The sequence below is a fragment of the Talpa occidentalis genome, unplaced genomic scaffold (assembly GCF_014898055.3).
Source record: "Talpa occidentalis isolate TD23 unplaced genomic scaffold, MPIMG_talOcc4v2.1 talOcc4.7, whole genome shotgun sequence".
In the NCBI taxonomy this organism is placed as follows: domain Eukaryota; kingdom Metazoa; phylum Chordata; class Mammalia; order Eulipotyphla; family Talpidae; genus Talpa; species Talpa occidentalis.
Window position 1 is genome coordinate 116,071,971 of NW_023605083.1, and position 72,089 is coordinate 116,144,059.

Here is a 72,089-nt window from a genome sequence, read left to right on the forward strand (position 1 = left end):
ATAGGCAGAAGGCAGGGAATTGACTGAGTGTTCAAGGCAGCAAGTACATCTCAGTTGGATGTTCTGGGCTCGCCAGGCCCTAGGGATGTCAAGATCTTTCCCACATGGAATCTAAATCTTTCCTTTTATAACTAACGCTTATTTCCTCCTGTTCCTCCTGAAGATTTGCTATCTACCTGCTGAAATATGATATCATTTTTAGTGTTTATACACTGAACACGCTATGAAGAGCATGGCCCAAACTTGCCAAATTACAACCCCTGGAGTCTGGAGTTCAAGTGTAATAAAATCCAAGCATTTGTTTTAGAGAGGGGCCACAGACAGAGTTAGCCCTTGAACACCTTTATTTGTAAATTTTCAGTCCCTTCCCTACCTTTGTCCCAAACAAAGGTTATTTAACTCCCTATAGGAAACTTGTTTTGGGGGGTGGTATTTTGGGGGAAGTAGCTGCAGCTATACTGAAAATGTTTAGAGCAAGAACATTTGTTAAATGTGCTTTAAATAATGGGAGGAAGATAAGGTGCTCCAGTTACAAGACAGAATTCAGACATCAGGGATGTTTGGTTTGTGAAGGGAAAAGCCATCCCCACCCACGTGTTGCTGCCTTGGGTCTTCACCCTGGGCCCACTTCACCCACTCCACTCTACTCCAAGCCCTTTCAATCACCAACATCCTCTTTTGGCTCTGAACTTGGATAAATGCTACCTTGTTAGTTAAGAGTACCATTAATTATATTAATGATTAATACTAATTAGTCATAATGCTGTAATAACACTACAATGGAGGTTTCCTTTCCTGCAGCAGCTGTGTCTTAGGCCACACGCACATCCCCTAACCTATTCCTGGCTGCTGAGCAAGTGCATGTCTAAATATTTTTTCTGACAACTCTGGCAATAGCTACATTTCTCCCGTTTTTATTAGCGGCCCCATTCATCTGGCAACCGAGCGCTGCTCCTTGTATTCTGCCGCCTTTATTGCCTTTATTTCTGTCCTTCACTCAGGCCACTCACGGAGGCCAGCGTCGTTTATTTATCATTTTTTTTTTTTTACTTTATTGAATAAACCAAAGGTTATTTAACTTGTGGATCTCATCCGGGCCCACTTTGCTACTTTAGGCCCCCCCCCACCCCCGGCTTCTCTTTACCTTGCCCGAACCCTAACCGCCCCTGAATTTGTGGAACCCCACATCTCCCTCCCACCCCGCGCCTTGGCTTCCTTTCAGCAGCCACGCCCCCAGACCCAGGAAGGGTGTTGCGCACGCGCAGTCCACGCCTTTACCTGGGCGCTCGGGAGTGGGCGGAGTGGGCGGAGTGGGCGGGGGGCGGGGTGGAGCGGGAGTCGGCGGTTATCTGCGCGGCGGGGCGCGCGCTGTGAGGCAGGAGGGAGAAAAGGTGCGCCCGGGCCAGCCCCGAGGGCTGCGCATGCGCGCCGCCGCGCCCCGCGGCCGGGATGCCAGGGGGCGGGCGGAGGGAGGCGTCGGGATCCCTGTTGGGCGGGGGGGCCGGCGAGGGAAAGGGGCCGCGGGCGCGCGCGCGCTCTCGCCGCCGCTCGCCCTCCCTCCCTGCCCCCTCTCCGCACACACATCCACACACGCACACCCCCTCCCCTGCCCCCCTCCCCGCGCGCCGCCCGCCCCGCCGGCCCCGCTCGCCCTCGCGCGCTCGGAAGGGAGTCGCGAGACGTCGGCGCGGCGGCCACGTAGCGCTGCGGCGGCGGCGGCGGCCAGGCCGGGTTTGCGGAGCGGCGCTGAGGACAGACGTTGGGCGGGGGAGGGGCCGGCCCGGCCGGCGGTTGTTACTCGAGCGCCGCGGCTGCAGGCCCCCCGCCGCAAGGATGGACCGCCGAGGCGGCGGTCGGGGCGGCGGAGGCGGAGGCGGCCGGCCCGGGTGAGTAGGGCCCTGCCCCCCACGCACACGCCGCGGACGCGGCGGCGCCCCCGGAGGAGCCTTCCTCCCTGCCGCCGCCGGCGGGCCGGGGCTCCGGCGCCGGCTCGACCCGCGGCCGCGGCCGCCGCGGGCACTAGGCCGGAGCCGCCCCCGGCCGGCGGGGAGGCCCGCGGCGCCGCGCTCGTGTGGCCCCACGCTCGAGCCGGGGACACCCGCCGCGGCCGCGGCCCCCCCGCCCCCCGGACCCGGGGTGGACTCCTGTTTTGCAGAGTCTCTCGCCCTGAGGCCTGAGGAGGGAGAGGCTGGGCTCGCTCGGGGGAGCGGCCGGAGGGGAGGTTTGCACCGGTCCGCCCGCGAGCATTCGCGTGCCCTGCAGCTGGTGACTTGCACCCACGGCCTCCCCCGCCCTGCGGTTGCGCCCAAACCTCCAACCCCCGCGAGTATTGTGCCGCCCGAGAGAAAATGCATCTAGTGCACACCCGCCCAGAATTCACCCCAGAGGGTAGTGCAGACCTTTCTCCACCCCCATCTCCTCCTCCCCTCCAATCAGACTCTAACTTAAGATTCTTAGATGGAAGACTCGAAAGGTAGTGACACCCCCGTTAGGTCTGCACACATGTTCATTGTCGGGGGAGGAGGTCTCCTGTAGACAGGAGAGATGCCCCTGCCTCGTCCTCGAAGTCACTCTTCACGATTGAAGATTCCATATGGTCGTCTTTGAAGAGGGCCAGTCTTTGATCATATCTAGTACATCCCTCCCCCACCACACACACGCGCGCGCGCGCACACACACACACGCATACACGCGCATACACACACACTTCCTGATTGCTGAGCAGTCCCTGTCATTGCGGATCCATTGTCATAAACGGCTTGTACCAATCAAAGGAATGTGCTTTTTGCCTTTGGAAAAGCGTCCTTTCCGCAGCCAGTTTCTCGGGATGTTCTGTGTCAGTCTGTCTTTGATTGTCCCTGTTTTTCAAGCATTATCATAGTATTTCTCTTATTTGCCTCTCCCGTGGTCCCTCAGTAATAGCTGAATGATGCTTTTCCTCCCAGTTAATTAGATACATATAGTGTGTGGGAATTTCATTAATTTTGTTGTAATGTTTAACAACTGTGATCAAGGCACAATAAATAGGGTAGTATTTTGAGAATGTCCTTTTTTTTTTTTTCTAGAGAGGGCCAAGCCCCGTATTGTTCTGGGAATGGCACTAGCACATGCTTTGTTGACAACATGTGTATGTGCTTAGAGAGGAAGATCTGCCCTGGCTGGGATGTGTTGTGAGCATGTGTGTTGAATGCAGGTGATGTTCCTGCCTGGGGGCTGATTTGAGAGTGGTAAACTCCGCTGTGAGCCTCAGTGCTGGCAGGCAGCTTGGTTGGTTGTGTTAGGACTGCACGAACTTATAGAGAAATTACCTGCAGTATAATTTTGTTTAAAAACAAAATTAAGGGCCTCCCCGGTGGCGCAGCGGTTGAGCGCTGGGTTGCGAAGCTGCCCGGCCTCTGCAGCGCCAGTTCGATCCCCGGCTGCTCCCCGGCCACCGGAGGAGAGTCCCACATGGCGCGCAGACCTCTCCTGCCGCCCGCTGCTCCCCTCAGCAGTGTACTTAGGTCCTTCTGCCTGCTCTGCTCCCCGCTCTGGCTCTGGTGAATTCTCTCACCCTCCCGCGCTTCTGACTGTACCCAGTGCATGTATAAACAAAACAAACAAACAAATAAATAACATGCCTCTATAAAAAAAAAATTAAAACAATTTTAGTGATCCTGGAAATGTCTGTTGGTTTTTAATCTTTAAGATAGTGGAAGCCCTTAGGACTTTTAGTAAAATAGCCACATAATTTTATATGCAACTATAGTCATCTTGAACCTGGTCCTGGGACCTTAGGTTGAGATCTGTTTTATACAAACGTGAAAGGAAATTGAGTTTTGTGACTTGGCTTTGGTTTGTTTCTTACAGGATTGGCATGGTGTTGGTCCTGGGCAATAAACAGCAAAGTTGTTGGATGTAGCTTCATGTTTCATTCTTTGATTACAATGAGTTAGGTATTTGTATGCTATCATTTCTCTGTCTTACTGTAAAAAGGAGATGTAAGAGTTCCAGAAAAAGTTAAAACTGGAGTCAAAACAATTTGTTTAAAAATAGCTGATTGATAATGTATGTTCTAGCACTGTGTTCTATATGTAGCAAATTTCAACAGCAAAATCAGTCAACTGTCTTATGATGCCTAGCTGGAATCTTGCTGTGTTGGTTGAGGTTGAACTGGTCCCTTAAGATTTTATCATTCCCATAGTAGAGTATTTTGTCCCATAAAGGTTCTTTCAACTCTATTAAATATGTCTTTATTAAGGGTGCCATCAGAATCATCTATTTAAAAAATTTTGTTTTAAAGGTTTTCATTGTAGTTAGGGAATTCAGTCTGCATATTTAGAATCTAGAATTAGAGATGAAAGTTGTATCATTCTATCAATAAGCAGGGAATAAATATCAGCTATTCCTGTTTTAATCACTGTGCACCCAACTTTTGCCTTTTGATTATTTTGAATCAAGAGACATTTATTTCAGCTTGTGATAGTGTTGTGATGGGCAGTGACATTAAATAAACAGTCTCCAGCTGCCCAGGAGCTTATAATTCTGACAGTATTTTTCACTGACAGAGTTCTTTGAGCCCTTCATATTGTTTTCATTGGGGGGAAAGGAGGTTCTGAAAGGCTAAGGAATTATTGGTATTACAGCTTTTTGGAAGGCATGGGAGACTTGGAATCTTGCACACACCTGAAGAATAGCATTTATTCTAATAATTATGCATTATGCTCTATGAAGTTTGAAAGCATGCTGAGATTGCGAATATTACATTTTTTTATTATCTAATAAATGTGCTTGAAGTGGCTTATATTACAGGTTATATATTTTTGTTCCTGTCATGCCTGAAGTTTTACTATTGGAAATTACTTGCCTATCTTAAACCCAAATCATTTCAAAGTGGCAAATATGTTACTTTTCTTTGTCAGCTTAGTATACTGACAGATCATTAAAATCTCAGGGGACCGTGTCCTTCCTTGATGTAATATTGCAGAACCTCTTCTAAGCAGTCACTTACCTAGTTAAACACCCACACACCACAGAGCAGCTGATCATGTAACACCTATGCTGTGAGAGCAGCTTCTGGCTGCCAGATTCAGAGCTTGGAAGCCGGAAAACAATTGCGTAGCAGTGAAACACTTAAGGAGTAGTAGTGCCAGAAGCTCACTCTCATTAATACTAACAGCTTGCTGTAGTTTCTTCCACACACTTCTTCAGACACCCTTCCCTTAGGAGGTTTCAGATCAGCAGCTCCTACTCAAGGGAAACAGCGCCTACTTTTTTCTGCAACTGTGGCTTCAAGATCTGATTCGTGGCACCCAGAGCTGTTTCCATTTCTGCTCTAAGTATGGGAAGTAATCTTGTAGTGTGGTAAGAAAAACTTTTTCAAGTCTGTAGAAAAAATTTGATTAGTAATGCTGCTGGTGTGATTTTGTTTTTTTGTTTTTTTTTTTTTTTGAATGTCTGAAGCCTAGCAAAGAAGTAAGCTGTGAAAGTAAACTTTTTTTAAATCACCCTTTTCTCAAGGGTTTTAGATAATCTCATAAAAAAAAAAAATGTGAATGTACGCTTGAGTTTCATTTCCCTTGCTCTGAAGAGTCTATTTGAGAGACAGTTAACATCCCCACCCCTGCTGGTGGATTCTCTTATATTTTGAACACTAGCCTTTGGAATTAGTTATTCTAAGGGAGGGGGATTGTATTTACTCACTGGAAACTTGAGGGTACTATAGTTTTAGGTGTGATTTTTTTTTTCCCCCTTCCAACCATTATCATCATTTCAGAGACTTAGCAGTTGAATTTACTTTGATAGAGGTGCACGGGTTTTGCAGAGTGACTTTAGCTGGGGGAGGATCAGGGAGACTGTTCTTTGGAGTTAGGCAGAACTAGGTTTGAATTAGCTCTACCATTTGCTGATTTTATGGCATTGGGCAAGTCACCTTGACCTCTCTGGTCTCAGTTTCCTCATCAACAGAGTGGGATTTGTTATAAGGATTAGAGATAATATATCTGTGCAAGCTACTAACACAGTTTTTGGTACTTGTACATATTAAGGACAATAGTATGACTTGGGTGATGTATGAATGAAACTACAGACCATTTTGGCTTACAAGATTTAGAGGTCTGGTGCTGTGATCTGCATACTTTCGTTTGTACAGATTTGGGATAAAAATTGTAAATATTTGACTTGGAGCATAACTAAGTCTTGCAGGTGCAGTGTGCTTATTGGAACTTTGATTTGTTTCTCTATGGCAAACTGAACTTGGTGGAAACAATGAAAACTGGCTCCAAATTCTGTAGTGTTACCCACAGGTTGTGCTTGTTTTAAGCCTATTCAGAGCTTATGTGGTGAAAGGCGTGTTTTAGGACATTAATATAGCTCAGTGAGTTCTGTGTCCAGAGTGGAATCACGTGAAAAGCCTTGTGTAAATTTTCATAGTTAATGTAAGTTATAAAGTGCTTGGTAGAATCCATGAAGACATTCAGTGCTTGTTTTAGTTAAACTGTTTATGTAGCAGTGATCTTTGATTTTAAAAAACACTTAATGAACATTTTCTCTTAAAGAACTCCCATTCTCTTCTGAGGTTTTGATCATAAACTGTTATTAGGACTAAGTTATCAGTGTCTTAGGCATTTTTGCTTTGTTGAGAGAAGGAAAGAAAAATAAAGACTCTCTACCTGTCAAATTTTATCAACTTTAGGCCTCTAGCTATAGATTGTATAGTTCCTCTTTTAGCCAAAAAGGCAGTTTTATGGTAGAATATGACATCTTCTTTCCATTTTTAAATATAGTTTGAGAGATTGATTACTTTGAAAGGAGGATTCAAGGGCATGTATACAGTTTCGTTCAGTACACAGCTTTGAAAAGAGGATTTCTTGGGTTCTATAGAATTAAATTTTTGCAGGATATTATGGATATCATGTGATAAGTCTGTAGGCCCACAAGAGTTACCTTGAGGTTTTTCAGATAAGTTAGACACATCAGTAATGCTTTAGGATTTACCTCAAGGGAACCTGCTAATCCTTATTTTCTTCTATTATTGAGCTACCTAGGGGCTTGCCCATCAGTGGAATCAGTCACTAATATTGGATTGCTAATAAAGAGCGGCTGGAAAATAATGGTCTTAGACTTATCTTAGATTCTGCAGAACGCTTAAAAAACTCAGTCTTGGCCAGAATGTATAGTAATAACAGCAATTATTTTATGTGAGCCTAGACTGACTAAACAAGTACAATTTATTATTTTTTATTTTTTAAAAGATTTATTTATTTATTTATTTATTTATTTATTTATTTATTTATTTATTTATTTATACAAGCACTGGGTTCAGTCAGAAGCACTGGAGGGTGAGAGAATTCACCAGAGCCAGAGCTGGGAGCTGAACAGGCAGACTGACGAAGTGCACTGCTGAGGGGAGCAGTGGGCGTGGCAGGAGAGGTCTGCGTGCCATGTGGGTCCCTTGCCTGGCGGGCGGGGATCGAACTGGCCCTGCAGAGGCTGCAGGCAGCTTCGCAACCCAGCGCCACCGGGAAGGCCCAACAAGTACAATTTAGATGATAGACTTCATTTTCTCCCCTCAACTATAGTACATTTTGCTATTTTGGGGATGGGTAGGGAGTGGTTTTTTTTTTTTTTTGATTGAACTAACATTGGTTTACAACCACACCCACCATGATTTTTTTTTTTTTTAAGATTTATTTTTATTTATTTATTTGTTTTATTTATTTATTTATTTTTTGTTTATACAAGCACTGGGTACAGTCAGAAGCGCGGGAGGGTGAGAGAATTCACCAGAGCCAGAGCGGGGAGCAGAGCAGGCAGAAGGACAGAGGTACACTGCTGAGGGGAGCAGCGGGTGGCAGGAGAGGTCTGCGCACCATGTGGGACCCTCCTCAGGTGGCCGGGGAGCAGCCGGGGATCGAACTGGCGCTGCAGAGGCTGCGGGCAGCTTCCCAACCCAGCGCTCAACCGCTGCGCCACCGGGGAGGCCCCACCATGATTTTTTTTTTAACTATTTTTTTTTTCTGTTTTACTAGAGTCAAATGACTTAGGAGATAGTTGCTTCTGTCAGCTTCTTGAGAAACCAATCAGTGTGCTTGGAAGAGAACATTGGAAGAAAACAGAAATGGAAATGATGTGAAAAATCGCTCCATAACCTGATTATTTTGGTCTTTGCTGTGCATCAGAAGGCCATAACTCCTAGCTAGATTCCACAAAGATAATACCGCCCTGGGTGAATCCTTTTGTCTTTAATGTTGATACAGTCTTTCATACTTTTAAGCTTTGGAATTTTGTTTCAGTTTTGGGGATTCAGTGGAATATAACTTCCTTTTTTTAAAAAAGATTTATTTTATTTATACAAGAACCGGGGTATAGGCCAGATGCATGGGAGGATGAGAGGATTCACCAGAGACAGAGGGGGAAAGAACAGGCAGACTGACGAAATACACTGCTGAGAGGAGCAGCGGGCGAGACAGGCGAGGTCTGCCCACCATGTGGGTTGCTCCGAGGCCTGCAGGGATCGAACGGGCACTGCAGAGGCTGCGGACAGCCTCACAGCGCTGCGCTGAACCGCCTGCACCACCAGGGAGGTCCGAAATATAACTTCTTAATTACACTGTGTGACCTAAAAAAGGAGATTGACAATTAGGCCTTTATGAATTATTTTTACTCTTTTGAATATATTGTTTTAATATATCTAAAGTAATATCAGTGGCCTATGAACATTGAAATAACTGGAAGTGTTTGGTTTTTCTTTTTTGGAAGGGGTGATGAACAAGTGTTTATTATCTCAATTTTATGAATAAAGCTGTATTTCTTCCTAATTTGTCTTAAGACTGTGATCCAAATGCCCAGGGGCTTTTCCCATATTAATATAGTATTAGAACTGGACTTTGAAGTTACCTTGCTTGAAAGGTTCTCATAGTCGAGAGTCCTACAACTTTTATTTTGGCATACAAAGCACAGAAAGTTATTTAAATTAACTCAGCAAAAGTTTGGAAAAAACCTAAATGTCCATCAATATAGAATTAGAGTTAGTTAAGTAAATTAGAACATATTATTACAATAGAATAAATTTTATATAGTTGCAAGAATAGAGAAATTCTTTATATAGTACTTTGGAAAACCAACCTTAAGCTAGACTGTAAATGAAGGAACAAGGTACATGTCCGTATAGAATGTGCTACTGTTTGTATAAAGGTTGGGTTGGGAGAATGAATATATTTGGGGATTTTTCCACATATCATAAAATAACTAAGAAAACAAGTAATCAGTTTCAGCAATTGGTTTCTAAAATTATTATTTTAGTAACTAAAAATATTGGTTGTCTGTTGTGGGTATAAACTAGGGGAAGATGCTTCACACTGTACTTTTAAAAAATGTTAGTTCAAGTAGATAGTAACACATAGGATCATAGAATTTTCTCTGTGTAATGAGCATCTAGATCAATAAGTAGATGACTGACATCCCAGAAGCGCTCTCAAGTCCTCTGCCAGTTACTGTTCTCCCAAAGGTTGCTGCTGTTCTGAATTCTATCCTCATAGATCAGTTTTGCAAGCTTTATATAGAAGTGGAATATGGTATATACCCACTTATGTATGGCTTGTTTAGTTCAAAATTGTGATTTACCCATAGCATGATATGTAACAGTAATTGTTTATTCTCATATAATATTCCATTGTTGCATATATTATAATTTGTACATGCTACCATTGACGGACACTTGGGTTATTTGTTTTGAGCTATTGTGAATAGTGCTGCTCTAGTCTATATATATGCTGCTATATATGCTGCTCTGTATTCAAAATTTTTAATCCATACGAATATACACCTATTAAATAATTTTTATTCAAAAAATTACCCCCAGCTGATCCATAGGAAAGTTAAAATGTCCTATTTTAAATTAAATACTGAAATATGTAGTGAAGTAAAATACTTTCAAACCATTTTTAGTATACTATTAAAAACCTAGCTTGGATTGTGATTGTACCCTTGCACTTTAATAACTGCTGAGGCACTATCATTTCTATTAAAGACTGCGTTGGATCAACTTTTTGCTTTAACTGCAATAATGCCATTTCCCTTCTCTTTTGACCAAATAGAAATAATGATTAAAGTATAAATTACATAGCAGTGATTCTCAACCAAGGGTAATTACTGCTCCAGGGGACATTTGGCTGTGTCTAGAAACATCTTTGGTTCTCACAAGTGGCACCCAGGTTGTGCTATTGACTACTGAGTAGAAGCCAGGGATGCTGCTGACCATCTGTCAGTGCACAGGAGAGTCCCCATAATAACTTTCTGGTATAAAGTGTCACCTGTGCTGGATTGAGACCTTGCTATTAAGGAGTTAATTACTAAATGGATACTACTAGGCAGGTAGCAATTACAACTTTGATTTTGTTAGATTTAGCAAGTGAAACTCATACCTAGTGTAGAGTAGAAATAAAGAAGGTAATTTTCTAAATAGTAAAAGGGCTTTAATATAAAGGCTGATTTTAGTATATGTTTTAGTGAAGTGATTTTTTTAATAGTCTAATTTTAGCTTCCTAGTAAGTAAATCCAGATTATCTTGGAATATAGCTGCTATCTAAAAGGTTATTCACAAAGAATGTATATATGTTACACAGCAAAGGCTCTTATGGTCATAATTTTTTCAAAAGTAGAATTTTTTTTTACTTTTTTCATCCTGTAAAAGAAAACATTTGGTTGTTTGACATAAAATATATTAAATCTTGGGCCTCCCCGGTGGCACAGCAGTTGAGCCCTGGGTTGCGAAGCTGTAGCGCCGGTTCGATCCCCGACTGCCAGGTGAGGGTCCCACATGGCGCGCAGACTTCTCCTGCCGCCCGCTGCTCCCATCAGCAGTGTACTTCCATCCTTCTGCCTGTTCTGCTCCCTGCTCTGGCTCTGGTGAATTCTCTCACCCTCCTGTGCTTCAGACTGTACCCAGTGCTTGTATGTATAAATAAGTAAATAAATCTTTAAAAAATATATATATTAAATCTTGTATTATATGGTAAATTTAAAAACTTAGCATTGCAAACTGGAAAAAATGTAAATTAAATTCAGACATGAATAGAAAAAAAAAATTACTTAAATTTCAGGTGGTTAATTTGTTCCTGTCAGGTTGTAGTAAAGGATAGATACACTTCTACTTTTGTTTCAGCTGGTTGGTATTATAACATAATCTAAAATTTAGTTTACTCTACTTTGTCCTGCCTTCCAACCTTTTTACCACCTCAAATTGGAGGTTAGATTTTTTTTTTTTCCTGTAAGGATGATTTATGTCCCTAAAGTCAGGTGGTATGCTGAGCACTAAAAGCCATGTCCCCGGAGGCTGACTGCTGCAGATCAGACAGTTCTAAGTCTAGAACTGCTGGTTATTAATTCCCTGTAGTACTGTTTCCTAGACTTGATCATAATCCATGGTAAGAAGCAGTGCATGTGCGCCCACTTCTATTCATTCACATTTATAAAATTGGGTTGAAGCAGGCACTTTGAAAAATCACTGCCCATATAGTTCTTAATAAAAAGTATGTTCTTGAGGTAGAAGCTAAGCAAAAGCTTGCTGGATAATATGGGGTTGGGAAGAGTGATAAAAGTTATACTTGGAGGTATGAGTTTGAAGTAGAAAGCTAAGAAACCTGACTTGAAGAAAATCATTGTTATTTATTATCCTTGCTGTTCAACATTACTTACTATATAGGGGGTAATTCTTAAAGACCTTAAAACTCTGAAAGTTGGATCCTCATTTTTCCTAGCATTTAAGTTATAATCTTCTAAAGGGTAGTGCACGCACACACAGGCATGCAAACATGCATGCACTGTCTCGCACTGTCTACTTATTCATTATGTTAGGTAATACTGAGAGGATTAATAAGTATATAGAAAGATTTTTTAAACTCTACAGTTCTAACCTTCTTTAACACTGAGCCTGGTTTAAACAATAATTTACTTGTGTAGAATGGCTACAGGATAAAAGGACTTGGTAGTGAATGTTCTGTTTGAAAATCAGGTTCTGAGCTTAGTCTGTATTTCAGAGCTCCATCAAAAAAGTAATCATCGGAATCTGATTTTGAAGAAGGACAAAACTTGCTTGGAATTTTCTTTCATTATTGTACCCAAATTTTTATATAATGTGTATACATGTGTATATACACAAACTCACGTGCACACATACATATTTAGCATATTTTATATTGCATTTACCATGAAATCCTCATATAACTCTTTGAGGTAGATATTTTACCAACAGGGAAATTGGCACAAAGCAGAGGTTATATAACTTGCTAAGTTGAATGTGTTCTTTTCTTGATGTTGAGATTTTGTAAGAAAAGACCCATTAAATAATTTTATTTGCTAACGGAAGACCTAGTTAAAAAAATAGAATTTAAAATCCATAAGTATTTATGATTTTAGAAGCCAGAGACCAAGTCATTTAATTTTTAAAGTAATATCCAATAAAATTGATGTTTTGGTGCACATACAGTTCTGGGAATATCAGTACAGTATAGACTCAAGTGACCACCACCATAGTCAGCCTCCAGAAGAGTTCCCCTACCCCAGGAGCTCCTCCTGCTGTGTCTCTGCATTTCTACTCTCTCTACTCTCCACCTCTGGCAACCATTGATTTGTTTTCCATCATTGAAGTTTTGTATAATGTTTTATAAATAAGATCATACAGTATGTACCTTTGAGATGGGCTTTTTTCAGCCAGCATAATGCCTTTGAGACACATCCAGGTTTTCTGTCTATCAATTGTTCATTCCTTTTTATTGCCAAGTAATATTTCATTGTGTGCTTGTACCACAGATTGTTTGTCAATTCATTAGTTCAAGGACATTTGGATTGTTTTCAGTTTTTAATGAATATGTTCAGAGCCACTGTAAACATTCATGGGCAGGTTCTCATTTATCTACAGCAAATACCTAGGAGTGGGATTGCTAAGTCATATGGTGTGTATATTTAACTTTATATAAGAAACTGCAGTTTTTCCCCCCAGAATGAGTATGCTTTTTTGTATCCACACCAGAAATGTGAAAGTTCCAGTTGTTCTGCATCTTTGTTAGCACTTAACTGCTGTCAGTATTTGTTTGGCCATTCTAATAGATATGTAGGAATAATTCATTTCAAGGTTTATGACCAGGATGTGCATGCTAAGCCCAGCTCAGTCATCAACTAGCTATTCACCTTAGAGGAGCCATCTACCTTTCTGAGCCTCTTGTTTCCTTATCTCTCATATAGTAGACAATATTGAATGTGTTTTAAGTTCTCTTGCAGCTCCATATCATTGATATGGAATGGTAAATCCATTGAGGACTTACTGTGTATTCACCCATGCTACTTACACTCCATTCCCTCCAGTTATTTTGAAGCAATTTTAGACAACACATCAGTTTATTTATAAATATAAATAAATATAAATATAGGAATTCTCTTTTAAAACAATGCCATTATCACAGTAAGTCTTCCTGAACACCATTAAGTATTCAGTCAGTGTTTTTATTTCCCACTTGACTCATAATTGTTTTTTAAACATTCAGATACAGGCTAGAATATTGAATTAGGATCCAAAGAAGAGCGATTGGTTAATGTCTCAGTTTCTTTAAATCTGTTGTCTCCTTTCTCTAGCTCTCCTTTTTTTCCTTGTAGTTTTCTGTTGAAGAATCCAGATCATTCGTCATATAGTTTCCCATAATCAGAATTTTACTGAGTTTATCCATGTTTTGTCATTTAACTTGTTCCTGAACACTTTATTTTCTGTAAGTTGGATTTTAGATCTATATACTTGATCAAATTAAGGTTCAGTTTTTCTTATGGGTCTGGGATGAGACTATTGTGGCCTATAATTCTACCAGGAGATAACACACTGCTGGTTGTTTCTTTTTTTGAGACTGCTTTCAGTCATTGATGATCTTTGCCTATATCTATTAAATTCTTTAGGGGTTGCAAAAGGACACCTAACATTATAATTTCTTCTTTAATTAATAGCCACAATATTTATGTAAAAAATTTTCCCTCAATAGTATTTCATTTCCTTAAGGTCTGCCATTCCTGTGGCAGACCAACTGTTTGACCCTTCACTTAACAGTTTTTCAAAAAAAAATGACGATTCTCTTGATAGTCTCTATAGGTGACAAATGGATTTGAGCACATTTTATGTGTTTCTACCCACTGTTATTATTAGTCCTGGTTGTCACTTAGTTGTCCTATAATTTTCCATTAGGAGACTATCAGACTTGCTCCTGAGTCTTTTTGACACAATGCTTTTGATACAAAGCAAGGTAGCCTTTGAGCCTTGCTTTCCATTATGACAAGATGTTCCATACTCATGCATTTGCTCTCTTGTTTCCTTTTAGTGCAAAATACTCAGAACCGCACTGTATTCTCAGTACTGAGCTAGACAGAGACTAGAATGTTGAAGTGGTAGTTTAGAAAAAACCTACCTTTCTTTGAGGAGCTTACAGTCTTTAAAGGTTTTATTTTTTTATTTATTTGATTTATTTACATTGGGTACATTTTGATGTGAGAGTCACAGTTTTGATAAGATTCGATTTCATTATATAACAGATAGACATCAAGTGAGAGGAATGTCTGGTTAGTAATGTGAGAATACTGTTTAGTAAAATGTAAAATGAATAAAAAAGATAAAACTTTGAAATGATATGCATTTACAAACGTTTTATAAATATATAGTTCTATCGGAACAGTAATTTGTTTTTGCATAAATGGATAATCATGTAATTTATTGTCCAGGCTGGGAGACATTTGAGATGGGTGTTATTACTAATTACTGTGGGAGAAATGGGTACAAACCAGGACTTCGCCCAGAAAATTAGGACTTAAGGCCACCCTATTTATAAACTAATTGGCAGTATTATAAGCCTCCAGAGACCAGCAGTCACATCCATCAAGTGATCAGTAAGTCATTGCTCAATGTCACTAAAAATCTGCCACTAGGCCTTAGTTTCCTCCTTTTATAAAAAAGAAAAATACTTATTTGACAAGAACTTTGTGATTCTTAGATTTTTTTTAAAAATGGGGGGGCCTCCCCAGTGACGCAGCAGTTGAGCGCTGGGTTGCGAAGCTGCCCGCAGCTTCTGCAGCGCTGGTTCAATCTCCAGCTGCTGGGCGAGGCTCCCACATGGTGCACAGACCTCTCCTGCCGCCCGCTGCTCCCCTCAGCAGTGTACTTTGTCGGTCTGCCTGTTCTGTTCCCTGCTCTGGCTTTGGTGAATTCTCTCACCCTCCTGTGCTTCTGACTGTACCCAGTGCTTGTATAAGTAAATAAATAAATCTTAAAAAAAATAATAAAAAAAGGGGGGGAGGGAGTGGTTGTTTTGTTTCTGTGATCAACTATCTTTGGTTGCTTTGCGCTGAACAATATGCCCAAAGTACTGATAGAAAATTTTCATTGATGTGCATTGGTATGGAAAATGTTCCAGTTTTGGTAATATTTACATTACTAATTAAAATATTTTCTTCAACATAGAGGAAAGGGAATTACACTTAGTCCTGTGACCCAAGCCCCTCTGACTGAACAACCTGCTCGGTCGTATTGTCTTGACCACTCATTGGGTTTGGGTTACAACAAAAATTTTTAAAAAATAATAAGCAAATATTTACTCAGGTTTTTCTTTTATTATATCTACTTATAGCATATATAGTATAAAGGTTGTAGGTTTTTAAATTTTTTTTTTAAGATTCATTTATTTAATGCATACAAGAGCTAGGGTACAGGCCAGAGGTGTGGGGAGTGAGAGGATTCACCAGAGACAGAGCAGGGAACAGAACAGGCAGATTGACCGAAGTACACTGCTGAGGGGAGCAGCGGGCAAGCCAGGAGAGGTCTGCTGCGCCATGTGGGTTGCTCTGTGGCTGGGGATTGAACTTGTGCTGCAGAGGATGCAGACAGCCTCATAGGTTGTGTCTTAACCCCTTGCACCACCAGGGAGACCCCTGTGGTTTTCTTTAAATTAAGAAAAGCATTGTATAAAAATCATCCCCTCCACGTAAATGTTTCCTCCACCTCCTCATTTGCCTGCAAGTCATGAGTTGTTCGTTTTCTTTTGGGCTCAGTGCCTTTGCTGTCATAGACTCACTTTTTAGACATTCCAGTGCAGTTAAAATATAAATCTCTAAAGTGAATATTGTTACTGATTAATTTATTTTATACCCTAAAAGTAACTTCTCTGGAGTTTATGGAGAGATAGTGCTTTGAAGCAAGTTGTTCATTCAGAAATGTGGATGTTTGGGATTTTTTTTACTGTACTGAAATATGCAGTCTTCACAATTTAATATGGGGAGCCATATTCTGGGAGATGCTATTTAATAATTCTGTGTGAAGAAAAATCTTTGTATATTTGACATCTTCCCTCAACTTTCCCTGCTCAGGTTAGTACTGATCAGTTATTGTGCCAAGAAGCAAATAGCTAAGAATAATTTTGGTGGGTTTTTTTTAACATTTTATTTTATTTTATTTTATTTTATTTTATTATTTATGCGTACAAGAACTGGGGTACAGGCCAGAGGTGGAGGGGGCTGTGAGAGGATTCACCAGAGACAGAGTGGGGAACAGAACAGGCAGATTGACCGAAGTACACTGCTGAGGGGAGCAGCGGGCAAGTCAGGAGAGGTCTGCTGCGCCATGTGGGTTGCTCCTTGGTGGGCCGGGGATCGAACTCATACTGCAGAGGCTGCGATTGCTTCATAGTGTGGTGCTTAACCCTTTGCACCACCAGGAAGGGCCAAGAGAAAATGTTTGGTGTTATTACACCAATGACAAACAGGTTTGTCAATATGACATGTGTGTGTGTGAATATGTATTTGTATGCATATGTATTCATAAGAGCTGTGCTTGTCTTCCCTTAAACTGAAGAGTTGAGATGTGTTGTAGCAATATGTATTGCTTTTTCATCCCTCTCCCCTTCTTTACCTGTTATGTGGCATTTAATGAAAACTTGCTAGAAAGTTGCAGATCCCTTGAGGGCAACAAACACTATACTCAAAATGAAACTAGGTTACTGTTTCTGCAACATGCAGTGGTTTGTATCAAAAGCTGCTTTGGGCTTAACTTTGAAATTATCCTCTTTTCTTTGAAGTGGTCATATTTTAATTTGGAGTGGTTTTAGATTTTAAGAATTTCCTGAACTAAGCATAAAAATGTTTTAACATTTTCTTATGTGGTGATTGTGTATACAAGTTTATAGAAAGCTTATCTCCAGACATTTTTTCATTAAAACTAAAGGAGAAAAGGACTTCAAATCCAAGAAAGCATTGAAGACTTGAAAGTGTAGGAAGATTTTCAAACTGGTTTTAGGCAACTGGTAATAGATTTCCTTAGCTTTTAAAATGTCTGGATTTTTTTGGTTTAGTACTTTGAATTTGTGTTTTGATATTGGAATCATCTTTGTAATATAACCAAGAGAAAGTTAGACACTTTTTGTTTGCTATTTATTACTACTTTTAATAAGGTATCTATCTTGTTTTCTCTGGTTGATACATTCTGAAGGTGGAACTTAAGGTTGTAATAACTTTATCATACTCAGTCTTGTATATATAAACTTTTAAAAGCTTAATGAAACAAACACTGTAAAGAATTCCAAAATGTTTTCTTGTAATAGAATTCTTTTGTGATTAGAGGTATTCCTTCACATCAACATTTAAACATACTCAAGTTTCTCCCATCTTTAAAACCCAAGCTCAGACCTTTTCTCTGTTTTGAGCCCCCTCCAACTTCTGTTCTCAGCTTCCATTCCCTCTGTATCACACTTGCAGTGCAGCTAGTTGAGAAGGCCCCACAGCTAGTGAGTGACAGCTAAAGAACTCAGCCAAGTCTGGACCCTTAACCATACACTAATAACTCAGTACTACTGCTTTCTCAGGCCAGTGGAAGGACAGGGGGCCTTCATGCTAAAGAAGTATTCAGTCACTAAAATCAGTGGTCACTCTTCTATGTCTTACTCAATGCTAGCAGCATATGATACAGTTGCCCAGTTCTTTCTTCCATTTTTTTAAACTCCCATGACTTCTATACATTGCAGTTTAGTGGTTTTGTTTTACCTAAATGTTAATTTCTCCTCTCTTTGTTGGCTTTTTCTTCTCTGATCTCAGGGTACCTTTCTCCATTTGCTCTATCTTTCTAGCCCCCAAATTTAAATTCTCTTTGTATGCTGATATCTCCCAAATATATAACTGTAGTTCTGGCTTCTCCCCTAATCTACATACTTCTCTATCCAAATGATTACTTATACATGTCTAATTTATATCTGAAACATGATTGCATAAATTAGGATGCTTTGCATGTCAAATGATAGAAAATCCAATTCAAGATAATTAAAAAATAAGGAAAAATTATCAGTACACGTAGCAAGATGCCTCAGTCCGGGATTGGTTTAATCTTTGATTCAGTAACATTATTAAGGACCCAGGTTCTTCCCATTTTTCTTTTCTGCCATGTGTCCATCATGGATGCACCATGAGTTCTGCAACACCAGGCATCACATCCATGTAACACAACTTTCAGCAGAAGGGAGTGGTTATTGTTTACACTTTTTACAAGTTTGGAAATCTTTCTCACAAACCTCTCATAAGATTTCCACAAAGTATCACTGTCCAGAACTTGGTTTTTGGCCTCACTTCTGAACCAGTTACTAGTAGTCAGAATATTAACATATAAACAACTTTCAATACAAAGTAGAATGAAGTACGTATAATAGAGGCAGGAGCAATAGGGTGGAAATATACATGGGAGAAGTGATGGGCCGGGGAGTTTCAGAAAGCATACATGTGTTTGAACTGAGTGTTGAAAGAGAAGTGAGATTTAGCCAGAGGGAAGGAAATAGGGTATTCTTGACTAAAGGCAGGATATACTCATGACTGCCAGAGAAATCATATGGCATGCTCAGGGAACATTGAGTACACTCTGGGGATGGTGTGTAGGGATCATGGAGGAAAAGGGTTAGAAAGGTGAGGTGAGGGGGTCTAATTTTTTTTTTAGTGTGTGGGACCCTCACCTGCGGCCGGGGAATGAACCGGCGCTACAGAGGCTGTGGGCAGCCTCGCAGCCCAGGGCTCAACCGCTGCGCCACCAGGGGAGGCCCAAGGGGGTCTAATCTTGAAGAAGGTTTGGACTTAAATTTTTTTGCAGTGGTTGTTGTAAAGGAATTTTAGCAATACTTAGCCAAAAAACTTAGTCATTGTGCAAAAGATGGAATTAGATATACTGACTCTGAATGTGAACCAGATTGTTTTAACAGTAATTTTAAATACACATACACACACTAGATATTGGAATGGAAATTCAAATTATCCAAATCATCTTTGATCCTTTTCTTTATCTTTCACCTGTAGGGAACAAATTTGGTTGATTTTCCTTTTTTTCCCCCCCTCTCAACCATCTTCAGTGATGCTCGTATTTCTCAGCCTTCTTCTGATCAAAACTCTGTATTTTCTGTCCCTGCTTTGTATTTAAAACCTTATCATCTGATGATCCCCAGTAAGAGTCCTCTGGTTAGGCCTGTGTCTTCATCAGCCCCTGAGCGTACTATGCCTATTCATGATGACCGCGGTACTGGTGTGGCCCTCTCCTCAACCTGACTCTCAGTTTACTCTCTGCCTATTCACATGCCTCCCTTTCTCCAGGACCTGGCTCAGTTCTCATGCTCTTTCCGGAGCCTGCCCAATTTCCATCTTTCTTGTCCTTTTAAATAATTGTATTTAAAATAATGTCATTTGTTTCATTTGGCAGTTACGATTTATTTTTCATAAGTCGTATGTGTACAGGTCTTGCTTCCCAAACAAATTCTAAACTTGTGAAGGTTAGAGACAATGCAATATTATTTGAAGAAATAAATAAGTATATATCTTCTTATATGAGATTCTTAGCACCTTGCATGTAGATGATAGAGTTTGTGGTAATTGGACAGAAAACAGTGTACAAACCCCTTTTAAATTGAGATATTTATGGTTTTTAGTGTATTCACAAGCTTGTACAATCATTACCAATATCTAATTCCAGAACATTTTCATTACTTCAGAGAGAAACCTGGAACCGCTATCACTACCTCCAGCTCCTGTCTCTGTGAATCTGCTTATTCTGACCTTTTCATACCCATGAAATCAGATAGTGTGTAGTCATTTGTGCCTGACTTTTTTCCCCTTAGCTTTGTGTTTTCAGGATTCATCTATGTTGTAACACATTTCAGTACTTCGTTCCTTTTTATGACTATCAATATTCCATTGTGTTGATATATATTTATGCACACACTCATCAGTTGATGCCTATTTGGCCCTTTCCACATTTTTGCCCATTATGAGTAAAGTTGTTACATTTCTATGCAATTTTTTGTGTGAATGTATGTTTTCAGTTTTCTTGAATTTATGCCTACGAGTAGAATTGTAGAGTGATATGTTAACTCTATGTCTAACTCTTTGAGGCTCTGCCAGACTGCTTTTGAAAGTGGCTGTACCAGCTTAAATTCCCATCAGTAGTGTATAAGTCTTCTGATTTCTCCATATCATGGCTAACACTTGCTACTTTCCAGTTTTGTTTTTTTTTTCTTAAATTATAGCACTCCAGGTATCTATGATGTGGTTTTGATTTGCAGTCTCAACTGACCAAAGATATTTAGCACCTTTTTATGTACATATTGGCTATTTGTCTGTTCAAATGCTTTACCCACTTAAAAAATTGGACTTTTATTGTTGTCTTTTTATTGTTCAATTGCAAGAATTCTTTGTATATTCTGGATAGGTGACCTTTGGCAGATCTGTGATTTGGAAGTATTTTTTTTCCATTCTGTAGAATGTTTCTTTTTTTTAATCTCCCTCTCCCTCTTTAATTTCTTTTTTTTTTTTTTTTTTTTTTTTTTAAATAGAGGCATGTTTATTTATTTATTTATTTATTTGTCTGTTTGTTCTGTTTACACATGCACTGGGTACTCCCTCTTTAATTTCTTAATAGAGTCCTTTGTCACATAAAACTTTCTTAAATTGACCAAGTTCATTGTATACTTTGTTTATATGCCTATTTCATTTTTTTAAACTTACTTTCCCTTTCTAGTCTTTTCCTTTTATCTTCTTCACTTCAAGGTCACTGTGGAAAAAATGCATGCAGCAGATTCTAAAATCACATAAATCTCTGTTCTGCTGTCCACGCCTATAACTGGTTTTCTCAAATGTGGAAGGAGAAAGGAGCCAACATTAAAAGCCCCCTATATGCTGGAAACAGCCTATGTTATCACATTAAGTGTGGCTACTCTAGTTTTATAGAGAACACTCTAAGATTAGGTGGGAGTAATTGCTTTGTCCAAGCTTGATACACCTGGCTAAATAGCATAGTGGGGTTCATACTGAGATCTTTTACTCTACATATATTATTGATGTTACTCATCATTGTGCTTTTATTCAGTTGTTACTGCATTTATGACTATAGATGTGATGGAGACATTAGGAGAAAAAGGAGTTGGAGGATGAGTGAAAGAGGTAGGGAAAATTTTAATTGCAAAACCTAATCTGGGGAGGGTGCCCAGTGGCCTGCAGTGGGGAATTATGGTGGGTGTGGTGTGGTAACAATATTTGAATAGGTGTGAACCTGTTTTCCTACATCATATACATTGTTATAAACCAGTGTTACCACAATTAAAAAAGTTACAGGAAAAAAATCCCTAATCTAAATGTGCATTGCAAATATTTAAAAGTAAAATCTGCTCAATGACGGGATTCTCACACTAGTTTCAGACCCCTGTAGGATGCATGGATGGCTTTCTGGAAATGGGCAAGCACCTTGAAACTACATGTAAAATTTTGTGTGTTCATTTTTCTGAGAGATTTGTCATTTCCAAAGATTCTCAAAAATTTAAGACTTGCTTCGAAAGAGAAAAATATACAGACTTACAGTAAGGAATCGGGAGGGAGTATGTTAGCAATTTGTCCTTTTTCCATTGGTCATGTCTTGGGTATGTTATGGTTTGGGTTAAACTTCCATCTGGCTGCAGATTTTTTTGTTTTAGACTATTTGTTTATACCTCTTGGTTTAGACTAATTCGGTTAAACATTTTTCCAAGTGTTAATTTTTGAAGTGTCAAAAAAAATTTTTAATGAGAAAACAGTAACAGTTCTTTGTCTTTTTTGGTAGGTCAAATATTTAAATTCCAGTAGTTCCTGATGTTCACACATCTTAAGTATTTGTGATTTTTGTTTTTGCAAAATATAGGGGTTTATTGAGGACATTTATATTATTTTTACTTTATAACTGCGTTTTTAATTCAAGTTCATGATGGTGTACTTAAGTTGACATAGGCCTCTCATGGTGGTTTATCCACAGTGTGGGCATCCATACCTGCTAAATATCTCAGTTCTAACCTAAAGCTTTACCTTAATTGTTTAACAAAAGGTAAATTCACAAGATCTTTTAGGTCTCTTGATTTTTCTTAATAAAGCTAATAGGCAGGATATCAGTTAATAATGATCAAGGTACTCACATTAATGACCATTTGAAAATAGACTACTGCATTAAATAATTGCATTCCGTGAAGTAACCTTCACGGTCAAGAAGGCTAGACTGAGGGGCCTTGCTGGTGGCGCAGGGGTTAAAATCTCAGTGCTATCAAGCTATCACCAGCCACTGAGGCATGAGTTCCATCATGAGTTTCATCCCAGGCCAAGGAACTAACCCACATGATGAAACAGACCTCTCCTGCTTCCCTCAGCAGTGTGTTTCAGTAGATCTGCCTGTTCCTCTCCACTCTGTCTCTGGTGAATCCTCTCTTAACCCTCCCCCAAACCTCACACCTCTGGCCTGCACCCCAGTTCTCTTATGCATAAATATATATATTTTTTAAAAGAAGGCTAGACTGAGACCTACTAAGATTATGTATCTTGTGGATATGTTCTTCTGGTTGTTTGAAGGGCACTGAATTTTATTTAAGCATTCATGTAGCCAAGACTTTAATTTTTATTTTAATAGAAAAGATAACAATAATACAAAACTCTTCTTTCAAAAATAACTATATTGTTTAAATTATATACTCCTGTCCATAGATTATGTTTGTGAATTGAATTGAATAGTAGAAGGATGTTTTGCATCTTGCAGTGTAGCCTACTAGCCTTCGATTTCTTCTTTGGCCCTCGGGGGTTATTGGTGAAAGTTAAGGTTGCTTAAACTGACTGTGTGATGAGTAATGCACATTAGTTTTTATTGTCTTATATGGAAATGTGGAGACTGTTGATGCTTGAAGGTAATTAGGTAGTACCTAGGAGGAGTACCTCTCTTTTGTCCTCTTCCAGTAGCTTCACTTACATGTTATTGAGGAAACACAATGGCAGTCTCATTTAAATGCATGTGTAAAAAACTACAGTGAAATTTTATTTTAATGAAAGCTTTGTCTAAAACTGAAGGTGACAGGCATTTCTTAATTCCATTTCTTACAGATTAATGGATTAGATGAACTCCTTGAAAAATAATTGTTTGACATACTAAGTTTTATTTGATAAGTCTCCATTAAAATTAGTTGTGGGCCTCCCCGGTGGCGCAGCGGTTGAGCGCGGGGTTGCGAAGCTGCCCGCAGCCTCTGCAGCGCAGGTTCGATCCCCGGCTGCTCCCAGGCCACCAGAGGAGGGTCCCGCATGGCGCGCAGACCTCTCCTGCTGCCCACTGCTCCCCTCAGCAGTGTACTTCGTTCCTTCTGCCTGCTCTGCTCCCCACTCTGGCTCTGGTGAATTCGCTCACCCTCCCGCACTTCTGACTGTACCCAGAATAAATAAATAAATAAATAAATAAATAAATAAATAAATAAATAAATAAATAAATATTTTTTAAAAAATAAAATAAAATAGAATTAGTTGTATTTTCCAAATATATAAAATATAGGCATCTAAAAACACTTTATAATGTTTATCCAAAATATGGCCCAATCATCTGTTTCATTTGAGGTTTTGTTTGTTATAAAGTTGGCTTTTATAGGTAGGTGGTGTTGTTGGCTTTTCTAATGCATCCTGGGGAGGTTTGTGAGGACCTTTGAAAATGGACACTTATAGTATGGCACTGATCCTGTGATCTAGAACCTTTCTCACTATAAATTTTGTGTCTGTAATTTCCACTTTACATTCCAACGCTAAAGTCCCCAAACTTATTTAGCAAATGTTAACAATTTTGTTGTAAGAAAATGAACTAAAGCATAATATAAATTTTTATTCTTCAGTTTGTCTAAATGGTTCTTGTAAAACAAACTACAGATGGATCAGATTGAAAACTGAAATGTATCCATGTGAATTAATCTAACATTCAGAGCATTCTGAAGGGAGGTGTGAATTCCACTAGCTGAGGATAAAGTATAAGGCCTTGAATGCTATGCTGGAATTTTATTTTTTTTACTTTGTGTTACACAGGTGTTTATTTGTTCAAGATCTAAGTCTATCTTTTAAGATAATCGTTGTTTTCCATTAGTTCAGTAGGAGATGGGGTAAACTTTGGGACTAGGAGTTAGAAAACCAGAATTCTAGCCCTTGCTGCATCACTTCCCGCCTGTGGCAAAAGGAGTGAACTCAGCTCCAAGTCATTGCAGGAAAGTGATGCTTAGATGTTTATTTCCTCTTTTCATATAATGTTTCTTGTATGCAACTTGCCTACCTACCTCCCTTATCTCTTTGACTCCTGGTTGTTTGTCAAGACTAGCTACAGCTTTTTCTTATTTCTGAAACTTCTTTTGACATATCCACCATCTTTTACACCAGTTAGTCATCTCCTTTTTGGCACAGCCACTTTGCATGATAGATATAGGTGAGTGTGTTTATTTAAGAAATACTTTTTTTTTTAATAGAGGCATGTTTTATTTATTTATTTATTTGTTTGTTTGTTTTGTTTATACATGCACTGGGTACAGTCAGAAGCGTGGGAGGGTGAGAGAATTCACCAGAGCCAGAGCGGGGAGCAGAGCAGGCAGAAGGACCGAAGTACACTGCTGAGGGGAGCAGCGGGCGGCAGGAGAGGTCTGCGCGGCAGGAGAGGTCTGCGCACCATGTGGGACCCTCCACCGGTGGTTGGGGAGCAGCCGGGGATCGAACCGGCGCCGCAGAGGCTGCGGGCAGCTTCGCAACCCAGCGCTCAACCGCTGCGCCACCGGGGAGGCCCATTTAAGAAATACTTTTAATAGTGCTTACTACTACTAAGTATATACATATAATTCATTTAATCCCAGGAACAATCAGTCCCATAAAAGAAATACTAATTTAACCAAATACTAATTTAACCAATACAGAAAATGAGGCAAAGAAAGGTTAATTTGACCCATAAAATAAAACTAATCATCTTACTAGTTCTTTCATTAAAAATCTTTGGTGGCTGTCCTGCCATTCATATAAACTACAAACTCTTCAGTCCAGCCTCCAAGGTTTTCTACAATATAGCAACAGTTCACCTACTTTGCCTCCTCTCCTTTCCACAGCCCTGTGTTCTAGCAAAACTAAATAACTTAAAATTTCTCCTATTCAGGAATATACTCTGCTATTATCCCATTCTGATTTTTCCACAAGAAATTACTTTTTCTGCCTTCATTTCTTACTTTGTAAAACCTACCTGCTGTTGAAGCTTTTCTGAAATGTACTCACCATCTTTTAATAGTTGTGATTTCTCTCTCTTTGAAACTTTCAGATTTCTACTTAAAAAAACTCATATTAAGCATAAATAAATAATTGACCCCCCAAAGACTTAGAGATTAGTTGTTTGGCAAATGTGTCATTAACATACTTTACTATTGGGAAGAAAGAAGTGAGTAGCCTTGTGCAAAAGCATCTGATTAAAGTACCAGACCATTATTTCTGTCACAGATATGATCCTGTTGACTCTTCCTCTAGTGGATCCTTTTTGGGAAAGAACTTTGCTGAGTGCATTTATCTTTCCCTTCTTGTTCCTTTCCATGTCTTGGTGGTTTTAGTTTTGGCCTGATCCTCATAGATAGATGTATGTTTGAGAAACTTTTCCATTCAGCAGGAAAGGGACTGGCAGTGCATGGCTAGTTTGGAGACAGGTCAGTGGTCATGCTTCTGAAGGTGGTGGAATAAGCAGAGGTGGCAGACTGACACCATGCCTCACAAGTAGCCCTTCTAACTTGAAAAGACTTTGAATGCATGAAGAGAACGTGTAGGTAAATATTTTAATAGGAAAAAAACCTGTTGACTTTGTCAAAAATTAACTATTAAAACTTTTTAGGGAACAAAAATTATTTTCCTTTTAAAGCTAAATTTAAAGAAACACTCTTGAAGACAGTGTAAAGTTACTTCCCGGAAGCTTTTAGAGTGCTGGGAGTAGTAGTTCTCAATTTATATGCCCCAAAGACCCACACCACATTACCCCCCAAGTTATATTACATTCATTTTAGCAAGACACTAAGGAACAAGTACTTTGTTTTGTGATTTATTCTATGAGTGGAAAATGATCTCTAACAGATGAACTTATATTTTTAATACTATAGAGAGATGAATTTAAACAGCTTCAAATATCAGTGAGAACTATTTCTTATTTGTTTCTTTTACTTTCAGGTTCTTAGAGCTCAGATCTGTAGAGTCGAGAGAAAAACTAAGTTGTAATAAGTAAACTAAACTGAGCATTCACATTAAGAGTTGGTAATGGGGGCCTCCCAGGTGGCACAGCGGCTGAGCGCTGTGTTGCGAAGCTGCCCGCAGCCTCTGCAGCGCCGGTTCGATCCCGGGCTGCTCCCCGGCCACAGGAGGAGGGTCCCACATGGCGCGCAGACCTCTCCTGCCGCCCGCTGCTCCCCTCAGCAGTGTACTTCAGTCCTTCTGCCTACCCTGCTCCCCGCTCTGGCTCTGGTGAATTCTCTCACCCGCCCACGCTTCTGACTGTACCCAGTGCATGTATAAACAAAACAAACAAACAAACAAGTAAATAAATAAATAAAACATGCCTCTATTCAAAAAAAAAAAAAAAAAAAGAGTTGGTAATGGAACATGGAAAGTTCTGATTTCCTGAATCTGTATTTGGTTTTATAAAGAAAGGTTACTGTCATGTCCCCTTAGGAGATTTCATGTTTTATGGTTTCTAGAAAGAGAACAAAGGAAAATTATCACCAAAACTTAGACATGGAAAAAGGTGCCAAACCAAAATCAAATGAAGACAGTACAATGTGGACAAAAAGTCCTGTGGGTTTCAGAGTGCGCAGTCAGACTGCATGGGCTTTCCTGATTTTAATAATGGTGAGATGGCACTTACATGTTCATTTGAGAATGCATGCGTCTGCTCCTCGTTTAAAGCAGAATAAAGTACCGTAGCTTTAATTTTTTAAAAGAATCTTATTTTCTAATTTATTAAGTAGAGTGTTTCCCTGTAAATTTGACCCTTTGTCTTTCTGATTTTTCACTTAGTAATTCTGCTGTCTCCTCCATCTACCTTAAGACACTTGATAAATCTAGGTGTTTTAAAACAATGAGGGTTTCTTTTATGCTGACCATCATAGGCCAGCAAGGGAGCTCTGCTCATATTGCTCAATTGTCCAGGCTGATGGAACCTTACTACTGGTCACCATGCAAAAAGGGAAAAGTGATCCAGAGGGTCTCTCATTAGCAGTTAAATATGGGCACTCACAAGTGTCTCTCATCACTTACTTTCACAACACGGTGGCCATTACTAGTTTCATAGTCCCATGTAACTTTATACCAAGAAGGGTAGCACTACCTGTGCAGAGATGAAAATACCTGATAATACAGCACCATCCTTTTTGTCATTGGGCATTTGATCTGCTGTGTCACCACAGACAAAATGCACTTACTTCCTCCTTATGGCAGAGAACCCTAGGTCCTATCCAGTCATGGCATCAAGCTCAAAGTCCATCTAAGTGATACAAAGGGTATGACAGTTGGTTTCATACTGGTGAGGAGTCATAGTAGTCTCTACAGTAATAGTGCATAGTAATCTCTAATTCAGGTCCAAATTCGTTCTTCTTGATCCAGAGGCTATGAAAGAAATTGACAGAGGATCTGCTACCCTGCGCATAATAGACAGTCATGACTAGCAAGAGGTTAATAAACAAACACTTCTACCTGACAGGATAGCAGCAATAGACTACTAAATTCTAAAATCTCTCTGAGCATTCATTGAAAGTAACCCCTCCAGGTGTGGGAAATGTTCTTGAATATACCTTGATTTGGCTTCTTAGATGTGGCTTACTTGTCTTTTTTCTGTTGTTTGTTTTTTTGCTCCCTATCTTCATCCTCTTGGACTTTCTTCTTCTTCTTTTCCCTGTTATATATTTTGTACATCCAAAATAGGCAGGGAGGTATATGTTCCCTTTAAGGGGATGAAATAGCTTTCCTACCCTCCTTTCTGCCATAGGTGCTTAGGAGCCCAAACACCATTTTAAATCTTAAATATATTTAGTCATGGTCTCTTTTAGTCCAGGTTGGTGGTTCTTTTGACAGTATAACCCTCAAAAGCTTAGTTAACTTTTTATTTATTTGCCTCTTCATACTATGTGCCCTAGCCACATCCATAGTTCTTTTCAAACTAGTATTTCTTAGGTTTGCCTTACTGGTCCCATGTTTCTTAATTTTGAGTACAGTTGGTTCTGCAATGCTCTATGTCCTTTCCTGAAAACCTCACATTCTGAAAAATTGTGTACTAAAATTAACAGTGTTTATGGGAAAAATAGGATTGAGACACACCACTCAAAAAAACATGGAACAACATAACCAGTGCACTAACAGAATCACACTAATTGTGATCAAAACATAGCATATTAAATCTCTACTGGTATATGCACCCAGCATGTGAATATACAGAATTAATACCCTTGATGGTAGTTTGCTTACAGTAGAGACCAGTTTCATTACAATAAAGAATTTAACCTATGGTATAGTGCAGTCTTTAGCAATCAAAAATTTTCTTACTTAAATGCAGGAGGGTAATATGTACTCTTACCTTCACTGTATAAGATGGCCAGAAAGTGCCCTTCCAAACATTATACTACTCATGATTTACTGGCCAGAAGAGATCCAGCATAGTGGTTCATGAATGTACTAAACCAGCCACTTCTTGCATTTAAAGAAGGTACAGCAATAGAATGTTTAGCTTTTTTAAAAAATTAAGGTCTTCTTGTCAGTATTACTAAGGATTTCTTTTTAATTGCGAAAAAGCTCGCTCCTGATCAAATGTGAACTTGCAGGGGGAAATCTTGTGTACATCTACATGACTTCTGTGTTATTCTGATAGTTTCCTTATTTACTAATAGCATTTGAATGAATTCACATTAGAGAAAAGTGCTTTGTAGCAAAACAGACTAAGAGACTGCTTTAGTGAGAGAACCTCATCTTTAGTCTCTATTAAAAATCTATTTTATTGACTGCCATCTTCATCAATTAGAAGGCTTTATCAGTGGTTGTAAAGGCCAAATCTTTGCTTGATTCTTGCCTCAACATTGAATTCTAATCAGTGATTGGAATGCAAACCTTCTCAGTTTTATATTAAGCACTTGCCTCTTCTAACCCTGCAAATCCCTGACTTTCTGGGCTCTTATATCTGATTATAAATAGATCAGTTCTCTTCTGAATGCATCCTTTTCATGTAATAATTTGTTAAATATAGCCAAAGTAACCAACACATTCTCTTAATAGTTCACATTCCCACTTGAGCTATAAATTCTTGTAGTGTATTATCTAGCTTCTGAGATAATTAGGTGATAGTTTTACCAATAATTTCACCACTTCATAACTCAGTTTGCCTTCCTTTTAGCCTTCAATAGCTTTTGCTTCCTTCCACCCAGTTCTTAAGCCTTTGTCAAATATTTTAGGATTTTTGATGAGATACACCCCTCTTCAGGGTTTTACTTATATCAATTAGGATAGGCCAGATTGTGCTGCAGTAGTAAGCAACATGTATCTCAGCAACTTTAAAAAACATAGTCTATGTAAAATTAAATAATAAAAAAATTTTAAATCCACTGAACTATGCATATTCTGTAGGTCAGTTTAGTCACCCAGGCACCCAGGTTGATGGTGACAGCTGTCATCACAGGGAAGATTTGCTGGTCCCTATGGTAGAGGAAAAAGAAGTCTGCAGGGTCTTGTGTTGGTCAGAAAATGCCCTTCCAAACATCACTTCTACTCATGAGTTACTGGCCAGAAGTAGTTACAAGGTCCCAGCTCATTTCAGGGAGGGCTAGAAAGTGCAATCCTACCACATGCAAGGACCAGAAAGATTTGGGAAGAACACATTAATAATGCTTACAATGAGGATTTCTTTTCTTTTTCTTTGTCTTTCTGCTATTTTAATTTTTAGCTTTTGCTGGTTCACTGAATTTTACTCTCTCTCTCTTCCCTTCCTTATTTTGAGATAAATTTATTTACCTTATTTCCATGGGTCAGAATTTTGACATATACAAATTAAAGCTACTAAAATTTTCTTACTTAAAATACAAGTTTTGAAACTTTGATCCAAAAAGACATGTGGTTACAGGAGTAACTGAGTTTAAATTATTTTGAAATGTCATTTATCATAGGACAAATACAAAGACCTTGAGCTTTGAAGTCAGGCAGCAGGTCTGGGGTCAAACATTGCCTGTAATTTAATAAGTACATGCTCTTTTTTTTTTTTTTTTTTTAATAGAGGCATGCTTTATTTATTTGTTTGCTGGTTTGTTTTGTTTATACATGCACTGGGTACAGTCAGAAGCGTGGGAGGGTGAGAGAATTCACCAGAGCCAGAGCGGGGAGCAGAGCAGGCAGAAGGACCGAAGTACACTGCTGAGGGGAGCAGCGGGCGGCAGGAGAGGTCTGCGCGCCATGTGGGACCCTCCTCAGGTGGCCGGGGAGCAGCCGGGGATCGAACCGGCGCCGCAGAGGCCGCGGGCAGCTTCACAACCCAGCGCTCAACCGCTGCGCCACCGGGGAGGCCCTAAGTACATGCTCTTAAACCAATTACTTAGCTTCTTAGAGGCATAACTTCATCGTGTGTAATAAAATATATATATATTTATTTAGGTGCCAGGGAAAACATGGTTGTCGTTTATCCACCACTCCTTTCTGAAATTCCACTAAAATGAAAATAAAATAATTTTTTAAGGGCCTCCCCAGTGGCGCAGCGGTTGAGCGCTGGGTTGCGAAGCTGCCCGCAGCCTCTTAAGCGCAGGTTCGATCCCCGGCTGCTCCCCGGCCACCGGAAGAGGGTCCCACATGGCGCGCAGACCTCTCCTGCCGCCCGCTGCTCCCCTCAGCAGTGTACTTCGGTCCTTCTGCCTGCTCTGCTCCCCGCTCTGGTGAATTCTCTCACCCTCCTGCGCTTCTGACTGTACCCAGTGCATGTACAAACAAACAAACAAACAAACAAATAAATAAATATACATGCCTCTTTTAAAAAAAAAAAAAATAATAATTTTTTAAAAGGACAAAGAAAAGAGAAGGCAATAGCAGAGGATGATAGAAATAGCTGTGACTACAGATTGTAGTCATAACACAAGCAGTAAATACTGTAAACAAAAAGTTATGCTAGGAACATACCGAGAGGATGAATGGAGAATTGGGACAAAGAGGTAAGACAGCTAGTGAGAGAAAGTGGAAATGTCTCAAAACTGAAAAAGTCAAGGAATAGAAAGATCATATACTTTAGAAATATAAAAGTGGGGGCCTCCCTGGTGGCACAAGGGGTTTTGACTCAACCTGTGAAGCTATCCGAAGCCTTTGCAGCACAAGTTCAATCCCCCACCAGCCAGAGAGCAACCCACATGGCGCAGCAGACCTCTCCTGCCTCGCCTGCTGCTCCCCTCAGCAGTGTACTTCGGTCAATCTGCCCGTTCTGTTTCCCACTCTGTCTCTGGTGAATCCTCTCACCCCCCGCACCTCTGGCCAGTATCCCAGCTCTTGTATGCATAAAATAAATAAATCTTAAAAAAATATATATAAATGAATATGTAGGGGACAGCTAAAACAGTTAAACATTTTGTCTACTGTATGGGATAGGTTAGGCAGAAGATTGCTGCTTTTTGTTATAAACCTTGCAGTGTATTTGACTTACAAAGCTATACTTTTTTTTTTCCAGTGATGAGTTTGATAAAATTTAAAATAGGTATAAAATCTACCCCAATGTTTTGTGGTAGATATTAATTAGGAACAATAAATAGCAAGCACCTTTACAGTCACAGGTATTCAATACTAATTTCCTTCCTTTTGTTAACCAGACAGGTTGTGTGCTTGCAGTTTTATATGACTCAGAGGTTAGGTGGTTGGCTAAACAGCAATGTGAGGTATGTCACAAAGCAAATTATGTGCTCTTCTAATCTTTTTTTTTTTTTTTTAATGGATGGTTCTATTTTTCTTGGAAACTTATCATCTGGTGGTTACTTTTTCTTAGAATTCTTATTTTAGACTTCTGTAAAATTGGCACATGAAAAATCCCCCGATTTTTGAGTGGCTCTATCAGTAGTTAGCTATGCATAGAACAAATTTAGTAATACTTAGCAACTTTGAAATTCCTGTAATAAGCCTGAAAGCAGTAATACCTATACTGATGTCTATGCCTAGTTTATAAATTTTTTTGAAATTTTTTTAATAGAGGCATTTTTTTTATTTGTTTGTTTGTTTGTTTGTTTTGTTTATACATGCTCTGGGTACAGTCAGAAGCGCGGGAGGGTGAGCGAATCCACCAGAGCCAGAGCGGGGAGCAGAGCAGGCAGAAGGACCGAAGTACACTGCTGAGGGGAGCAGCGGGCGGCAGGAGAGGTCTGCGCGCCATGTGGGACCCTCCTCCGGTGGCCGGGGAGCAGCCGGGGATCGAACTGGCACCGCAGAGGCCGGGGGCAGCTTCGCAACCCAGTGCTCAACCGCTGCGCCACCGGGGAGGCCCTAGTTTATAAATTTTTAAACAGAGATATTGTCTCTCTCTTCTATGGTTATATCAACTCACTGCTTTATTTTCCTGGTCCAGGTGCCTACCTCACTACCACCTTAGTTCTGTGAGCTGTCGCTATGGTGGATGGTAGACTGATACTGAAAAGCAAGCCCGACAGTATAAACTTTCTTATGTTTCAGTATAATGCAAGCTGTATAACTAGGCTGTCAACTCCTTGTGGACAGAAACCGTGTATCCTGCCATTTCCGTGTGTCCCATAGTATCAGGGATGATGAATCTGTGTCACTTCATCATCAAATATATACCAAACACCTGCTCAGTGCTAGGCACAGTTCTGAGTCTTGTCTCGGTGAACTAGACTCTTACTTGTCTTAGAATTTACATTCTAGGGCCTCCCCGGTGGCGCAACGGTTGAGCACTGGGCTGCGAAGCTGCGCACGGCCTCTGCAGCGCCAGTTCGATCCCCGGCTTCTCCCCGGCCACCGGAGGCGGGTCCCACATGGCGCGCAGACCTCTCCTGCCGCCCACTGCTCCCCTCAGCAGTGTACTTAGGTCCTTCTGCCTGCTCTGCTCCCCGCTCTGGCTCTGGTGAATTCTCTCATCCTCCCGCGCTTCTGACTGTACCCAGTGCTTGTATAAATAAATAGATAGATAGATAGATAGATAGATAGATAGATAGATAGATAGATAGATAGATAGATAGATAGATAGATAAATAAATGTTTAAAAAAAAAAGAATTTACATTCTAACAAAATGTTTGTTGAATTAATGTTAACTCAGTAAAATAATGGTCCCACTGACCCATTAAACAGGATAAAGAGCTATATATAAAAAGAATTTAGTCATTTAAGCTGTTTGTTGTGTAATGTAGATGCACAATATAAGAAGGAAATATTGGTATCTGACCTTTTTTTTCCTCTTTGCTTTTCTTTATAGATAAGATGCTCCAAGCCACTTGCAGCTCTCTTCAGAAGAAAAATCACTAGTGCTCTGCTCTTGCCATAATACCAAACCTTCTTGACTTCTGCTTTGGTGCTGCAACACTGGAAGAATTGCACACAGGTTCCAGGAATACCCTTTTTCATTTGAGTGATTCTTTGTGGATGGAAAAAGATTTGAGTCTGAGTAGTTGTCCTGTTTCAAAGCTATTTCTCTGTAGTGTGAACTGCTTAATAAATTGGGCCACTTACCAATGAGTCACACAGCCAGTTCATGTCAGGAGCTGGTTGAAAACTGTGCTGTGCATGTAGCGGGGATGGCACAAGAAGACAACCGTCGTGGTCAAGTGCCATCTCCCTTTTATCATGGTGCCAACCAAGAACTTGACCTGTCCACCAAAGTGTACAAAAGGGAGTCAGGCAGTCCTTATTCTGTGTTAGTGGACTCCAAGATGAGCAAACCGCATCTCCATGAAACAGAGGAACAGCCATATTTCAGGGAGACAAGAGCAGTGTCTGATGTTCATGCTGTTAAAGAAGACCGGGAGAATTCTGATGACACAGAAGAGGAGGAGGAGGAAGTCTCTTACAAAAGGGAGCAGATCATAGTGGAGGTAAACCTTAATAATCAAACATTAAATGTCTCTAAAGGGGAAAAGGGTGTCTCTTCTCAGTCCAAAGAGACTCCTGTTCTTAAGACGAGCAGTGAGGAGGAAGAGGAAGAGAGCGAGGAGGAGGCCACGGATGACAGCAACGACTATGGAGAGAATGAAAGGCAGAAGAAAAAGGAGAAGATAGCGGAGAAAGTCAGCGTCACACAAAGGAGAACCAGACGAGCTGCCTCTGTGGCTGCAGCTGCCACTTCCCCCTCTCCCAGGACGACCAGAGGCCGTAGGAAGAGTGTAGAGCCACCTAAGCGTAAGAAGCGGGCCACGAAGGAGCCCAAAGCGCCAGTCCAGAAAGCTAAGTGTGAAGAGAAAGAGACTCTGACCTGTGAGAAGTGCCCCAGGGTGTTTAATACTCGCTGGTACCTGGAGAAGCACATGAACGTTACTCATAGGCGCATGCAGATTTGTGATAAGTGTGGCAAGAAGTTTGTCCTGGAAAGTGAGCTGTCCCTTCACCAGCAAACAGACTGTGAAAAAAATATTCAGGTAGGTTTTAATCACCGAGAGGGCAAACTATCCAGGATAGAACCTGGCTATTCAGACTCAACCTGGTATCTGCCCAAGAGAATAAATACAGTAGAGGCTGAAGGGACAGATTTCACCAATTTATCTTTTTTAAAGTTCCTGCTTTGGTCTTTTCAAACCCAGGCTTAACATGTTATTTCAAAAGTATTAATTTTAACTGCTGCTGGACTAGTGGGAGCCCAGGTACCTTGGAAGGGGGATCTATTATTAGTGATTGACCAGGAGGTAAAGTCAGCACTGACTTGGCTCTGAGATTCACTGTTAGAGGACACGTGATATTATTCATTCTGGCATCTTCTCTCTTAATGTGGGACATTTTGAGTAAAAGTCAGGAGTAGAGAGAGGTCCCTTTCTAGCTTTAAAATGATGCCAGATTCTAGTGCAGCGATGGGGACAAAAGCCATAATGACTCAGACCGGTGGAAATGGAAGATCTCCAAGAGTGAGTTTGCTTTTACCAGTGGAGAGATGACAACACTAAATTTGTCAAGAGGCTGAGCCCGTGGGAATATGCAAACGTTAACAGAGGCTGAGCTGGTTGGAAATGTTGCCCACCTGACAGTAGAGTTACGCTGTGCTACTGTACAGTATCGTTAAGGTAACGAAACATGGTATTCAAACCAGGCTGGTGTCGAGAGGATTGTGTTGTGATAGGTTAAGTGGTGTACTAATTATAATTGTTTTGTTGAGTGGATTGTATTGTATTGTCCTATATTGGTTCACACTTGTAAAGGCATATTAATAAATATTCATAACAAGTAAGTCAATGTCTCCATGAGATAATGTAAAATAGAACTCTTTTATACCATATTTAAACTGAACTTCCTTTAAAAGCTGAATTTGTTTTGGTTGGTTTGTTGGAGTGCTCCTTATTTTTCACTTTTCCTCTTGCTTTTAATCAACAACTGAAATCTTTGCTTTAAAGAATTTCTTAAAAATGTCACACTTGCAAAAAATGCACTACTTTTTGATTTATTAGTTGTAACTTGACCTCTGACATGCTGAGTAACTCAAAAGCTGCTCGTGGAGCCCATGCCATCCACTTGCTTGGTTATGGATTGGTTGCAACAGCCCAGGCAGAAGGAAGCGTGGTGTGGTGCTGCACCCTAGGGGTCAGACTTAGGTTCTGTCATACTTCATTGAAAAAATGGATCTGGATCTGAATCTTTATACATTTTTTAAACTTGCTTTGTTAAGTTACAGGAAAGGAGGCATTTAATAATTCTTTCTGATTTTCCTTACTATTCCCTACCATGGTATGTTTAAACTTGTGTTTAGATTTTGTGGATTCTGCTAAATGAACTCTCTTTACATTCCTGATGTTCTTGGTTCTTAACATATAGATCCTCACAATACTGATGACCTAGTAACAAGTGCAAATTAAAACCCTGCCCTACACAATGACTTAATCGGAATGGTTTGTCCTTGTCTCAAACAATGTCCAACCAGAGACTTACCTTTTTTATTTTCCTCAAAGTGTTATTTCCCAAAGTGACAATAATGTTCAGAGATATTTATTTACAGTGGATACCAAATTGTTCCCTTCAGTATCCCAGAATTTGATGGTTATCTAGAACTTTCTAGTATTATTTTGCTTTAACCAGAAATATTTTATTTGATACACTTTTTGCCTGATATCCTGGGCCACTAATGATTTATAATACAAGGAGAACTAGGCCATGTTGTATGTGCTTCCTACAGATGCATATAAGAGAGTTCCGGAACTGGGCAACAAGGAGAAAGGAAAGTAATACTAACAATTTAGTGATTCTATTAAACTCTGCCAGAGGGAAATGTTTGATACAGTAATCTGTATTTGGAAAATAAAATAAAATCTCAATAATTTGTTGATGAAGACTCCAAATGCGTTCTCTAAGGTATAAAGCATTTTTTATACTTCCACAGATCTATACCCATTAATATATGTTTTGTTGAGTGTGTGTGCTTTAGTAAACACCTATTAACTGTGTAATGACCTGTGTATTGGTAATCTACATATTTTTTTAAAACTTGAGGTTCTATTTATAGGTACAGTACTAGATAAAAGCAGTCAATTATTGGGTATTAGTAGAACTTTCCATTTCTTCTTATCTTTTTGCTATTGATTTCATGCTCCCAAATTATTTCTAAAAGATTCATCTTGGAAAGTAAAACATACACGTGTTGGTGTTGGAATCTGAGCTGCATGGAGGAATAGTAGTTGATTGGATTTTGGTTTTGTGCCATGAGTGTAAAGCACACCCATCTCATCTGCCAATGGGCAGGTATGGCATTCTGCAAGCCCCTACAAATAAAGATTATTTTTATTTATCCTGCTCAGTGTGTTTCCTGTAATAAATCATTCAAGAAACTCTGGTCCCTTCATGAACACATCAAGATCGTTCATGGATATGCAGAAAAGAAATTTTCCTGTGAAATCTGTGAGAAGAAATTCTATACCATGGCTCATGTGCGGAAACACATGGTTGGTAAGTTTTTTCTGCTGCTTTTGACATCTGTAATTTTCCCTTATTCTTTATGTGTTTTATGCTCTGGATTGGTGGGGATATAAGGGACTGCCTCACTTTAATCAGGTTTGACTTGTTGAAACTAAATGCAACACATGCCTTCAGTAAGCATCACCAAATTGCATGGTATCGTCTTCCACACCCAGGTTTCTTTTCAACATTGGTATTTATTTTTCTCTTCAGAAAGTTGCTATTAAAACCTTACAAATTGAAGTATTGAAAATTACGATAGCATAATTACCATACAGTAAGGCATCTAACTTTATAGTTTTGAACTTTTTGGCTCTTATTTTGAATATCAGTGTATTCATGTTGCAGCACACACGAAAGACATGCCATTTACATGTGAAACCTGTGGAAAATCATTCAAACGCAGTATGTCTCTCAAGGTGCACTCCTTGCAGCATTCTGGAGAGAAGCCCTTCAGATGCGAGGTAAGGAATGTGTGACCTCCCCCCCACCCCAGGCCCAACCTAGGGACTTGTTTTCGTGTGGGGGGACACAGTAAAAGGTGTGCTGCGCCATTGGGTGCAGACTGCATTTCCACAGACCCTGCGGACACCTCACTGCTAGGTGGAGAAGTGTGGTTTATAACACAGGTTTTGAGTATGAAAAGTAAGTCTAATCTCAGACGGTGTAGGGTGGGGTCAAGTAAAGCTACTGCCTTGGCATTCAAAACTCTCCACTGTGTCCAATGCAGAACTGTGACGAGAGGTTTCAGTACAAGTACCAGCTACGGTCCCACATGAGCATCCACATTGGGCACAAACAGTTCATGTGCCAGTGGTGTGGCAAGGACTTCAACATGAAGCAGTACTTCGACGAACACATGAAAACACACACTGGTAAGGATTTGGGGGAAAGGTCAGATGTGTTTTAAGTACTTGTTTGTTGATGACCTGTGTTTATTTAAAAATAATCCAAAAATTTGCATTCTGAATGAAAATTCTACTTTAAGTAAAACTGATATACAAAAAACAGATTTATAATACTGAAAAATTAGACTTTTAGAATTATTTATTTCAAAAAGGATTATTTGTTAGTGCCTTTAAACTTTGGGTTCCTTCAAGACAATGCCTGCCTTACATGTGTTTGTTTTTCTAAGGAAAGTGTTCTGTACCTTTAAAAAATGGAGAATACTGACCTCCGTAATTTGAACATTCTCTCAATATTTTTAAATTTTTATTGAATTTGATTTACCAAAATTCATTACTTTTGAGGTACATGTCCGCTAAATGAAGCCAGTTTTTTAGCCACTTTGTGGCTTTGGAGGCATGTGCTCCACAGCACAGATTTGTAAGCATTTGATTTTCCCCTCTATAAACACTGTCATTGTATCTCAGTCCTCATTTGCCCTCCTGGGATCAGCTGTCTTTGCACAAATTGGGTAGTATGAAGCAATTTTTAGGTTTCTAAATAAAAGTCAATCATAGGATTCTAGGTTCTATTAGGCTACAGAGTAGCAGAACCAGAAAGAATCACGAGAGATTATCTTGCTTAGCGTGCTGTTCTTTTTTTTTAACTAATGGTGAGGAAATCCTGCTTATGACTGGAAACTCTCTAATTCCCATTTCTGTGGTGAAGTCCAGAGGAAAATGCCTGTCTGGTGTACTTCTTCCCAACTCAGAGCAGAACACCTTCAGATGTTAAGGACTAGGTTAGATGAGGAGTTTAAATAAATGACACATCAAAAGGTAATTATAACCTTGAAACCCAAATGGATACATCAAAATAGCAGGTTACATCAAGTATAACAAATTTGGTCTTCCCTGGTGGCACAAGGGTTAAAGTTTCAGCACTATCAAACTATCGCCAGTCACAGTGAAGTGAGTTCAATCCCCAGCCAGGAAGCTGACCCACATGGCACAGCTGACCTCGCCTGTCTGGTCCACTGCTCCCCTCAGCAGTTTATTTCAGTAGATCTACCTTTCAGTTCTAGTATGCATAAATAAAAAAATATATATCTTTTAAAAAAAAGAAATATGAAAATTGAAAACAAAATAAGAATGATCATTTGTCACTGAGAGATTACTACTGTTAACATTTTGGCATGCACCCATTTAAAAAAAAATTCTTCAGTTTCTTAATAATGTATGGATATATAGTGTATACAGGTGTTTTTGTGTACATGTATTTAGAAAAATAACTAAAACAAATTCCTTATACTCTATTATAACCTGCTTTTTATTTTACTATATGTCATTCATAGTCCCTCTGAGTTTTCTGCCGTTACAGGTAATAATTGACCAGCAATTTTGTGATGGACATACCTATGATTATTTACTTAGGATAAAGTCCTAGAAATGGGATTATTAGGACAAAGGGACATACTCATTTTTAAGACTTGATGTTTGTTTTTTTAATAGTTTTTTTTTTTTTTAAAGATTTATTTATGCGTACCAGAGCTGGGGCACAGGCCAGAGATGCCGGGGGTGAAAGGATTCACCAGAGGCAGAGTGGGGAACAGAACAGGTAGACTAACTGAAATACACTGCTGAGGGGAGCCGCGGGCAAGACAGGAGAGATCTGCTGTGCCATGTGGGTTGCTCCCTGGTGGCCCGGGGATGGAACTCATGCTGCAGAGGTTTCAGATTGCTTCATAGTGCGGTGCTTAAGCCCTTGTGCCACCAGGGAGGCCCTAAGACTTGATGTTTTGCAGAGTAGCCTTCCACACACTTATAAACTATGTATGAAAATACTCATTTCCTCCACCCTTTCCAATATTAAATAAAATCTTTGCTGATTTGATAGGCAAAATGGTTGCTTATTGTATATATTTGCAGTTAATTGCTAAGAATAGTGAACAATTTTTCATATGCTTATTTGGTAATTCTTTTCTGAATTACATGTGCCTTTCTGTGTTCATCTTTCCATTACAGTGTTTCTTCTTCTTCACAGTTTATAATAGTTCTTTATATATTAAGCATACTGGGCCTTATTTTAGCAAGGATATTAAAATACTTTCCCCTGGGTAGTCATCTGACTTTTAATATTATTTGTAATATTCAATTTGGGAAAGCAACTAGATGGTGAAGTTGGACAAACCAGGATCTGCCACTCACTAGCAGTGTGCCCTTCTGTGAATTATGCAACCTCTATAGTCCTCTGGTTCCTTGGTATTAAATGACATTAGTGTCTGAGAAGATTCAAGGGTTAGCTTTAAAGAACAAAAAGGTACCTCTCTGAAAGCTGGATGAAACCACATTTGGATGTTTTAGTACGGGATTAAGGCCATTACAAGAACCCACATTGATTGGTAGATCTTATCTACCAATAAGGGGCAGATCTTATCTAGGAAAGCTGACCAACCTTCAGCAGCATTTCCTAGGATGGTATGAATTTGGGGTGAGTTCTACACAGAATAATGGCTGATTTTCCTTGTACCAGGCATAGTGCTAAGTCTCTAGGGACACAGAATGGATTAAAACCTGGTTTTTGCCTTCAAGGGGCATTGTAGGGTGAGTCGGGCCAGGGTTTTTCAAGTCCAATACTAAAAAGCAAGCTACATGTTAAGGCTTACAGGCAAGCAAATATGAAGAGACATACTTGCTCCTCAGGACATTTTTAGCAAAATCTTTGGTTGAATGTCAGAAATCTCTTACAGGTAAACTTGCCTACACTTAGAGGCAGAGATGGCCTGTGCTGTGGGTTCCCTTGAGCGTTGGGAAATCCATTCAGCACTTCTTCAGCAAGCTTGTGGAAGATGCCACCGCCTTCTCTCTCTCTCTCTTTCTCTCTCTCTCTCTCTCTCTCTCTTTCTCTCTCTTTTCAGCCAAGCCCAGATAGCCAGTTGTATGTGAGTTTTTACTTGTATCTGCTCTTATTTGCTAAGTCCCAATTTTGGGAGACTCTTCTATGACTCTTAGAATACAGTGTGCCATCAAAGAGAGGAGTGATCATCTCCTTTTTCAACATGAGGATGTACATGAGCATATAATTACCGTCAAGTATGTTAATCATTTTTTTGTGTTTATGTTCATCTCAGGAGAGAAACCCTTTATCTGTGAAATCTGTGGCAAAAGCTTCACCAGCCGCCCCAACATGAAGAGGCACCGCAGAACTCACACAGGGGAGAAGCCCTATCCATGTGATGTGTGTGGCCAGCGGTTCCGCTTCTCCAACATGCTTAAGGCCCACAAGGAGAAGTGCTTTCGGGTGACCAGTCCTGTGAATGTGCCGCCTGCTGTGCAGATCCCACTTACAACTTCCCCTGCCACCCCAGTTCCTTCTATGGTGAACACACCCACAACCCCAACCCCTCCAATCAACATGAATCCTGTAAGCACGCTTCCTCCTCGGCCCATCCCCCACCCCTTCTCACACCTTCACATCCACCCACACCCACACCACCCACACCACCTTCCTATCCCTCCAGTCCCTCACCTGCCTCCACCTCCCGCTCTCTTTAAGAGCGAGCCTTTAAATCACAGAGGCCAGGGTGAGGACAACTTTCTGCGGCACCTGGCAGAGAAGAACAGTTCAGCACAGCATCATTAACATCCACCTCCTTAAGTGTGTTCTCCACGAGTTACGTTCCCATAGATGAGTTTGCAGAGAGGGAGTTGGTGAGCATTTCTGTAGCTGTCAGACTCTCCTCAGTCTCCACCAAGAGCTTTGTCATTGTCTTGGTGAATCAACAGATCCAAGGGAATGAACAAGAAGACCATCTTGACTCACAGAGGGAACTGTCATCTAAACCAGGGGAACCACCGAATTAAAGCCCAATTTGCTTGCATTTTCTGGTGACTTTTATAAATTTCAAATACTCAGACTTGTGGAGTTTTATAATTTCATATCAGCTGATGAGGTATGCTTGCTTTTATATCCTGGACTTCTCCTCAAAGAGGGGATAGGCCTGGTTTCCTTTGTACTAATCGGGAAGGCTGTGAGATTAATCCAGAGCATTAATTGTATCACTGTGTATCATAATGAATTCTTTTCAGCTTTTGGTGCTGGCTGCAGAGTCGAGCTAGCCATGTTTCACAGTATATCAAGCATTATAGAAAAAGATGAAATTTTTCTTCTTTGTGTAGCTCTCCTAACAACGCACTCTTTATTTTACTACAGAAATTATTTTAGAGTTTTTGTATAGACTTCTTTAGTAGTCTGTTTCTAAAATGAAATGTATTTCAATAAGCGGTGTAATTTTTTCAGTGTAGCTGGACCTATGTTGTAAAATAGAAAAATTTTTTATAATCATCAAAATGTGATTCTTAAAGATGCATATAACTTCTATAGTTCAAAGTTATTCTTACATCCGTACAACTCGAAGGTGCTTCAGAGACTAGATGAATCTGAGAGGGTCTCTAGACAGGTTACTGCAGGAATGGGGTTTTGCTTTCAGAACTTGGTATAAGTTCTTGGTAGTTTTATAATCTCTACTAACACTCAGATGTCTGTCTGGCCCACTGATGTGCTCTTGCCCTCCACGTTGCCCTCGGTTTAGTTTGTGCATTCAGCAGAGTAATTTGCAGAGGGCTGGGCCTTTTCCAGGGTGTCACCTAAAGCTTGCAGGTTTTAAAAATCAGTGAAGTTGTTCATGGTCAAGAGGAGGAAGTAATGAGGACTATTTCATCTCAGGCAGGTGTATTTCTCACTTGCATAGAACTGTGCTCATGTCCAACCTTTTATGGGATAACAAATTGAAGTCTCATAATACACTGCTCATTTTCATGTTCTTTTCTGTTTCTGGAATTGCTGTTAAAAAGATAAAGTAGTTCACTGAAATCACAAACGTGGTGCTGACGGTGGCTGAGAATACAGATTGATTATGATTTTTTAAGTGTCTATTGTATCCCTGGATATAGCCTCAACCTTGAGCTATTTTAACACAGTTTAAATTTAGTGGAGGAAAGGAATTTCTAAGTTTTGCTGCCCTGTCCTCTGCAAATTCTTATGTGATAACAGTGTTTGTAAGTAGAGCCGCACCTGTGATGCTTTGTAGGTAGGTTACTTTTTCAAGTTTGGGGAACTTCAAAAGAGCATGGTCAATCAGGAACTTATAGGAAAGACTCAACAGAAGGGCTAATATATAATCACTCTAACCAACAACACATTGGTTATCTTTAACAGATCAAATTTATCCAGATTGAATATATCTAAAATTTTTGTATTTTTTCATCTCGGAGAACTGGTTCCAAAGTTAGCCAGTGTGCTCTTGCTCTCTCTTTTTTCTCGCCTTCTCTTCACTTTTCTTTCCTCAGTCTCTTAAGTCATTGCCTGAATCAGAATGCAGGTGTTTATTTTTATTCTTGATATTAAATGTGCAGATACGCTTCAAGCACTTTCTGACTAATAGGCTCTGTGGCAGGAAAAAGTGGAACTCATTCAGTTGAGGTTAAATCTCTCAAAGTATCACATTCTCTGTTACTTTTTCGGTTTAATATTTCCAGATTTTTCCCCCCTTCTAATTATTGCCTTTGTCTTGAGCATAGGAAAATTTTGAAGTGAGACAGAAAGGTATCTCAATATACATACTTTCTTCCTGTTTTTGGATATAAAAAATGTTATTTTAAGTGTTTGTATACATTCTTTGGACATCCAGATAACCAAACCAGTAAGGAAAATCCATTCCTTGTTTATGACTTAATTTTAGTGGCTGCTGCCCTTTGCCTTCCATGATAAGTGTGTCTGCTCCTTTATATAGACAGCATTACCTCATGTTCAGGCCTGTAATGTTAAAATTATTTCTTTAAGATGTAAATTGAAGTTTAGTTAATTGGTTATACCTTACTTTGTTCTAAATAATCATACAGTATTGGGCAGCAATTCTGAATTCTAGACCTGTGGCCCATGAATCAACCATTTATGAGGTGTGCTTTGATCATACACTGGGAAGTGCAGGTCGCCTTCTTTGATTTTTATTCAAGTGACTATATCCATAAGAAGATATCTGCTACATAGGAAAACCAGTATTAGGCAAATCACCACCATCCCCCTTAACAGAAGCAAAAAAGGATTTTTTAAAAATCAGTATTGTATTATACAATACAATCCTTCATAACAATGTGAAAACTTCCCATCTTTTTCCTGGATAAGTATATGTTCCTTGACTTGGGTCTTGTGGTCTTCAGGGAAACTGCTCAGAACTTAATGACTCCTCATCAGTGTCCTATTATGTGTAAATAATTAAATGCAGTAAGAATATTTGCGATATTACTGCTTCTGAATATAAGAACTGCAGCATTAAGCCTTAAACATGTATGTACATCAGGTTTAACACGGTTAAGACTCAAACTCAGGGTTGAAAACTTAGTTGGGGTCCTTTACTAAAACAAAAGTGGCATTATGTAGTACATTCCCTCCCACATACAGTTCAGAACCCTGTGAATTCTTCACCACTTATTACCTACTTGCTATCTGTAGATGAGAAAAAGAACTGCAGAGGAGTTTTGAGTTCCCAGCCCTTATCTTTTAAAGACAGCAAAGGCCACATTTCAACATTTTATAGATAATCAGTTGAGGCTGTTTCTTTCTTAATTTTACTTCCTTCAAAGGTTTGTGTCCTTGCTAAGGTTAAGATTTACTTGAGAAAATTCCCCAGAACTTTTTTGAGTTGACATAGCTCTTTTTTTCTTTTTTTCATTATTTCTAGTCTTTTCTCATAGATTTATCATTCACATGTAAACTCTTCCTTAGCCTCATTGTGAAAGACTGCTTGTTACTTTCTCAAATTGCGTCAGGTAGGCTCATACTGAATTAGGTTTTTTAGTTTGAATGAAGAAAATAAGATTAGCCGTTGAAAGATGTGTGGCTTCATTTCCATTTGTATTTGTGATTTGATTATTTTTAGTAAGCAGGGAGTCTCCACATAAAACTACATAGCTGTTGAAAGAAACCTTAGCAAATCACTTGCGGATGTGTTGCAGTCTACCATTAACGTTAACTGTTCTAAATGAATGACTGGGCATAGACATTACCGTAGTTAGACTGTCATTTTAAATACTGCATTTACTGGATGTACCTTTTCATTGTGGTTAGGATACTCCCTATAATTTGATTGTACCTAGTGTACTAACTGAAGGCAAGATGCTCTGAAGAGATGCTTATAAATTTTGAATTTTCTACTTCTTGAAATTTTTTTCAGTTTTTATTTGTTGAATGGATATATAGGTTTAGTTTAATTTTGCTTTCACTGGAAGTTTTAAATTTTGAGAAAATCAAGCAGAAATAGCAATTGATTGCAGATATATATATATATATATATATATGTACCTCATCTTGCAGAAGGGTCAGTGGGGTGGCTTTGTAAAAAAAAGAGAGAGAGAGAAGAGAAGAAGAAAACTAAACTTAGGGAAAAAAACCCTTCTATTTGAGCTACTGTTTAGAAAACGAGAACTCTTACTACATTGCTGATCCAAGTGATGGACACTTGTTGCTCTTCTGTCTAGCCTAGAGGGGAAGTAATGAACAAGGGGATGAGTTACATTTTAAGAATTTTATCAGCTACCATTACAGAAATAGGCTCACTTGGAATTCTTCAGACTATAAAACTGAACAATAACTGGGCTTTAATTTTCCTTTTGCCTAAGTCAACATAGGAAATTTCTCAAATGATCATTTTTTTCAGGAATGAAAGGTCATTGGCCATTAGAGATAGTGGCCTTATTATGCAATAACAACACCTGAGCTGACCTGCTGTCACCTGTAGCATTTAATAATAGAGTGTGATGACCTTCCAGCCCTGGACACTACCTCGATAAAGCAAACCAGAGATCCTCTCTACACTTTCTATGGAAGCCATAAAAGTTGCCATCAATATATCCACTTTCATAGTTCTATACTTTTATACTCTCTAGACTTTTTATAGACTTTATGATGAGATCTTTTTGTCTTAGAGGATAGGTTTTGCAAGATTCAAAGGAAAATCACACTCTTTGGTTATCCCAACTTTGAAGCTTTAGCTTCAGTAAATTTGTTTAAAGAATCAGATAATGTACCTTTTTCAGTCTTCATTTAAGTCAAAACTATTTTGCAGAGTTGCGTATCTGGAAAACAAACTTCTTTTTCTTACTCCCTAAGTAGAAGCTATATTGTTGTAAGAAACTACTTATAAAGTGGATTTCTACCTTTTTAACTCTGTGTATTACTCAATAATATATGTATTGTCACAAGGTTCCTGGAGTTGTTTTTACTTCCTTATGACAGATAAGTGATACACACCTCTCTCTAATCCTCATCTCACTGCAGCTTCAGTCTCTTTCACTCTCTTCTTGAGTGCCTTCAAAAAGCCAGCATCCTGGAACATTCTTTTCCTGGCCTAAATCCTACCTCTGATTGTTTCATTCTCCATGAATATTGGAATTAACCCTTTGGCTCTACAAACTAAAACCTTGGATGAGAATTCCTAACGTACTTCTGTTTTGTTCTCCCATGTCATTTTTAGATTACATTTTCAACTTTTATTTATATCTTATTTCTTCACATATTATAGCTATAATGATGAAAGCGTTTATCTTTATCTTATTTTTCATGTTCTTTTTCTTTCCCCCAAAATTAAATGTTCCTTTAAAATTAAAGGTCATCGAGTCTTTTGAACACCTTTGTCCTCTATAGTCTTCCTGACTGCCTCCCCTTTCTGATGAAGGGATCCCGAATGCTGCTGTGGCCGTGCCCTCTCTCTTCCAGAAACATTTTGCAAGGCTGTACCCCTGATTTTATTTTAGTCAAATTAATTTAAAATTGCCCTCTGAGTTTATCAGAAGTCCTTTGTTGATTTTTGATCTGCCTCTCTCATCCTCCTGTACCTCGAAAACTCCTAGTTAACTCCTTTTCTACCTGTTCTCATCTAATTTAAAAAATATGATTGCTACATAATATATGAAGGATGTAATAAGGGGGTTGCAGTGTGTTCTTGTGCTAGGAGTTCCTTCTCCTTCAAACTAGCAGTTGGCTCATCTCTCACAGCCAAACTGGAGACATGTCTTGTGCAGGTCTCTTGTTCCCTTCCGGTTCTCCTCCAAACCTGCAAACAGAAGTCTTTAAAATGAGGAAATTGGATTGCCTTTTTTTTTAAGTGAACAAAAGCTATTGAGTATTTTGGCCTTAGTCAAAATCTTTTCTTTCTAACTGAAAATGCCTCTTTCCTTAAAATTAATAATACTAATACTCAGGTTTTCAAGACTAACTAATAACCACATGAAGTGGGAGTCTAAGAAGGCAGCTGTTAATAAATTCTTAGTCCTTTTCGTCTGGTGATTGTATGTTATTGGTGGGACAGTTCAAAATGGTGAGAATTGATTATGTTTGATAATGAATAAATCCCAGATATTTGAAGCCTTGATTGGCAATTTGGAGTGGGAAGAAGACCAGTTTACCAAATGCAAAAGGCAGATTTCTCCAGAAATCAGGAACAAGAGTTTGTTGTTTTAAATGCTCTTCTTTTTAATTGGTCGTGGTACTCCCCATTATTGACTTAGAAGTTTACCCAAAGTAACCACTTTGAAATGTGTGGCTTTTTCTTCAGTCCCAGGCAGTGTGACAGTGGAGAGCCACAGTGGGTTCACACCTGAAGGGGCCACATCCCTGAGACAGAGTTGTCTTACTTTATGTCTTCTGTGACAGGAAATGCTTGGCTGGAATCAAGGGGAGCCCTGCTCCCAAGAAGCATCCCCTCTGCTTCCTAGTCCCAGGTTCCTTTCACACTACTTGAGCTTCTCTGGTGAGATCAGGGATGTTACAAATGACTTGAACGTGATTTGAGGACATCAGGAAATAGGGATAGGACAAAAAGGGGAAGAAGCTGAAATTTGCTTAACTTCAGAAGAAAAGATGATACTTGCTTTGGTGGTTTTGATCAACCAAAGAGCCTGTCTCTACTGGATGTGCCAAAGAATCAAGTTGTTTCTGACTATACAGCTCCTCAGAACAAACACAGCTTCCTCCCGACTTGCCTCTTAACAGGTGAAAGATTAGGAAGGAGCCACCCACTTTTCCCCAGACAGTGCTCAAGGCAGTGTCTGATTGCTTTGAAAGTTGGGAGGAAATACTTTATTCTTCTAGAATCTCTAACTCTGCTAGAAGTATCTTTTCTATGCTTGATTATTCAACTCATTAGGTTTTGTAAAGAGTAAGAAACTGTGTGACACAGTTTTGGTGTTTATTTCTAAAGTTGTGTCCGCAAGCATATATATGCAGCCCCTGAAAATTGGATGAATTCTTCTCAATCTTCCATCAGCTTGAATAGGCATTGTGTTCATTCTTGACATGAATTCTGTGCCATCGGCAGTACTGGCTTTGTCCACAAGGGAGCAACAAAGTACTTTAGCTTCTAACCTACTAAAGAAGAGATTCCCCCTTTTAAGTCTTTTAAAGAATATCCTCTCTTGGCTCTGTGCTTATTTACAGAACTTAGTTTTTAAGACATTTTTCCTTATTATTCAGTACAGTAGTTACTCAGCCTTCGTGATGCAAGCACAGTGATTTGTGGGTCAGGCATCTGTATTAATCAGCCTTTAAGTCATGGTGCCTGAAATTGAAAGCCAGGACCCTCTGCAGGGAGATTTATTGTGTGTTAAATACAGAGCAGGAAGGTGACCCACCTCATTTCTTTCCTTCCCATCCACTGCCTGAGCAGAACCAGCACATCTCTGTGAAGGACGAGAGCCGCAGGGGAAGTGGGAGTGGGGAAGTGCTTCATGCCGTCTCTGACAGACAGATGGATGTCTGTCACAGCAGGGAGCAGGTTGGACACCCCTGCCCATGTGCAGCCCCTGCAGCCACCACTCCTCCAGGTTAGAATGGACTTTGGGTTCCCTCTCTGTCAGTTACTTGTTGAGGGCTCGAACCCTCGTCAGCTCTCTCACTATGCCTGTTGTTTGTGCTCACTGCTGCGCCCTCTTCACAATAAGCAGGTCAGTAACCGATTAGGGGAAACTCCGGACCTTCACCTTTCACTCTGTAGAGCCCAGAGGGATTCACACCTGGAAAGGCCATCTTAGCTGATGTCTGCCTGGCTTCTCTCCCCATCCAGGTCTGACCTGAGCAGTGCAGGTGTCTGCTTGTAACTCCAACACTTGACAAGAAGTGAAACTGAAGCTGTGATCGGTTTAGGTAGCAAGTGGCCAGGTGTGACTTGTTTGTTTTTATTTTTGTTTTCCCCCAATAGTACTGAAATCACTTGCACTTTTCCTCATTTCCTAAAGAAAAGAAAATCCAATTTGCTTGCCAGGAATTGTTTAGCGTTAGGTTTACAAAGCTCGTTATTGAATGTTGAACATTTGTCCAAAGGAGTTTGACAAAACAGAAGCTGCTTGGTCCCTGTTCTGCCTGCTAGGTCATAAGGATTCAGGCCACGTTGCTGGGGTACTTGCGCCAAGTCCAGAGGGGGGCAGTGTTCCCCCTTCCTCTGGGAAGCCGCATTGGAAGGTGGAATTAGCATCATGTGGGACAGGTACCTCTCCTGCTGCACAGAAGTTTAAAGGAGTCTAATCAGTAGGGGAGGTAACAGGGAGGTAGGACAGGGTCTCTTCCATGGGAGAGGCACGGGGGGAGAGAGGAGAGCGGCTGGGCCCCGGGGACTGGCAGCGAGGCGAACCTGAGCTTCCCTCCTGAATCTCCAAAGTAGCCACGCTCCCCTGAGTCACCTTTTATCTCACATCCTGTCAGATCCCCCAACGTACTGATCTTTCCCTTGTTAACTATACCATTATTATTTTTTTAGCAATTGAAATGCACTTTTTTATTTCAACTCAATCATGATTTTAAGTATAAAAATTTATAGACTGTTAAAACTACTTTTTGTGTATTTTTAACCACTCGATGTAGCATTGTCTATTTTATTCTCATGAGACTCTGGTACAAGATGTGCCGCTTCATGGTGTTTCTGAGACGCTGGACCTTGGATGTGTACGGTAACCCACTTAATGCTGATAATGTTCAAAGTAAACAAACAACAAAAGTAGCCATATCCGCTGTGTGTCTTTCTTCACTTCATGTCTCCCTTGTTCTCCGCTGACAACATTTTGGCACCTCCTTTACTCACTGGGCTGCCTTTTTTCTGTGAAATGGACACTTCTGATCTGCTGTTGTCAGCTGTCCTTGGCCCAGGTAAGGAGCTGCCCAGCGCACGGCCCTGCTGGCCACTTTATGAAGGACAACGTGTTTTCAAGACCATCAGCTAGGTTAGAGTAACTGGTCCTCTTCACTGCCTGGGTCGAAAAATGGGCTGTGTTTTGAACCTGCTTGAGGAAATATTAGCCCAGAGGGGAACAGTTCACAAAATACAGTCCGTGAAAGCAGAGACTGTAAAATAAGGCAGTTGGGATGAGGTTCCTTCTCCCCTGCCCCCGTTCATTCATCTGCCACTTGTTTCTTCCCAGATGTTACCAAGTGCCTGATAGTGCTGGGCACTGACCTGTCCACTGGGGTCCGGCGGTGACCAAGTCAGAGTCCCCACTTGCGCGTCAGTCCCAGTGGCGGAGACAGGACAACAAACACATGTCAGGAGGTCTGGTCCCCGCTGAGCCTTGCCCTCCGAGCTTCCCTGGAGCTGGAAGACAGACTGCCTCTGTCACAGCCTCCCCAGCTCATGACCCAGCCCACTGTGTTCCACCCAGGGAAGCCAGCAAGGAAGGTGAGCCCCCAGCAAGGAAATCTCACTGTTCAAGTTTCCCTTTGTGTAAGAGCCCTTATACTGGAACAAAACTGCTCAAATCATGGAATTACCACTCTTACTCTCAGGCATCTAGTATCTCTGACTAGACACAAATGCTGTCACTTCTTTCTTCATGGGGACAGTGCAGCTCCTCGCCGTGTCTAGCTAAGAAAGGCATCTCCCTGGTACACGGCTATGCTGTGTACACATGGGCATGCACACAGGCACATCTACAGAAGAGAATTTAAAATTCAAGGAAAATATCTTTGTGCTACACTTATTTTCTATTTTTTTCACAGCTACTGATTGCTAACTGCTAAATTAATTTTAAGACCCACTAGTGAATCCTGCCCACTGTTTGGAGAATCCTATTCTGAAGCAGTTTAGACTTGAATTATTTTATCCCAACAGTAGCCTGCATGCTATTTCTTACAGAGCCAGGTGGTTTTACTAGATCTCCCAACATCTCCAGTCTCACATGTTTCTATTTCTGACTGGGCTTAAGCTCTGAGTTGTGCTCCCTGCACAGAGGAGCCATAATTTGCTCCAACAGAGACCACTCAAATGGCAGGTGCTGCGGTCCTTTCTCCTGGGACCCATCACCCAGTGCCAGCACCAAGGTAATTAGAAGACCTTGAAATTTAAACTCCCTCTTCAAGACCTCCTGGTAATTATGATAATGATTGGGGCGGGGGAGGGGGGGGTCACACAACTTGTGTCCCGCACTTTTGTGTGGATCTTTGTTGTTCTTCTCAGTAAAAGGTGTGGCCATTTTCTCCTCCCTTGGATCTGGACTGATCTTGTGAATGTGGCAAAAATGATGTGTCAGCTTCTGGAGCTGATGCCTCCAAGATGTCTTACAGCTTCTGTCATTACTCTCTTGAAATGTGCCAAGTGAAGAAGCTTAGACTAGGCCCCCGAATGATGAGATTGGCTGCATGGAGAGAGGCCTCAGCTGTCCCTGCACCGGCACCAGAGCTGTGTGAGGACATCTCACACCCTCCAACGTAGCTGGCCTCCAGCTAAGTGCATGCACCGAGTCCCACTGAGACTAGGAGAACATGCCCCACACCCCACAGCATCACTGGGACTAAACCATTATTATTAGCCACCAAGATTTGGGGTAGTTGGTTACACATCAGTTACTAACTTGGAAGCATCTTCAGATTGGTCTAGTGATCACTAGGTGTTTATGACTTTGCACAGTACCTTATACAAGAAGCTTAACATTCTGGGCCATAACTGAGTAACAGTTTTAGCTCTTTCTTCTAGGTCCCTGCTACCTCTATATCCAGTCCATCCTTAACAACTCTAAACTGGAAAGAAAGGGGACCACATGTCCACACCTGGTTTCATCACCAACACAAGCATTTCAGATTCTACCACCCAACCTGTCCTTCTGAGTTCCAACCTTATTCCTAAGTCTTTGAGTTAAGAAGTGCCTGGTTTTAGAGCCTGCTGACCAGAAGACCTCAGCCACAGCCCCTACAATGGAACCAAACTCTTTGCCTTCCATGTTCTGCAACAACTCTGTTCCTTCCCACGATGTCATTGAGGGAGAGCAAAAGAGAAGACGCACACAGGCTTGTTCACAGACAAACCTGGCCCCATCTTTTCTTTCCCACATCATCATTTGTGTGGCTATGAGCAAGTTATTTAACCATTCTAAGCCAGTTTTCACATCTGCAAAAAGGGATATTAATAGCAACTCCCCAGGGCCTCCCTAGAGGCGCCGCAGGGTTAAAGTCTCAGCACTATCAAGCTATCTCCAGCCACAGAGTTTGATCCCCAGCCAGGGAGCTAACCACAGGGCGCAGCAGACCTCTCCTTCCTTGCCCGCTGCTCCCCTCAGCAGTGTATTTCGGTAGATCTGCCTGTTCTGCTCCCCATGCTGTCTCTGGTGAATCCTCTCACCCCCCTGCACCTCTTGCCTACACCCCAGTTCTTGTATGCATAAATAAATAAATCTTTTTAAAAAATAGCAATTCTCTTAAGGTGATTGTGAGGATTAAATAAAGCAATGCAGGGGAAGTGAGGCTCTGTGTTTGGCAGGTAGTACTTGTGACAGGCAGCCCTCAGATGGTCTCCAAAGACTCCCCCTGCACCCCACTTCTGGTATGCACACTCCTATGTAATCCTCTCTGCTTTATTTGGGCCCAACTCAGAGACTTGCTTCTAAGGAATAGAATATAGCAGAAGTGACACGTGTCACCTCCAAGATTGTTACCAAAAGACTTTCTTGGGTGCAGTCTTGCTCTCTGGTTACCAGCAGCCTTGTCATGAAAACATTAGGGCGGACTTTGGAGGACATAACCAGGAGCAAAGCCTGCCAGCAGCCACGTGCATGAACTTGTGGGTCTCCCAAGGCCCACCAACAGCTACATGAATGAGCTAGGAAGTGGGTGGGCTTTCCAGCACAGCAGGGTCTCAGGTGACGGTGGCCCAAGGTTGAGGGTGACTTCCCGAGAAACCGTGAACCAGAGACACCCGTCTAAGCCGAACTCAGATTCATGAGCAACAGAAACTACAGGGTAGTAAGTGTAGTCTTCAGCTACTAAGTTTAGGGATAAATTGTTGTGCCATAATAGACGAGTGCAAAGTACAAATATGAGCTATTAGACTTAGAAAAAGTGATCAGTGTAGAGGACACAGGGCTTTGCCAGCCAGATTGCCCCTCAGGGCGCAGGCGCTCATCCTCCCAGCTGCTCCAGTATGGGTGCCAAAGCTCTCAGCCCAGTCCCTCCCCAGGGACTGCTCTCAGCTGGAGGGAGCCACTTCCCCCAAGGCCAAGCCTCCTCCCCTCTGAGGGCTGCTTCTGTCCAAAGACAGCAGAGGCCTAGAGACCAGGAGCTGCTGCCTCAGGGAGGACAGTCTTGAGCCATCAGCCTTTCCTGAGCTCCCTGTGAGATCAGCTGAGGCCTTGGTTGTGAGTGTGTCACAGTTCAACCCTGTGCCCAACTTGATCTCTTTCTAGCCCCATGTCTGGAAGACACTCCAGGTTTTCATTTGAAAGTCAATTTATTGGGTTGTCAGAAAAGTCATGATGTAGTTTTTCTATGTTTTTATTGCAAAAATGCATCACGACTATTCTGACCTGATCTAGTACAGTGGCTCAGGGTAGCAGACTCTAAACTGGGTTTTGCAACCTCTCTGGGCAACTGGTAATGAAGACCCCATGCCAGTGTTGAGTGGAACTGATACTCCTGTCCTACTGAAGGGGTGCAGTGGTTAAGCTTTCACTAGTGGTGAACCCACAGAAGGCAATGCATTTGGGAGGGGAGGGGTAAAATGTCACAGGCTTCTGAGGGGCTGGGGGAAGTGCTAATCCTAAAGACTGGGCTCTGAAGGCTCTGGGTGGGTGCTTTTGGTGTATCAGGGAAGGATAGTGAGAGGCCGAGGGCGTTTCATCACCAACAGGGCGCAAGTGTGGAAGTCAGGGGGGCCTTGTGTGGTAAAAACCCACTACATTTGTGATACATGCAGTGCAACCGTAGAAAAGTAAAACATGTGCGTGTCTCGAAGGAGGGTCCCATTAGAATTACCTCAAAATGTGGGGATGGTTTTGGAATGGGGCAGTGGAAGGAGGCCGGAAGAATTTTGAGAAGCATGATAGAAAAAGCCTCGGTTGCCTTGAACAGACCTTTAGTAGAAGTAAGTACCTAAAAGATGCTGCTCGCCAGAGGAACATGAGGAAAACAACAGAGAGACCCTAAACCGCCCCAGAGAAAACTTTAGTCTCCATGAACAGACATTCAGGAGAGGCCTGGACTATTTTTTTTTTTTTTAAGATTTATTTATGCATACAAGAGCTGGGGTACAGGCCAGAGATGCGGGGGCGTGAGGGGATTCACCAGAGACAGAGTGGGGAACAGAACAGGCAGACCGACGAAATACACTGCTGAGGGGAGCAGCGGGCAAGTCAGGAGAGGTCTGCAGCGCCATGTAGATTGCTCCCTGTCCCGCAGGGAATCGAACTCATGCTGCAGAGGCTGCGGATTGCTTCATAGTGTGGTGCTTAACCCCTTGCTCCACCAGGGAGGCCCCAGAGGCCTGGACTTTTAAGACTTTAACAGTGAGGGCTCAGGAGGTGGTGAGGACTCAGATGCTAGAAACTGGAGGGAGGACAGTTTGTATATTAAGGCAGCAGAGAACTGAGCAGGTGGTGTCTGAACTACGTGAGAAACAGAATTTACAAGCAGTGACCCTAGATATTTTGCAGAGTAGATTTTCGAGGCAAAGTCTGGCTTCTTTTTGCTATTTATAGTAAGAGACAAGAGGAAAGAAAGAAATTTAAGGAAGAACTATTCAACAAAAAGTAACCAGGATTTGACGATTTGGACCATTTGTCAGCCTATCTGGATTGCAAAAGATACTAAAATTCAGAAGTGGCTGCCAAAAACTGACCTAGAGAAAAATCCAGGTCTGTGGCTGTACAGCCTTTAGCTAGAACCTCAGAAAGACCCAAAGGTTGGTCACAAGAGATTCAGAGTTGTGTTTGTTTGCTAGGGCTGCCGTCGCATAAGTACCACAAACTGAGCGGTTTAATCCACACAAATTAATTGTCTCATGATCCTGGTGGCTACAAGCCAAGGTCAAGTGTCAGCAGGCTTGGTTCCTTCCGAAGCCTGAGCGTCTGTTCCAGGCCTCTCACCGAGCTTCTGGTGTTTTGCTGGCGATCTTTGGCGTTCCTTGGTTTGTGGGAGCATAGTCCATCCCTGCCTGCATTTTCACATGGTCCACTCCCTATGGGCATGTCTGTGTCCAACGTCCCCCCTTTCATAAGGACACCATTCCTGTTGGACTAAGGGTGCACTTATTCCAGGTCAACTTCATGTTAACCAATTACCTCTGCGACAACCCTACTTGCAAATAAGGTCACATGTATAGGGGGCTAGGACTTCAATATATGAATTTGGGAAGAGGACACAATTCCATCTATATTGAAAATATTCTTCACAGATCTCATTAAACCAAAGGTCCTCCTATCAGTCGAAAGGCCTTAAGATCAACACTTAGGTTTCCCTGAGCAAGAAATTCCGCTGGGAACTGCAGCATCCGCTCCCATCTGAGTGTCAGCCTGCCAGCCCCGCCCTCCCCACCCCACCCCGCCCCTGCTGTGAATTTTGGACTTGTCTCGGTAACCCTCACAATTGTGTAAGCCAGGCCTTGCAACAAATCTCTGGATCAACATGTAGGCACACAGATGCATAGATAAAGCTGTATCTCCTGCTGGTTCAGCCTCTCTGGTAGGGCCCTGACCTATACACACTTGGGCCAGCATTACTGGCTGAAGGTTCATTTTAAAAAGGACCAATTTCCAGGGAACCCAACTCCAGGCTACAACTCTCCTGTCCTAAGCAGCTGCCATACGGTATCTGTGAATATAGACTTGACGTTAAAGACAAGACCAGGGAAGAGGAAAAGTACTCAGGGCCGACCTCTCCAGGCTAGTGTCTGTGCCGCCCATCAATGCCTAGTGTAAATGACCAGAGGTGGTGGTAAATCATTTTGTGAGGCTCTCATTGGATGACAGGAATAGGAGCAGAGTATGGCTGGCCTGAGTAGCTGGGCACAGGTTAATCCCAGGAGGATGCCTGCTGAAAAGTCCCCCCTTGAAGCATAAATGGATAGGGGTTGGGGTGGGGGTGAGTACAAAGGTACAGCTCGACTCCCCACCCCTGCCACCCCACTTGTGCCAAGTGATCAGGTCAAGTGCTGAAAGAGGGCTGCTCGACTGACCCCGACTGACCCGTTAGGGTAATGAGGGGTGCTCCCTCGGAGCAAGGAACATGGAGTTGAGAAATGCGAACAGTTGTATTCAGCGTGTGGAAGGACTTCCTGGTCGTGGCTCTATAAGAATCCAGTTAGGAATCCTCTGAGCTGCTTTATCAGACCTCACCACTGGGGTTTTTCTTCATCTGTCCTGGGCCCCATGAGAGGTTGTTCTGGACTATAGGCCAGCGTGGTGGGAAGTGGAGACCCAGGGAGCTCACTGGAAAAGTGGGCCAGTGGGGGCTGGACCAGAACTTTCAAAGACCCAGTATGCGGCCTGCCGAGGTGAGTGCAGGTGACTCTGGCTAGCAAATAACACCCCACACAATCTCAGACCACAGAACAGTGTTCGCCCTGGAAAGCTACAAAATTAGAACTTCAAATATTAGACAGTTACAAATTAAGATTCTTATTTACCTTCCTCTCCCTCAGAGAACCACATCTTTCTGCCCGCGTGGCAGCCACAAGGAGAATGAATAGAACTATGCGTTTGGGGACGAGGCGGCATGTCTGGCCTGGGTCTGTTAAGACCCACACCCACTGTCTTGTGGAAAGAACAGGGCCCTTTTCAAAGGATTTGGGTTTTTCCACCTCTTTATGATCCAAGTTTTTAAACTCTAGGGAGGGCCAAGGAGAAAGTGGGGGCCTTCAGCTCAGGAGACCAGGGTGGAGAGTCAGGGACCTCCTCCAGACTTAGGGGCACACTCTAGTGAATCCTGAGGGTGGCCCCAGAAGTGGACTGTGGAATGTGAGGACAGTGGGTGGGCAGGCGCTGTCCAGTCCCCCTGAGCAGTCATTGGAGACTGCCCTCTGCTTCCCTCCAGCCTGCTCTGCATGTAACAGATATGGGGAGATGCATGGGAGAGTGGGGCAGGGCCGGTAGATGCCAGGAGGTACATCAGGCAGGTGGGCTTTCGGTTCAAGAGTCAAAACTCTGTTTGGCATTCCTTGGAGTCGCACCTCTCATTTTATTGGTGAGGAGGAAACTGACCCCCAAAGCCACACTGCAAATTCACACGAAGCCCCACCCTTCAGGAGGTCAGTCCCAGGACCTCCTTCCTTTCTTTCAGTGGCGTTGGTATGGCCCCTATTTTCCGGTCTTTCCAAATATTATAAATATTCTCTGGGCCTCCCTGGTGGCGCAAGGGGTTAAGTCTCAGCCATCCGCAACCATTGCAGGAGTTCAATCCTCCGCCAGGGAGCTGATCCACATGGCGCAGACCTCTCCTGTCTCGCCCTCTGCTCCCCTCAGCAGAGTATTTTAGTAGATCTGCCTATTCTGCTCCCCACTCTGTCTCTGGGAATCTTCTCACCCCACCCCCACCTCCAACACCTGTGGCCTACACCCCAGCTCTTATATGCATAAATAAACAAATCTTTGTAAAATAAATATTCTAGTTCAGTCATATTTTATTTTTATTTTTTTTTATAGAGGCATGTTATTTATTTATTTATTTACTTGTTTGTTTGTTTTGTTTATACATGCACTGGGTACAGTCAGAAGCGCGGGAGGGTGAGAGAATTCACCAGAGCCAGAGCGGGGAGCAGAGCAGGCAGAAGGACCGAAGTACACTGCTGAGGGGAGCAGCGGGCGGCAGGAGGGGTCTGCGCGCCATGTGGGACCCTCCTCCGGTGGCCGGGGAGCAGCCGGGGATCGAACCGGCGCCGCAGAGGCCGCGGGCAGCTTCACAACCCAGCGCTCAACCGCTGCGCCACCGGGGAGGCCCCCAGTCATATTTTAAAGGCACAGAAGCAATATAAAAGACTGAGCCAAAAAGAGCAATAGGCTCTGGCTTCATTCTTGCTGGATAGTCACTGTATAATGGCAGCTTTGGCTCAGCAACATTCTATTCTGGGTTGGGCTTATGCTGAGACTGTTGCCTCTCTGAGCACCCCCTGCCTGCCCCATGGCAGGAGCTGGGAAGTTTGGGAAATAATTTCTTCACTGCTGGAGTGACCGAGTGTGGAAAGACCACCTGTCTGCCAAGTGGGCTTCCTGTCCTAACTCGGCCCATATTACTAGGCCCACCACCCGCCCTTCCAGATGCAGCTATGTCTGATTCTTCCCCAGGCAGAGCTGGTCCCCCTCGCCCCTCCTACCTGTCACCTTATCACCTTGCTCACAACCGTGGCAGATGGGTCTCTGGTCTTCCTGTGAGCTCTGGTGTGAGGAGACTTGTCTTGAATATCTCGCTGTCTAGCTATAGCACACGGCAGGCACTTGATAGGCAAGTACCTAGTAATGGAGAGGCTCCCAGAGGTAAGAGAGTCTCTTCCTTATTGAAGGGTCTGTGATGATCCTGGTCTCACTTCCAGGCTGAGGCTGAGAGGTACAGAGAGGTGAATGATGCAGGATTCCTAAACTTTCTTTTTAAAAAGATTTATTTATGTATGCATACAACAGCTGGGGTGTAGGTAAGAGGTGCTGGGGAGAGGATTCACCAGTGGGAAGCAGAACAGGTGGATTTACTGAAACACACTGCTGAGGGGAGCAGCCAGTGAGTCAGGAGAGGTCTGCTGTGCCATGTGGATAGCTCCCTGGCTGGGGATTGAACTCTTGTCACAGTGACTGCAAATAGCTTCCTAGTGCTGAGACTTAACCCCTTGTGCCAGCAGGGAGGCCCATGGATTCCTAAACTTTCAAGCCAAGAGGGCTTGATCCAACTGTCCCAACCCAGCAGTCACAGGTGTGAAGAGGGTTGAGTCAGGCGCTCCTCCCACGGGCGGGTGTACGTCAATCAACTGGAGGTCTGCTTTCAGCGTGTCCTGGAACTTGTCCAGTAGGTGAGAGGACAGAGTGACTCTCCACAGGGAATGGGGATGGAGGCAAAGACTATGTACAGAGCCTAGAGATTTGCTCCATAACACGCGTATTGAGGATCCAGATGCTCGTCTGGTGTTCTCAGGTCCCCATCTGGGTTATGCTGACCAAAGAAAGTCTACACCAGGCTAAGGTCTGCAAGACTCCCTGAATGTCTGAGGGCAGGGCGGAGAGCTAGGAAAAGTCACTTTTGATGTGGAGCTTTTAAGCAGAGTCCTCCTTGGTGTGGTTTGAAATAGCGCCACGGTGTTTGGATCACGGCTAAATTAGCCCTGGGTAAAGGCTGGGAATGAAGGCATGTCTAAATATAACTGTGGGACTGGTTTGAGAACTGCCTGTGGGTAGAGTGGAAGAACCCTGTCTAGAGGCCTAGGACAGTAGGAAAATTAAACCCTCCTCCCATCCCCACTTTGCCAGCTCTGAGTGTTTTTTAAAGGTAGAGAAAAAACACAGGCAGCAAGGGGTCAAACCAGGTCTCCGGGCACTTATGGCACTTCCAGGTGCCAGAGAAGAAAATGCCAATTGTTGGGGGAGGGGAGGAAGAGGAGACAGGCAGGAGAAGGGAGGGGGGCCTCCTGAGAGGTCTGGCGCCACCAGGTTGCAAATGTCAGCAAGGTTGTGCAGGTGATTTGTCGAGCCAGTGGGTGAAGGCTCCCAGCACTACAGGCCGGGGAGACAGCTTTTATTAGAAGGCTTCCGTTTCTCTTGCTCGCCAGTAATTTAGTCAAGCTACTCTTGGCAAATAGCCTGACTGTCCTTAGCACAGGGTGGATTTGATTTAATTTTTTTTTTTTGTGGGACCCTCGCTGGCGGCCGGGGAACGAACCGGCGCTACAGAGGCTGCGGGCAGCCTCGCAGCCCAGCGCTCAACCGCTGTGCCACCAAGGGAGGCCCTAGATTTGATTTAATTTGAGGCAGGGTAGGAGAACGTTGGCAGAAGGGCTCTGCATAGGGCGACAACATGGACTGCAGTCCCCAACGGCCCACACTGACCGTGGGCCCTGCCTTGCCTTTGCACAACGCAAGCCCCTCTTCTGGTCTCGGTTTCCTCATCAGTAAAATGCACGGGGTTAAGCCCCCCACCTCTGCACCACCCTAGGCCACAGACTGTCACCCAACAGTTGGAGGAAAGCTCTAGCTCCAGGAGGGGAAGTGCTCCCCCAGGGCGGGGGAGACACCCTCAGGCCCCATGCGCCCCGAGGCAGCCGAGCGGGGACCCCCTGAAGCGGTGCGAGCCCCCCTCCCGGTTGACTTTCGTCCCCCAAGTTGCCAGCACTCAGCTGAACGAGTGTCCGGGGCTGATAACGAGGCCAGCGGGAGACAATGCGTCCTCCCACTTGGAGCTGACGCCGGCGCCCCGGGAGGCGCCGGGTCTGGCGGGGAAGGGGCGCGGCGGGGACGCGCGGCTCCCCGCTCCGGTGCGGGCGCGCGGGGCTCCCGGGTCGCGGGCGCCGGGCCGCCCCGAGGGGCGCCGTCCCGGGACGTGGCGCCTGCAGAGGCGCGGCCGGGGCCGGCGGGGGCCGCTGCCCGGCGGACGCCGAGTCCCCGCCGCAGACGAGCGCGTCCTTCCTGGACGTGACACGCTCCGCGCTGCCTCGGCCACAACACGGAAGCGCGGGGAACGCCCGGCGGGCGCCGCGCCCCGCGCGCCCCGCTCCGTGAGGGCCGCGCGCCGAGGGGGGCGCCCATGGCAACGAGCGCGGGCTGGGCGGGGACGCGTGTGAAACGCTCCTTTCTCCAGATTCGCCGCGGCCCCCGCGCGCCGCCCCCGCCGTCTGAATAGCTATTCTGTCTCGGCGGAGCCCCGCGTCGGGGCGGCTGATTGTTTAACTCGCAGACTGGCTGGCTTGGTGGGACTTCCAGACGCCTCTTGGGGACAGGGCGGGGGAGGGGGAGAATCTGTTCTCGGAGAAAGCCAGGCGCAAATAACGCTGCCCCCGTCTGCTTTCTTTTGATCTTCTTAGGCGGCCTGGTGGCGCAAGGGGGTAGGCGCCGCCCTATGAAGCTGTCCGCAGCCTCTGCAGCATGAGTTCGAGCCCCGGCCGGCCAGGGAGCTACCCACATGGCGCAGCAGACCTCTCCTGACTCGCCCGCTGCTCCCCTCAGCAGTGTGTATCAGTCAGTCTGCCTGTTCTGTTCCCCGCTCTGTCTCTGGTGAATCCTCTCACCCGCCCCCCACCTCTGGGCTGTGCCCCAGCTCTTGTATGCATGAATAAATAAATCTTTTAAAAAAAATAACAAAGTACGTGGAAGATACTAGTAGCAGAAGCGATGGAACGCCTGGCCCTCCGCCGCTAGTCCCGTGGAGTGGGAAAGAACTCGGTCAGTGCACCCAACGTTGGAGAGGCCATTCTCCCTCTTTTTCTGGCTGTTGCCTCTGGCGAGGGAATGGCAGGCTTCAAAGATTTCGGAGCAAGGAGGGAGGGAGGAAGACCTGGATCCTCTTCTGAGCAACCCGGCTTGCTTTCTAGGTGACTCCACATTTCCCCACCTGGCTCCCCACAACTTTCTTCTCAGGGCACCTTTCCCTGCCCAACTCCACTAGGATCCAGGCGAAGGACCAGGCAGCACTCCTGATTTCTTGTTAATAAATCCACTTAGAGGCCACTTTAATGTGTTGTGACTCCTGGATCTCAAGCCTCTTCCCCATCTGGGCCTCAGTTTCACACTCTGCCTAAGTGGGACTATATCAACCTCTAAGAAGGCTTCTAGCACTAACATTCCAAGGAATTTAATTCAGATACTTGTCCACAGACAACAGCCGCCCATAAAGAATTCAGTTTTCTTCCTTATATCATTACATCTGCCTTCCCAGCATCTCTGTGCACCCTCGTGCTCAAGAAAAGGCTACTGAATAGACAGGACCCCTGCCTGTCCCCTGTCCCAAGCAAAGTCCCAGGGGCCACCAAAAGTACAAAGAGAAAAACAAGCCTAACCTTCTAGAAGCATATCTGCTTTGCCCCAAGAGGAGAGGCTGATGGCCGCCTGCTGAGGCTTGGTGGGGCAGCAGGAACATCTCCATGCAGAAGCTGGGTTGATTCCATGTCTGCTCCTCCCCCACTGCTTCCCCTAGCAGCTTTGAACCCTTGAATTCCTAGGTGTTCCCTGGTCCATGGATACATCAGGAATGACGCCTCCCATTTTACAGTTGTCAAACCAGGGAAGTGGGTGACTTGGCCAAGTGCACACCAGAAAGTATGAAATGGCAGGCACAAGGCCGTTTGCTCACTCAATGGAGATAGTAATACAATACTAATAATATTATAATACTTAATATTATAATATAATAATATTATATACTTAATATATCATATACAATATAATATATAATATGATTAATAGTATAATTAATATTATAATAATTAATAATTATTATTATTATTACTTTCAATAACAAGGATGGAAGGAAAGTTTGTGTGGGAATGGAAGGAAAGTTTGTGCTGTTAGCCGGCAAGGGCGGGTGCAGCTGGGCATGAGAAGCTCTTTCCTTAGGCGTTTGTACCTAGTACCTAAACAGACCCCGCCCAGGGACTGGACACACAGGATGAACACGCCACGGTCTTTGCCCCGGAGGAATTGATACCAGAGGTCTTGGGGACAGCTGAGCACACAGATTAACCCTGCCCCCCCTGAGGCAGTTTTCACAGTGGACAGCAGGACTTGGGAGCCCAGGCACTGAGAGGCCTGGTGTGTTGGGTTGGTTTGTTTTAACATCTCTGCCATCTTTGGCAGCTCTCTCAAGGGAAATATGGGCAAGTGGACCTGCTACCTATCACCCAACTTGGATGTCACACCTGAAGGAGCGAGCACTTGGGTGACATCCCTGTTTTTCTCCTGGAGTCACCCTGTGTGGCTTCCCAAAGACCTCAGGAACGAGTTTGCTGGCCTTCCCTGTGATTTGGCTTCCATTTCCAGTGGTAACAGAGTGGTCAAATTTGAGGGGGTTGGGTTTTAACCATGTACTTGAATAACATTCTGTGTTCTCAATTTATTTTGCAAATAAATGTACATTTACACAGGTATGGGGATCAAATAGACATGCATGGGATACCAACTTCAAAAGTACAAAAGAGAATCCAGTGGAAGGTATGTGTTCCTCCTGTTGTAGAGCAACCCCGATACAAAACGGGGTGCCTGACTGTGGGTCCTCACCCGCGTGCTTAAAAGGACTTATCAATGCTCTACTGCAGGCACACGCGAAAGGTTCATGAAAGGTTTATTTACAAGGGAAGGGGAAATGAGGAAATGTACAGCTCAGGGAGAAAAGTGGGAGACAAAGTTTTAAATGAGTCCTACCCGATCCACCGATCAGGAATCCCAAAATGGCGCTCTCAGAGTTGGCCGCCAGCCAGGAGTGGTGAAGCCAGGAGGCGAGCGATCGGTCGAGCCAGCCAGAGCCCAAGGCCCACGTGTTTGGTTTTTATATCCAACCTGGCTGCCCAACTCCACCCTCAGGTCCCAGCCACCCTCCCTTGGTGGTGATGGGATTTGTCTTTCCCAATGTCTTGATGGCTTTAGTCTGGAGTGGGGGTGGGGTCCACAAAGCCTGTACGGGATTAACTCAGGACATCATTTCCCCCTAACACTCCCTCCCCTGGCCCATCTCCCCATGTGCCTCTGGTGGAGGGTAAGAGTAGAAAAACTGGAAAGGAGATACAAGGTCAAGAACCTAACTCACACAGGGAGGTGGGGTAGGGGGATTAGTGTGAGCCATCAACCCAGTTATAGAAACCAAGACCTTTAGGCATTAACACCCAGATTATAAGGCACAACACCCAGAAACAATCAGACTGCTATAGGGAGTGTCAGGAGCACAAACCATCCACCCACAAAGATGAGGCCCTCCCTAAAGATGATAAAACCTAACACTGCCCCCCACAATGGGGCTGCACTCCATCTGCCCACCTGTGACTCTGCAGATGCTTCCTTTCACCAACTCTCTCCCGTCTTGTCTTAGGTGACACGTAGACAAGAATCGGGTGTATGGACGGCCAAATCCAAGCTGGGAAGAAGTTTGAGCTGAACTCTGGCGTGTATCCTGGATCCCCCCCAGGGCCTGGTAAATTCCACTTATGCCCCCCCCCCACATTCCCTCCAGCCCACTGAGGCCAGCTGTGTGGAGAAGGTTGCGTGGCGCCCATGCTTCCCCAGGAAGTCAGCCTCCCTTGACCCTCTACGTCTCCATCAAGTCAAGCATTTTTTTGTGCCCAATGCAGTCCTTTCAAGGAGCCAAGTGTCAAATGGGCCCCGCCCTCCCATTGCTCTATTAAACCGGAGAGAGAAGACTAAAAAAGCGGTAAGGATTAAGAAGGTGTGTGCTGGGTGTGGGGTAAGGGGAGGTGGGCGGACAGGTAAGTGGTTTCTGGATGCGGGGGAGTGGAAGTGGGGGCGGGGGTTGCAGAGGTGGAAGGAAAGCTGTCCCTGGGCAGAAAGAAGCTGCAGGCAACACTGCCTTCAGGGGAAGCTGCGTCACTCCTTTCCAGAGATGTGGTCAAAGGTGAAAAAGTGGCAAATTGGAACCTGAACCCTTAACCCCAGCTGAATCAGACTAGCTGGCGTCAGGGACTTGCCTTAGAGGTTAGGAAGAACACAGCAAAATTTCTGTTCTTCAAACCTGCTTCTCCACCAGTAACACCTCTACCCTTCCAGCAGGCCCGGCTCGCCCTTCTCCACCCACACCCTGGCCTCCTCGCCTCTGTTCCCTCTGCCAGAGGCTCTCTGCTATCTGCAAGGGCGGGACCCCTGCCCAAGCCCCACACTTTATCAGGAGGCTTTCTCCTGCCGCCCTTGGTTGAGTATCACTCCCCTGCGCTCTCAATACCCTCCTGCTTGACCATCCCCAGGCGCACGCCGCTCTCCAGTGCCCACAGCACGCATAGCCTTCTGGCATTCAGTAATTAGTTTGTTGGTTCTTCTCCCATTAGATGTGAGCTCCATGAGGCAAAAGTTGTCTGTGTCCCTGGTGGCAGAACAGCACCAGCACACAGTAGCAATGCAGTAAACATTTGTGGAATGAATGCGTGCACAAGTGACTCCCCTTAATGGTTCTCTGTAGAGTCCTCCCTAGTGTGGAGAGGGGCGCTCACACTGGCGGGGAGCCTTGAGCTCACTAAAGGGACTGCCACAGGATGTGGGCTGAGCAGGTGTGATTCCCCGCTCCCCGCTTGGTGCACAGCCACCACAGATGCTGAGCCCGGGACCCAGAGAGAGGGGGCAGTCGTGTGTGATTGGATTGTCCCTCCTATCTGACACTCAGTGCCCTTAACCTGCCCTTGGCTCCCCGATGAATCAGCAAGTTCCTGCCTCTGGGGTTGCGTCAGTTCCCCTGGGGCAGATCAGAGGATCTTGCACAACATTAAGTAACACATCTGGGAGGGCAAGAGACTCAGAAAACCAGTCTGGGGACTAGAGTCAACCAGGGCCGAACCTGGGTCTTTGTAGGGAGAACCCAGGTCCAGGAAACTGCTGGTGCTGAGAACTTGGAGGGTAGCGGGAGGTCCCCAGCCATGACTGAAAATGGGCACCTCTGGTACAAGCAGTTGAAGAAACAGCTGCAAGGTGGCAAATCCTCACAGAAGATGAAAGCAGCTGTGCCTGCTTTAAGCCGCCACTTACAGGAAAACTGAATAAGGATAAACAAGGGGGTCACTCCTTATTTTAGAGGCATGTTTATTTATTTATTTATTTGTTTGTTTGTTTGTTTTTGTTTATACAAGCACTGGGTACAGTCAGAAGCGCGGGAGGGTGAGAGAATTCACCAGAGCCAGAGCGGGGAGCAGAGCAGGCAGGACCGAAGTACACTGCTGAGGGGAGCAGCGGGCGGCAAGAGAGGCCTGCGCACCATGTGGGACCCTCCTCCGGTGGCCGGGGAGCAGCCGGGGACCGAACCGGCGCTGCAGGGGCTGCGGGCAGCTTCACAATCCAGCGCTCAACCGCTGGCCACCGGGGAGGCCCTAAAGGCTGCAATTGGGAACATTGCACATTGGGGAGCTCCCCTGGTGCCTTTATAAATATTCAACTTCTGCATCATAATCATCTGAAAGTTGGACTTTCTGATTTATAATCTGCCTGCAAAGACAGGCAGGAATCTTCCTTGCAGGAAGGAAGTGGACCCTATGAGGTTACTGCAAGGACCCTATGAAGTAACTGCAAGGACCCCCATTTTACAGAAAAAGAAACAGGCTGGGAGGCTAGCGTGTGTAGGTCATGTACTTCATCCAGAGCCTCACAACTGAAGCTCTTCCCAGTGTGTGATTCTGGAACACTCCTGGAGGATGACCCAGGGCAAGAGACTCCGATGCAAGCGACAAAGAAGAAATCAAGATCCAGAGCAGCGAAGGAGTCTAAGTGGATTCCCTGACTGAGCTTGGGCTTGCGTCCTGGGTTCTCCCCTTGCATGTGCTTGGCCTCTGTGCGCCTTGGTTTCCTCATCCATAAAATGGGGGTGATCATACTGCAACAGGGTGGTCCCCAGGAAAGGGGGAGGTTCCGGCGGATGGCAAAACCCATGTAGAATAGGCAGGTTTGCGGGGTTTGGGCTGCCCCTCTCCCTGCCCTATAACAATACCTACATCATGGGGAGCTGAAAGGGTGACTGAACAGATGTGTGTTACTGCTGAGAGCATGCCTGGCATGCCGCTGCTATTATTATGCCTCTCGTTCTTGTTATTTTTTTTTTTTTTAAACTTTTTTTTTTTTATAGAGGCATGTTTTATTTATTTATTTATTTATTTATTTATTTGTTCGTTTGTTTCGTTTATACATGCACTGGGTACAGTCAGAAGCGCGGGAGGGTGAGAGAATTCACCAGAGCCAGAGCGGAGAGCAGAGCAGGCAGAAGGACCGAAGTACACTGCTGAGGGGAGCAGCGGGCGGCAGGAGAGGTCTGCGCACCATGTGGGACCCTCCTCTGGTGGCCGGGGAGCAGCCGGGAATCGAACCGGCGCTGCAGAGGCTGCGGGCAGCTTCGCAACCCAGCGCTCAACCGCTGCGCCACCGGGGAGGCCCTCGTTCTTGTTATTTTTACAATATCTCACGCTTCTTAAGTGAAATCTCCAGAGATGTGTGACAAAGAGTCTCCTCGGGGAAGGCAGGCAAGCAGTCATTCTGTCCTTCACCCCAGTCTTTCCTTCCCCCTACCACCCTTACCTCCTCCAAAAGGTCACTCTGGGCTGGTTCTCTCCCAACCCCCAGAAGCCTCCCTGCTACCGCCTGGCCCCACCCACACAGCTGCCCGGCTGCTTTGGCCAGGGATGAATGGCCTCCCCCATGGCCTGCAGGCTGTGGTCACTCCACCTCTGCCTGTGGCAGGGCCTGGAGCCTGGACATTCCTGGCAGGCTGCAGTGCTTCCTTAGTAGGACACCCCACCACTCCCTGTGGGCCCCCTCTATTCTAGGAGCTGTAATTTAGACAGCCTTCCTTGCCCCAACTGCTATCTGTGGCTACAGTCGCCAATGCCAGGGGCCCTGCCCACCCCCCACTAGGCTGACTTTTCATAAACAGCTCCTAGGCTGCCCTGTTATCTTGGGCTCCGTGCCTCTGGGGAGGAGGCCCTGCCACCCTGGAGATACAAATGACCCCTCAATTCTGGGGGAAGCTAGTCTGATGTGGGCAGAGGCAGGAGGAGACCCGCACACATGAGAACCCAATATAGCAAGCCTCGGAACCTGACTCTGACATGTGCCAGGGCATAGTGCTGTGCAGAAAAGAGGAGAGCCTGTCATTATCCCCCCAACACCATGGGATCTGGCTTGATCTGGGCTGTGGTCTCCCCAGAGACCTCAGCTGGGCATACTCAACCATGAAAAAAAGAAATGGGGAATCAGTAACAGTGCGACTAAAGTGACCTTTTTAAAATACAAAGGTGGGCCTCCCCTGGTGGCACAGCGGTTGAGCGCTGGGCTCGATCCTGGCCCTGGCCACTGCCACAGGCATGCGACAGACCTCTCCTGCCGCACCCACGCCCGTGCCCGCTGCTCCCCTCAGCAGTGTACTTTGTCAGTCTGTTCTGTTCCCCGCTCTGGCTCTGGCGAATTCTCTCACCCTCCCACACTCCTGATTGTACCCAGTGCTTGTATAAATAAATAAATCTCTTTTTTTTAAATAAATAAATAAAATGCAAAGGTGATCATGGCAATCCCTAGCACCAAAATTCCAGTGGTTCTCAAAGGGCCATAAGAACCCTACCCTATGGCTTTTCTACCACCTCTCTCACCCCAGGACCTTTGCACAAGCTCTCTACACGGTTCTCTTCATCTAACTTCATATCCTGCAGGTCTCAGCTTGGAAGTCATGGCATGGAACCTTCTTCCTCTGACATCACCACATCTACACACTGCTCACCGGTCTTTTCCTTGGACTGGAATGGGAGGCCCTTGCCGATGTCCCTGTCTGTCTCCCTAGCCTACTATACACACACCCAGGGTAGGAACTTGATCCTGTGAACATTGTTTCTCTTTCACCCAGTCAGTCCTAGCATGCAGTAGGTGGTCAAAGAAATGTTTGAATGAATAAATGAATCGGTCCTCTGCCATTCCAGGGTGAGCAGATGGCTGGTGGGGGGGTGGGGAGGAGGCTAGAGAGAGAGGGAGGGTATTTGCTCCTTTGTACCCTTCCTATTCCCCTATTTCTGTCCCCTGTTTCTCTAACTATAACTTCAGGTTTGCTGTGTTGTCTTCCCGTCCTTATCTGGAAAATATCGTTGCTGTGGCCACGGGCCTGCTGGTGGGGAGCTCCATGGTCTGTGGGAGCACGCTTGGGGTGAAAGGGAGGAGGCCACCATCACTTACAAGCAGCAGATGTCACTGGGAGGCAAGGCAGTGCCATGCCAGATGAGGGGTCAGGCTCTTTGCTTGGCCTGTTCTGCTGTGATACAGACATACTTTTTGTACTTTGCTTACTCCAAAGAGGAATTGCAAAGAATAACCTACAAGTACAACAACAATGCTGGAGTTATATTGTTCTACTTGTTGTCTCTATAAATTATTGGGGAACCTCTGAAATTATTTCTGCCCCCAAATTGAACTTGATTTTTTTTTAAGATTTTATTTATGCATACAAGAACTGGGGCACAGGCCAGAGAGTGGGAGGTGAGAGAATTCACCAGAGACAGAGAGGGGAACAGAACAGGCAGACTGATGAAATACACTGCTGAGGGGAGCAGCGGGTGAGTCAGGAGAGGTCTGCTACACCACGTGGGTAGCTCCCTGGCTGGGGATGGAACTCGTGCTGCAGTGGCTGCAGACAGCTTCACAGTTGCGTCTTAACCCCTTGCACCACCAGGGAGGCCCCCAAATTGTACTTGAATCCTTCCTCTCATCCTGTGGTTGCTCTTGGACTTATCCCAGCTCACCTACCCCACTCGGAGGCTGGGAAAGCTGGTGACTGCAGCTGCTTCCGCCTGCATAGAGCATGAGACTCTCTCCCAGGAATATAACCAAAGAGCCAAGGTCTAGGCCCGACTTTTTCTTTTTTTTTTTTTAAGAGTTATTTGTTTGTTTGTTTATTTATACAAGCACTGGGTACAGTCAGAAGCGCGGGAGGGTGAGAGAATTCACCAGAGCCAGAGCGGGGAGCAGAGCAGGCAGAAGTGTTAGGGGGAAGTGATGTCCTGAGTTAATCCCATACAGGATTAACTTTGTGGACCCCACCCCCACTCCAGACTAAAGCCATCAAGACTCTGGGAAAGACAAATCCCATCACCACCAAGGGAGGGTGGCTGGGACCTGAGGGTGGAGTTGGGCAGCCAGGTTGGATATAAAAACCAAACACGTGGGCCTTGGGGCTCTGGCTGGCTCGCGATCTCTCACCTCCTGGCTTCACCGCTCCTGGCTGGCGGCCAACTCTGAGAGCGCCATTTTGGGATTCCTGATCGGCGGATCGGGTAGGACTCATTTAAAACTTTGTCTCCCACTTTTCTCCCAGAGCTGTACATTTCCTCATTTCCCCTTCCCTTGTAAATAAACCTTTCATGAACCTTTCGCGTGTGCCTGCAGTAGAGCATTGATAAGTCCTTTTAAGCGCGCGGGTGAGGACCCACAGTCAGGCACCCCGTTTTGTATCGGGGTTGCTCTACAACAGAAGGACTGAAGTACACTGCTGAGGGGAGCAGCGGGCGGCAGGAGAGGTCTGCGCGCCATGTGGGACCCTCCTCTGGTGGCCGGGGAGCAGCCAGGGATTGAACCAGCGCTGCAGAGGCCGCGGGCAGCTTCGCAACCCAGCGCAACCCAGCGCTCAACCGCTGCACCACCGGGGAGACCCTAGGCCCGACCTTTTAAAGAGAGACCAGTGGCAGCTCAGGACCCTACCGCCCTGCTCCTGGAGGTTGGAGGTGATCCAAGACAGGCCTGGGAGGATAGTCAATCTAGTGACAAAACATCCAAAATGTCTGCTCTGGCTGGACCACATGATCCAGACATGCTCCCACCTCAGGGCCTTTGCACTTGCTGTTCCTTCTGCCTGATGTTCTGCCCTGAGATTTCTCATTCCATCAGGCCTTGGTGTAAATGGTCCCTTCCCAGTTGGACCTTCCCTGTTGACCCTGAACCTCTTTGCTCCATCCCTCCTTGCTTTATATTTCCCTATAGCCCTCCCTGACAGCTATTTAACATACTGGGTCCTCCCTCTGCTCCTTCCTTCGTTCATTCCTCTCTCTCTATCTCTCTCTCTCTGTCTCTCTCTCCATGTCAATTTTGTTGATAGATATATCTCTGGTTTACTTGTCCATCATGTGAACAGATTACCCCAATAGATTACATGTGGCAGCTTGAAGCAGCATTTATTATCTCCCACATTTCCGTGAGTCAGAAGTCCCCACCAGGTTACAGTCATCTCCAGGCCTGATGGGGTGGAGACACTGTGTCCAGGGTCAGTCATGTGGTTGTTGACAGACCTCAGGTCTGCACTGGCTGCTGGCAGGGGCTGGGGGGATCTGGGAGGAGGGTGGGCTTCCTATAGGGTTGTCCTTAACATGCCCTCCTCAACATGCCAGCTGCATCCCCTCAAGTAAGTGACCCCCCCAAAAAAAAGGGTTTGGAGGAGATAGAGAGCACCCAAGACAGAAGCCACAGTCTTTATAACCTATACTGGAAGAGGTGTCCCTTTGCACCCAATGCCACTAGTTGCACAGACCTACCATGGTGCCGTCTGGGGGGTTGTGGACATCACAACGTGGGCAACACCAAGGCCTCTTGAAGGCTGGTGACCACAGTTCCCAACATGTATCTGGCACATAGAAGATGCTCAGGAAATCATTGCAGAATGGAAGAGAGAAGATGGGCATGATTTCTACCTGATGTCCACTCTGGGCTTTGATCGGGAGTTAACAGCTTTGGCCACTGCCCCACACCAGGATTTCCACCCTGGCCCTGCAGTACCCTCTTATATCCAGCACCGCCTCTTCCCATCCCTGTGACCTTGGGCAAGTCCTAAACTC

At 43.6% G+C, this 72,089-nt stretch overlaps 1 protein-coding gene across 2 annotated transcripts; it reads left to right on the plus strand.

The window, feature by feature from the left end:
* Positions 1-1,696: 1,696 nt before the first annotated feature.
* ZNF652 (zinc finger protein 652) lies at positions 1,697-50,565 on the plus strand. Of its 2 annotated transcripts, none has more exons than XM_037491652.2 (6): positions 1,697-1,886; positions 33,768-34,923; positions 37,282-37,429; positions 37,787-37,902; positions 38,169-38,313; positions 41,454-50,565. In XM_037491652.2, exons 2-6 carry the CDS (start codon positions 34,024-34,026, stop codon positions 41,963-41,965), a joined length of 1,821 nt encoding a protein of 606 aa, XP_037347549.1. In that variant the 5' UTR covers positions 1,697-1,886; positions 33,768-34,023; the 3' UTR covers positions 41,966-50,565. The 2 variants fall into 2 exon arrangements, with proteins under 2 accessions (XP_037347549.1, XP_037347550.1); XM_037491653.2 differs by lacking the exon at positions 1,697-1,886 and adding an exon at positions 32,173-32,225.
* The last annotated feature ends 21,524 nt before the right edge of the window (positions 50,566-72,089 follow it).

Bases quoted from the DNA above. Each gene is read 5' to 3' on its own strand.
- ZNF652 (XM_037491652.2), top strand. From the start codon at position 34,024: ATGAGTCACACAGCCAGTTCATGTCAGGAGCTGGTTGAAAACTGTGCT. The intron at 37,903-38,168 runs GTAAGGAATGTG...TGTCCAATGCAG, and splicing joins AGAAGCCCTTCAGATGCGAG to AACTGTGACGAGAGGTTTCA. The intron at 38,314-41,453 runs GTAAGGATTTGG...TGTTCATCTCAG, and splicing joins ACACATGAAAACACACACTG to GAGAGAAACCCTTTATCTGT.